Source organism: Panicum virgatum, chromosome 1K (assembly GCF_016808335.1).
Source record: "Panicum virgatum strain AP13 chromosome 1K, P.virgatum_v5, whole genome shotgun sequence".
In the NCBI taxonomy this organism is placed as follows: Eukaryota; Viridiplantae; Streptophyta; class Magnoliopsida; order Poales; family Poaceae; genus Panicum; species Panicum virgatum.
Window position 1 is genome coordinate 47,137,434 of NC_053136.1, and position 55,464 is coordinate 47,192,897.

General features: G+C 47.6%; 8 protein-coding genes and 1 pseudogene across 11 annotated transcripts; 5 read left to right on the top strand and 4 right to left on the bottom strand.

The window, feature by feature from the left end:
* The first annotated feature begins 2,630 nt into the window (after positions 1 to 2,630).
* On the top strand, positions 2,631 to 5,617 carry LOC120713539 (tobamovirus multiplication protein 3-like). Of its 3 annotated transcripts, none has more exons than XM_039999479.1 (8): positions 2,631 to 2,869; positions 3,494 to 3,584; positions 3,676 to 3,728; positions 3,825 to 3,989; positions 4,463 to 4,581; positions 4,843 to 4,960; positions 5,044 to 5,121; positions 5,252 to 5,617. In XM_039999479.1, exons 1-8 carry the CDS (start codon positions 2,735 to 2,737, stop codon positions 5,348 to 5,350), a joined length of 858 nt encoding a protein of 285 aa, XP_039855413.1. In that variant the 5' UTR covers positions 2,631 to 2,734; the 3' UTR covers positions 5,351 to 5,617. The 3 variants fall into 3 exon arrangements, with proteins under 3 accessions (XP_039855413.1, XP_039855425.1, XP_039855418.1); XM_039999491.1 differs by having other exon boundaries at positions 2,731 to 2,869; positions 3,494 to 3,550; XM_039999484.1 differs by lacking the exon at positions 2,631 to 2,869 and having other exon boundaries at positions 2,902 to 3,550.
* A 624-nt stretch (positions 5,618 to 6,241) lies between these two features.
* LOC120713529 lies at positions 6,242 to 7,387 on the top strand. Its single transcript, XM_039999470.1, has one exon. The coding sequence runs from the start codon at positions 6,397 to 6,399 to the stop codon at positions 7,084 to 7,086; it is 690 nt and encodes a 229-aa protein (XP_039855404.1). The 5' UTR covers positions 6,242 to 6,396; the 3' UTR covers positions 7,087 to 7,387.
* A 2,019-nt stretch (positions 7,388 to 9,406) lies between these two features.
* Positions 9,407 to 10,877, bottom strand: LOC120713561 (cytosolic sulfotransferase 5-like). Its single transcript, XM_039999499.1, has one exon. It carries the CDS (start codon positions 10,696 to 10,698, stop codon positions 9,694 to 9,696), a length of 1,005 nt encoding a protein of 334 aa, XP_039855433.1. The 5' UTR covers positions 10,699 to 10,877; the 3' UTR covers positions 9,407 to 9,693.
* An 88-nt stretch (positions 10,878 to 10,965) lies between these two features.
* On the bottom strand, positions 10,966 to 13,255 carry LOC120713571 (regulator of nonsense transcripts 1 homolog). Its single transcript, XM_039999507.1, has 4 exons — positions 12,161 to 13,255; positions 11,754 to 12,081; positions 11,405 to 11,660; positions 10,966 to 11,308 (listed from the first exon to the last, which is right to left on the bottom strand). Exons 1-4 carry the CDS (start codon positions 13,238 to 13,240, stop codon positions 11,071 to 11,073), a joined length of 1,902 nt encoding a protein of 633 aa, XP_039855441.1. The 5' UTR covers positions 13,241 to 13,255; the 3' UTR covers positions 10,966 to 11,070.
* A 2,888-nt stretch (positions 13,256 to 16,143) lies between these two features.
* Positions 16,144 to 22,127, top strand: LOC120713581. The gene is made up of 4 exons (XM_039999512.1): positions 16,144 to 16,715; positions 19,211 to 19,435; positions 19,531 to 19,875; positions 21,141 to 22,127. The coding sequence occupies exons 1-4, from the start codon at positions 16,254 to 16,256 to the stop codon at positions 21,606 to 21,608; spliced, it is 1,500 nt and encodes a 499-aa protein (XP_039855446.1). The 5' UTR covers positions 16,144 to 16,253; the 3' UTR covers positions 21,609 to 22,127.
* A 2,952-nt stretch (positions 22,128 to 25,079) lies between these two features.
* Positions 25,080 to 31,841, top strand: LOC120713587. Of its 2 annotated transcripts, none has more exons than XM_039999520.1 (11): positions 25,080 to 25,335; positions 26,466 to 26,635; positions 26,768 to 26,949; positions 27,041 to 27,826; positions 27,968 to 28,024; positions 28,574 to 28,931; positions 29,026 to 29,225; positions 29,503 to 29,579; positions 30,128 to 30,229; positions 30,368 to 30,563; positions 31,410 to 31,841. In XM_039999520.1, the coding sequence occupies exons 2-11, from the start codon at positions 26,476 to 26,478 to the stop codon at positions 31,497 to 31,499; spliced, it is 2,208 nt and encodes a 735-aa protein (XP_039855454.1). In that variant the 5' UTR covers positions 25,080 to 25,335; positions 26,466 to 26,475; the 3' UTR covers positions 31,500 to 31,841. The 2 variants fall into 2 exon arrangements, with proteins under 2 accessions (XP_039855454.1, XP_039855460.1); XM_039999526.1 differs by lacking the exon at positions 25,080 to 25,335 and adding an exon at positions 25,357 to 25,511 and having other exon boundaries at positions 31,410 to 31,833.
* A 372-nt stretch (positions 31,842 to 32,213) lies between these two features.
* Positions 32,214 to 33,325, bottom strand: LOC120713604. The gene has a single exon (XM_039999533.1). The coding sequence runs from the start codon at positions 33,019 to 33,021 to the stop codon at positions 32,482 to 32,484; it is 540 nt and encodes a 179-aa protein (XP_039855467.1). The 5' UTR covers positions 33,022 to 33,325; the 3' UTR covers positions 32,214 to 32,481.
* Positions 33,326 to 41,121: 7,796 nt separating this feature from the next.
* LOC120713615 (histone H4) lies at positions 41,122 to 41,784 on the bottom strand. The gene has a single exon (XM_039999543.1). The coding sequence runs from the start codon at positions 41,681 to 41,683 to the stop codon at positions 41,372 to 41,374; it is 312 nt and encodes a 103-aa protein (XP_039855477.1). The 5' UTR covers positions 41,684 to 41,784; the 3' UTR covers positions 41,122 to 41,371.
* An 836-nt stretch (positions 41,785 to 42,620) lies between these two features.
* Positions 42,621 to 51,307, top strand: LOC120713622 (annotated as a pseudogene).
* The last annotated feature ends 4,157 nt before the right edge of the window (positions 51,308 to 55,464 follow it).

A 55,464-nucleotide genomic window follows, 5' to 3' on the forward strand; every position in this document is an offset into this window, starting at 1 on the left:
GAAAGGAGGCCCTTCCCTCTTGTGCCCTCGGGGTTTTTGAATTCCTTTTGTTTTCGTGCCTTGTTTTGATCGAATTTCGATTTTCCGACGAGGTGTTTTTGGAAGATTGAGTGACTCGTTGAAGTGGTTCTAATCCATCTACCCTAGTGCCAAAACCCCCGGGATCACGAGTCTACTCGAATTGACATTTTTGTGTTATTGAGAAAACCCCGTTCTTGCTCGGGAATTCCTCGATTCCTCCCAAACATTGGAGTGATTCGTCGATTCCTTCCGTGGACATGGTCACAAGTCCTTTGTGATCGTGCCTGCAAATTTTGGTGAGGTTTTGACTCGATTTGATCTTCTAATCATCGAGTTTTGGATCGAGCCGAGAGGAAAAACAGAGTTTCTGGGCTCGGGCAGGATTTTTCTTTATCGCCGGTTGAACCGACGCTTATATTCTTTTGCGTCGGATCAACCGTTGAGTGGAGTTTTCACGTGTTAGGGTTTTTGGGGTTTTCTGTGGTTGCACCGGTGCATCAAACTCTACATGCATCGGATCAACCGGTGCTACTACTGAATTTGCTGTTTCGCTCGTTCAACCAGCATAAAGATTTTCCTAGACGTCGGTTAAACCGGTGCTCAGGTTGTTTCGAATCGCTGCTCCTCTGGACAACTGCACCGGTGCTTTGGTTTTGCTAGCATCGGTTTAACCGGTGCTCGCTAAGACATTTTACTGTCCCTCTGGACAACTGCACCAGCGTTTGGATTTGATTTTGCCGGTTCATCCGGTGTGTGCTAACACCGGTTGAACCGACGCCGTGTCAATCTCCACGTCGGATCAACCGGTGCTTGCTTCTCTCTGCTGCCGACTCTGCTCATCGGTTGAACCGATGCTGTTCAAATCTGTGCGTCGGATTAACCGGTGAGGTATACCGTGTTGTGTCTTGCTGTTTCTCGCGCTGCTTTTCTGTGTTTGCTTCCGCGTTGGATCTTGTTTGTTCATAGGGTTTTCTTGTGTGGGTGTAGCTTCTCCATAGCTACTCCACACTGTGCCTAGGACTCTAGGGTTGGGAGTGAACTTCGGGACTAAGCCGATCTTTCCGATTGCAAGAAATTTTAATCGGCTCTCATTCACCCCCTCGCGGTCCCCCTTTCGGTCGCTCATTGACTTTGTTCAGAGCCGATGGCTGGTATTAGTCAGCAAAGGTTTCTGTAGTTTTCGCCAGTGGATCGGAATCACTGGACGATACGGAGAGTGGCAAAGGGAAGCACTATTCTTGATCTAAAAAAAAAGGGGAAGCACTATTCTTGTAGCTGTCAAATTGCTCAGCCAAAAAGTGATGATAAACTGGTTCGAGCTAGGAAGGTATCTTATGTCATACGCATGCAGGGCTTATCCTTGCATTATACAGCAAGCACTGGGTAATTACTAATTTTACATTTGAGAATACGTTGTGATGGATTAGCAGCTCCGTTCACGTACCCGACAGCAAAAATGCAAGCAGCATTTGACTGTCCTCAGGACATGCTACTATTCATGAACAGAGAAATGCTGAGAAATACTATGCGCAACAGTCTGAAGATATGAGCCCTAAAGACAGCAAAGAAAAGAAGGATAGAAGCGACGCTGGGAATCCGCGTTCGTTGGTTCTCTACTTGTGGTCTGTTCGTTTCGTTAGGGAATTTGTGCTGGAGATGACACATTGACACGGAATCAGAAACTGGATCGATGATAGGAGCAGTCAGGTGCATTGATCTGCTCTGCACCATCCATTTGGGAAGCACGTTCTGCTTTCAAATCCACAATCCTGCCGACCAATTGCTCCCTCTGAACTTTCAGAACACCCTTTAAAAATCGCCTCTCGAACCTCAGTAATCCCATGACCAAACAGCTTGAAAAATTTCACGATGTACCAAACACCGTGATCTCACCCCATCCATCTCCTAGCCCCGGGACCGGTGCACCAACAACAGCTCAGGCGCAGACGCCGTAGCATACACCAACTAGAAGATATGATTTTGGCATTTTGCCTGCAAATTTTCGTTCGTCAAGCTTGACCACACCAAAGCAAGTGGTAACTTGCACGTGGTAACATGATCCAGACTTGTGGTAGGTGGTTCAGACAGCATTGCTGCAACTAGCAATAATATTTTTTGTCACATCAAATCAACACTAGCCATCACAATAAATCAACACCAGCCACCGGTCACATGCAGGCGAACAGAGTAATGCCCCACCTCGGGCGCTCCGCGGATGTCAACTCTCCAGCCCGGCCGGGCGTCCAGTTTGCTCGTGAGAAACGTGCCTCTCGAGACTGCGAAACCCAAACCATGCGCTGATCTCAGCGGTGTTGACCAAACCCCAGACCTGGTCAATCACGATCAGCAGCAACCCAGCAACAACGAAAAAAATCGACGTTTTCCAAACTCGAATTGGCTGCGGAGATCCAGTTTGAGCCACCTAATTAATGGATTGCTTTAACTGGGCAAATTAATCCAGGCACGGGTGCGTAGCGCGAGCGGCCCGTGACCCGTATCGAGCACAGCCGGACACCACCCTGTGCCCCCCTGTGGCGGAACGACGAAAGCGACGCGACATCGCGACGTGCCCCGTATAAATCCACGCCGTCCGTCGCCGCCGGACTCCCGCCGCGAGCGCACGATTTCCGGTCGGAGAGGGGGGCCCTTTTGGGTTTTGTCCTGTCCTTTCTTTTTGAAAAAACAAAGGTCTCTGTCTGCGCGCCGGGCGGCGATGACGGCGGCGCCGGCGCCCCTGCCGGCGGAAGTCGCGGGGTGGTGGGAGCGCGTGAACGGCTCGCCGGCGTGGCAGGACGGGATCTTCTGCGCCCTCGCCGTCCTCTACGGCATCGTCGCCGCCGCCTCATGCGTAAGCGTCTCGTCTCCTCCTTCTGTTAGTGTAGCCATGGACGCCGGCTTGGAAAGATGCTTCTTTGCTGAATTTTGCTCGCTCAGCCGTGATACCGTCGAAGGAATAAGCCTGTGCTGTTTGCCTCGATGCCATGGCAGGAGAATAGATACTTGATTTTTCTGCCTATTTGACATGAGTGCCATAAATTTGCCATATCACAATCAGCAAATTTTTTAGTTGGGAATAAAGAGGTTTTTCTGCTTTGTACCTTGAGCGTACCAGTGTTTTGCATCCGGAGTTCCGGACGTTGCCAATGATGATATAACCAGGGCGAATATGTGCACATTCGATTCAAACAAGATGAAAAGTGCGATTTGGAATAGAGATTGATAGTTGGACAAGGACTCGAGGTTGCTTGTCAGTACTCATCTTTCTGAAACATTGAAATCTCACCTGATGGATATTGCAGGATAATTGAAATCTCACCTTATTGCAGGATAAGAATGTGTGCATAGCATCTGGATATTTGTATATGAACTAAGAGTGTAAATATCTTTCTTTATACATATGGTTGCCATGTAAATGCTCCCTGTTTGTTGAATAAGTTAACTGAGGGCAAAATGTTTATAATGTGGCATGCAGATCCAAGTTGCCAGAATACAGTGCAGAGTTCCTCAATATGGGTGGACAATCCAAAAGGTCTTCCAGTTCCTGAATTTCGGGGTCAATGGGGGTACATGGTTCAATCTGTTGTACAAAAAAAAAAGTTACATGCTCTGCTGTCTACTGCTTGATGCTAACCTTACTGCATTGTAAATCTGCAGCCAGGTGTTCTATCTTTGCTTTCCGTCGCCTAGTGCAGCAAGTGAACCCTCCGGTTTGCATGCCTTAACTTTCTCCTGTAACATAAATGTCAGTTTTCATTTGATTTGATCGACCGGAGTTAAATGCCTCATGTTCATTTCTATTTCAGATCTTTCAGCATGTTATCCTTGACCTTCCGGGGCTTGCATTCTTCACTACCTATGCCGTGTTAGCACTTTTTTGGGCTGAGATACTTTATCAAGCCCGTGGACTAATGACCAATCGACTTCGATTAGGTTTCTACACCATTAATGTTGTTGTATATGCGTTGCAGGTAAAGCTTGATATTTCTAAATCTGCACTGCTACTTTAAGCTGTACAATTTTTTCTTGGATTGTTCATACAAGCGACAGATAATATTTTCATTGGAGGTGATGTTATCCCACATTATTTAGAAACCAATTGGAAGCGTGAATTTTATAAGTTGGCAGGAAAAAAAGAACTCCTACAATCTGCTCAACACTAATGCCAAAAGATATGCTTACTAACACAAATATGCAGTTGTAACACTTAGCAGCAGATAGAAACAATGGACAGAGGCCAAATGAAGTATCTCTGATCGTCAAAGAATCATCTGTTAGCACTTCCTGGTTGTCCTTTATGAATGATTGCTTAATTTACATTACATATGGTTGCTCGTGTTTATCTTCGCCAGGAATCTTCTCACCTCAATTGCTTGCATGTTTATATTCAGCCACCTACCTATTATTTGTAGTCACGACATACTGATGAAAGTGCATCCTTCAGGGTTTTTTATGGCTATGTTTGTGGTGGAATCCAAATCATTCGATGCTAGTCATTTCGAAGTTATTCGTCGCAGGCCTTTCCTTTTTCACTGCCTTCGGTTTTCTGCTATATGGAGGGAGGTAAAATTCGGAATACTACTCGATGTTTCTTTGGAAATTCTGAACTGTGATGCATTACGATTTTGTATCTTCTTGTTGGCCAAACGGACTGCCTAGGCTGTCTGCAAAACATGTATCATCGAAGTGCTATTGTGCTAATATAAGAAAATTAAATTTATACTTTAATCGATATCCATTAGTTCAGGTTTTGATGTGGCCAATTAAGCAGCTATCATACCACATTAAAATATGTACATAATGGACTGAGGTTTGGTTGAGCAGGCTTTTCCTCATGCTGAAATATTTCCCCCTTGAGTCAAAAGGGAGGCAACAAAAGCTGAGAGAGGTCGGCAGAGTTGCCAGTATATGTTTCTGTTGTTTCATGGCACGGTGCATAATGGTAAGGATTTCTGCTCACTGGCAGTTGTGCAAGTTTGATTTCCACGGTTCTTTTACAACAACCGTGCTGCATTTGCTTTGCAGATGTGTTTCAATGCGTTTAACAAAGAAGCTGACCTCGACGTTCTTGATCATCCCGTCCTTAATTTCTTCTATTACCTGGTAAGTACCATTTCTGCAAAGAGCGCCAAACTCAGCTTTTCTAGTGTTTGTATTGAGATCATCTGCTGCAGTCTGGTAACTCCAAACTGGTATTGAGATGATCTACTGTCCTTATCTTCTCCGCCTGCAGCTTGTCGAAATTCTTCCTTCATCACTTGTCCTGTACATACTGAGGAGGATCCCTGCAAAGCTACAGCTATCGCAGTATCACCTCCTCAGCAGCGGCTAGAGGAGGAGGCGTTGTCATCTTCTAAGCTGCTGAAAGCCTGAAACCGTGGTGGCCGATGCGGAGTCATATACCAATGCAAGAGAAGCCCTTTGTACAACACTTGTACAGATACATCCGAAATTTCCTGTAGACCATCTGTAGCTGACCCTGTTAGTTCAGCGTAGAATGTGCTGCTTCCATGCAATCATTTGTTTCTTAATGGTACATTGGTATTGAGAGCACATTCACTGCGTTCGGCTGGTCTTGTAGCCTCCAGCGCTACAGTAATTTCCTCTCACACCACTCCAGCCTCCAGCTCCAGCCTGCCCAATAATATTTTTCTTTCACACCATTCTAGCTCCAGCTTCCAGCTCCAGCCTGCCGAACGCGGTGATCGTAACACTGGAAAGATGTTCGAACATCACCCACCCTCCGCTGCTGCTTACCGGTGGTCAAAGGCATGCTCACCGGTGGTCAAACGCACACCAGCTCCGGCTCCAGTTGGTAGAAAGGTCAATCGCGTTTGCCTTGTGTTGAGAAAGAAAATGAACCAGCGAAATATTTTTGAAGGAAACTCGTGGTTCGGCTGCCGCGCCGGGCGGGCGCCGCCGACCCCGGCCCACCTGGCAGAGACACGGATGCCACCAACAAACCAACCAAAGTTTCATTTCTTTTCTCTCCACAAAATCTCCACCAAAAGCTCAGTTTGGCATCGCTTCGCTCTCCTCCGCTCCACGCCGAATTCCCCGGATCCCTGCCAAATATAAAAATTGTCGCCTACTTCTCCGGTGAAGCTGACAAAATCGATAGCGCTCTCTCCGCTCAGCTCCACGCCGAATTCCGCGAAGCGCTGCCAAAAACAAAAATCGTCGCCTACTTCTCCTATGGAGCTGACAAAATCGATTATACATGCGGTTGGGAGCGGAGAAAACCTGCTCCCCTCGATTCCCATCCGCTCCGCGTATCCCCGGCCCCGCCCACCTCAGCTCCTCCGCCGCCGCTCTGCTCCTTCCAACCTCAAACTCAAAGCCGTGGCAATCTCCGCGCCGCAAACCCTAGCCGCCGCCATGGCCTTCCTCGCTCCCGCCGCCTCCTCCATCCGCGCCCCCGCCTACGTAGCCGCCGCCTCCTCCGGACGCCGCTCGGTGCTCCCCGCGGCCGTCAAAGCGACGGCCAGCTCCGGGTCCGCCACCTCTGCGCACCCCATCCTCTCCTCCCTCCGCATGGCCGCCTCCGCCGCCGTCCTCCTCGCCGCCACCTCCCCGGCCCTCGCGTGCACCCCCTCGGCGCCTCCGCCTCCGCCCACTCCCCTGACGGCGGCGGCCGAGCCCGACGACCCCGTCCAGGACGCCCCCCTCCCGTTCGAGAAGCTCATCATCGAGACCGCCGCGCACGCGGGCGCCGGCGACGCGGAGGCTGCGCGCGCCCGCCTGTCCGCCGCCGGGGGAGGCGAGAGGTGCGCGCGCCTCCTCGCGGCGCAGGCGATGTTCGTGGACGGCAAGGTAGACGAGGCGATCGCGGCGTTCGAGGAGCTCGCGCGGGAGGACCCCGCCGACTACCGCCCTCTCTTCTCCCTGAGCGTGCTGTACCGCGCCCTGGGGAGGGAGGCGGAGGCCGAGTCCGCGCTCCAGCGCTGCCGCGAGGTCGGCTGCGACTGCGCCGCGCTATTCGTGGATCCCGCAGCGGTGGTCTTGCCGGCCGCTGCGCCTGCGGAGTCGGGTGCGGAGGAGGTAGAGCCAGAGCCGGCAAAGGTTTGACCACGGGACTTGACTTGGGAGTAGTATGCTCCGGTGATACGGATTTATTAGAGGGAAAATTTACGTCATTGCTGATGATTTTTGGGATCTGAGTAAAGATGTCCGTTTACATGGCGGCTAGAGTAATAAATTGAACCGCTCATGATACCTTCAAAATGTTGCTGATGGGCACTTCATTTTTCATTTTTGAGTGATAATAATCACATCGATTGAAACCTTGGATTTGGACGTGTGTGCGGATTCCTCACCCCTGCTGGTGGTTATTTCAGGGTCATGATTAATTCGATAAATATTTTACCAATCTAGCCATGCACGTTTATGCTGGCGTTCCGATGACGATCAATGTAGGAGTTTGTCTTGAATTTAAACTTCGAACTTGAGACCCCAGAACAAGACACGCGCTGTTGCCTCCGCCCGTCTCGACGCCGCTGCCGTGCGCCGGCCGCTGCTGCCTCCGCCCGTCTCGACGCCGCTGCCGTGCGCCGGCCGCTGCTGCCTCGCGCCCTCGCCACACGCCGGCTGCTGCTCTTCTACGGTTCTGCCGCACGCTGCCGCTTCGCTCCATCGCTGCTCTCCAGGGTTTATAAAACCGACCGGTCTGGTCAAACCGCCGACCTCCGGTAGCGGTTTGTCGGACCGGTTTGATCGGAAATCAATAGAAACCGATTGAATTCAAATTCAAATTCAAAAGCATATGTATAACCAGTTCCGATCGGTTTGACCGGTTTACCGGTCCGGTCTGATCGGTTACCGGTGTTTTAACTAAAAAATCCGATGGTTTAAAAGTGATTTCCCGATTTGACTGGTTTACTGGCCGATTTGACCGGTTTACCGGTCGTCATATGCGGTGGGCCTTAATGGGCCGGCCCATTTTTTTCTTTTTTTTTGTTTTAACTTCATATGTCCTCAAACTATACTAAATGGACGAATTTTTGAGAAAATTCGACACCATTAGATTCGTCGCACCTTGAAGTATTTTTAAATTTTTTTTGGAAATTTTTTATTTTTTTAAATTTAAATTTGAATTTTGAATTTGGACCGATTTAGTACCGACCCAAATCAAAACCGGGCCGGACCGGTTTGACCGGTAACCGGACCGGTTCCCATTGTTTGGTTAATCCTGCTGCTGCCTCGCTCCACGCCGGCCGCTCGTCGCCTCCATTGGGCCCGCCACTCACCAGACGGCCGCCCGCCCTATGCTCGCGAGACGTACGCGGAGGACGCGGATTCAGTAACGTGACTTTAAGTCACTGACGTGTGGGCCCGAAATCTGTGGGGCATACGGGTTGAAAAGTGGGTTGAGAAGCGGGTCGACCGGACCGCTCATTTTGAGCGGATCAAATGAACCCGAATTTACACGGAATATTCTCTCGTGGGATGAAATCAACATACATGCATTTGTGACCAAATACCGATTCATCTGAGTCCGATCCGTTCCAACCCACTACAACCCTCATACCAAACACATTAACACAGCTGAATGTCTGGTGGCGAAGCTGAAAATGGAAAGTGAACTCTACAAAAAGTTAATGTACTTGCTTTGATTTTTTTGTCCATTTTGATTGGATGTCTAAGATCAGTAGTGATTAACAATCAGTAGGGGCATTTTGGTGGAGAATGTTGCGGAGACAATCATAATTAAATCTTGTGGCAAAACATATCAGTTTTTAAAAAGGAAAAGTCCAATTTACATCCTCAAACTATTGCAAAAATTCAATTTTTAACCGTCAACTACAAAACCGGATAACATAGGTCATCCAATTATTAAAATCGGGTAAATTTGTTCCTTCATGTGGTTTTGAAGGTAGGTTTATATTTTCTTAAAAAAATAAAAAATTCTAATTAGATCTAAAAAATCAAAATTAATTTATTCTAAATTTAAAAAATATGAAACTGGTACCATTTTTTAAAATGTAACCTATCTATTACTTCTCTACTTGAATATTAGTTATTTCAAAATAGTAGGTATAACTGCAAGCTACTAAATATTATAAACGCAAAAATTGGATCCGAACAAATGAAAAAGTATCGTGCCAATAAATTGATTATATTTTTAGAAAACTTTTGATACCCATTTTGCATTTTATTTATTTAAAATAAATTACTTTTATTTTTTTCAATTTAAATAATTTTAGTTCTCACAAAATGGAAACCCACCTTCGAAACTACTGACCAGTTAGATGGCCTCTGTTATCCGGTTCGTATTTGAAGGTTGAAAATATATACTTTTATGATGGCTCGAGGGTGTAAACTAGATTTTTTTCTTTTTAAAATCAGCTAGAAAACAAAATGCTACATCCAATTTAAGAGGCTCTGCATATAACGAAAAAAATCACCAGCTCAAGATGGCAATCTTTTTGTTCCTGACACAGTACAATACGTGGTACAGTGGTATGACAGTATATTTTTATTCCGCCCAGTCTTAAACATGGGAAACATTCATAATTCATGTATGGCAACGAAGCCATCACATTTCACAGCGTAGGTCGGACTTTTGGCCTAAGACAAACCAGAGCCAAAAGCTAAAACAAAACACTTATATTTTGTAAAGACTAAGCAGAACACATTTGAAGATCCGCAGTTTGGAGGGACGAGGCGCTACCTCCATCATTCACCTGCGATGGAGAGCCCAGATCCTCGCAGCTTCTCCTCCACGATGCTGTCGAGCTTCTGCGCCATCTCCGGCGTGATGTGAGCCTTCCAGTCCCCGACCTCCCCTTTCCGGAAGAAGGCCCTGTTCTTGATTGACAAACGGCCCGTCCGGTGCACCCCGTCCCGGTTGGCCTCGACGCTTCTCATCCTGTCCAAGCTGCACAGAGCAACTACAGCTTCAGGGACGCCGCCTACCACCTCCTCGTCAGTGAACGGGCAGCCGAGGAACTCGGCCAGCCTCCTCACTGTCCCCACGGTGTCCTCCTTGAGGTGCTCGTACCGGAGGAACATCACCTCCCCCGGCCGGGCCACGCTCTCCTTCCAGTACCCGGCCATGTGGTCCCAGATCGGCCCAAACGGCGACACGCCGGCGCAGAACAGCTCGAACGCCTCGGCGAACGGCGTCGTGTCGGACCCCTCGGGCTTGATCTCGTCGAGGAAGTGGCGGAGCGAGACAAAGGTGTCCTTGGGGTCCCGGCACAGGTAGACGACGCGGCACCCGGACCCCGGCACCGACGCGGGCAAGGCGGCGAACGGCGTGTGCACGGCGAGGAGCCGCGGCGACGGCATCCCGTCGAGGACCGGGACGGGCGGCGCGGAGCGGTGACGCTCGTAGAGTTCGTGCAGGAACGGGACCAGCTCGTGCGGGCTGGAGGCGAGGAGCGGGTGGTGCTCGCCGCCGGCCAGCGCGTGGTGGCCGCGGTGCACGACGCCGTAGACGAGCGCCTTGAGCCACGTGGTGCCGGACTTGGGCACGGTGGCGAGGATGACGTCGGTGGGCCGGGCGGCGAACGTGTCCCGCGCGGCCAGCGTCGGCGCCATCAGGAGCTCCGGGTACCAGAAGCCGTGGTACTCCCGGTACGGGGTGAACCCCAAGCCCTGCCGGGCCGGAAGGGACGACGCGAGCGCCTCGTACTTGGAGAAGAAGGCGTCTGCGCCCCCGCTCTCGCCGACGACCATCTTTGCTGACTGTTATGGACGTCGTGCCTATGTGACTGGGTGCTGCTCTTTTTTTATACAGACACTCGCGACAGCTTCCACAGTTCCACCATTCGTCAGCGAATCCAGAAACTAAATCGGTTCGATTGATCATCTCGATTAAAAAAACGTCGCATGCAGAACTCGTGATTTTTTCTATATTCGAAGACGCGCGTGAAGATAGTGAACACTGAACAAGCAAGCGAGATGGTTGGTACCTTCTGATGGCGTTTGTTCAGGGGTCCAGATCAATCATCACCTCATACACAAAGCAAGGTAAACTCTAGTGATAGACAATAATCTGCTAATGGGAGCCGGCCTCGTACGGCCAAAGTTTTCTCAATTTGGTAGCGGTTACCATCGGACCCCTGACCGCGACCCGCCACCGCCACGGATACGCAGGCCATCGAACTTGAGCAGACTCTCCACTTGGTCCAGGTCGATGGCGGCCTTGATTACGGCGTTAGAGAGGTCCTCGTCGTCCTTGGCGTCGAAGAAGCGGCCCCGGTCCTTGGCGTCGGCCACGATCTGCCGCCAGATGGTCTTGCCGCTCGCCAGCGTCTTCGCGTCGCCCAGGATCCACAGGCAATGCCTGCGACGACACAGAACACGCCACGGTGAGTGAAACGCACAAAAGGTTCGTGCCTACACAGGCACAGGCGCGCGCACGTTCTGGCTAGGCGCTCACTTGGCCCGGGTGAGCGCGACGTTGGTGCGGTTGATGTCGGCGAGGAAGCCGATCTTGCCGGCGGTGTTGCTGCGCACAGCGGAGAAGATGATCACGTCCTCCTCGGCGCCCTGGAACCCGTCCACCGACCGCACCTTCACCGAGAACCCGGCGTGCGCCGCGTACGCCCCGGCGAGCTTCTCCTCGATGGCCCGCACCTGGCCCTTGTACGGCGACACCACGCCCACGCGGACCGCCTTGTTCTTGTCAGCGGACTCTGCATGCGTGCACGTGCACGACGTGTGAAAAATCGTCGGATGTGATAACCGAGTAGAAAAATTGACTCGGAGTGGGGAGGGAGCTGGGCTACCTTTGGAGAGCCTCTGCAGGATCCGGACCACGGCGGCGGCCTCGACGGGGTTGATCAGGCTCCTGTCGTGCTTGCCGGTGCTCTCGTTGCCGCCCTCGATGTTGATGAACGAATAGGATCCAAACATGGGGCCGGTGAGGTGCTGCCTCTCGTAGCTCCTGCTCAGGACGTTGGGTCCGTCGAGTATCCGGCCGCCGTAGAAGCTCTCGACGGGAAACTTGCTGATCCACGGGTGCATTCTGTACTGTACGTCGAGGAGGTGCTGGTGCTGCCCCAGGGATGTCAGCCTCTCGAACAGGCTTCTTCCAAATCCAGCATCTTCACAAACCTGCAAGAGCTTAAATTGTCAATAGATCAGAATTTTTTCATCCAAACTGACAGTGCAGATTTCATGTCATGGCAGTTACCTTGCTTTTCACCAGTGCCGGAAGCTGGCGCTCATCACCGATGAGAACGGCCTGACGGACGCCGGGGAGCTGCAGAGGTATCAGCGACTCGCACTCCTTAAGCTGCGCAGCCTCGTCCACGACGAGGACCTCAAACGGCTGGGCCTTCGGCTGGTAGTGCAGACGGTTAGAACTCGATGCTGTGCAGAGCACGCTCTTTGCCCTCTGAAGCAAGAATTCTTCAATGGTTCGGCTGTCGAATAATTCTGGCAGCTCAAAGTGAGCAGATAGGTGTTTGAGCTTCAGAAGACACGACGACCTTGCCTGCTTCAGCTCAAAACTCACACCGTCGTGCACATGGGTCAAAAAATTCCTGAACAAAGAACGGTCTGTTCCATCGTCGTCACTTTCAAACAGGGTTCGCAGCCGTTCATCAGATTCAGATTGTACGAGCTCTGCAAACGCGTTGAGCAAGGGCGGAACCTCAGCCATGCAGCAAAAATTTTCTTCAGAGGCTGCAGATCTGGGAAGATCATCGCAAAAAATCTCCACACAGCTGCACAAATCTTTCTCCAGACGCTTGTAGTTACTCTGAAAGTGGGTCTTGAACGACATTTTATTTCTCTCTATTTCCTGTATACTTTTCTGTATGTCCTGTAGCTTTTTCTGTAACTCTTTGATTTCTTCTTTTCTGGATGAAGTTTGCACTTTCTTCATCTTAGTGACAAGATCATCCCTTGCCTCCTTTTCTTCTGAAATCAATTCATCTATGTCATTCTCGATGCCTTCAATATACCTTTCATACTGAACCAAAGGATGCTCAAGAAGACTGAGCATAGAACTCAGACAGTGTGTCCACCCTGACCCTGGCGTCAAGCACTGACGCAGGCGGCGAACACGGGACTCCATGAAAATCCTTTTTAGGTCGCCGCCCGCGCCCATCCTGTCCTCGTTGCCGAAGAGCACGACATCACTCAGGAAGCACTTCTTGCTGCCACCGCCGGAGGACTCCTCGATGAGACTGAGGACTCGAGAAGCCACCTCCACCACCGCGGTGTTCGTCGGGGCGCAGGTCACAGTCCTGTGGTTCTTGATCAGCATGGACCACAGGAGCGCGCTGATGGTCTTCGTCTTCCCCGTCCCGGGTGGGCCCTTGATCAGGCGCACGGATGGAGTCGGTTCCTGCACTGCTGAAACGCAGTCGCGCACGGCCTTCAGTTGCGAGTCGTTGAGCTCGAAATTTTCAAGTGCGTCAAGGTCCCCATCCAGAAGACAGGACGGCAGCACTGTCGACGACACATTGTACCCTTGGCCAATCTGAAATAAGAGAAAACGAAATCTACAGACTGTAATAAAAGTAAATAATCACAGCATATTCACTAGCTAGGGAAATGGAGCCATCCATACCTTTGGGCCGAGCATCTTCTCCATGATGCTCGTGTTCCTGCACGCCGCAGCGTGCACGTCCACAGCATTCTGTATGCGGTTGTACGTGGTCATGTTGATCAGGAACACCGCGACAAGGGGCAGTCCTCCCTCAGGCCTGCGCGACAGCCGGACGACCGTGCCGTCGCCGCCCTCGGCTTTGAGCACGGAGCCGATCAGGTAGGACTTGCCCGTCCGCCCCAGGTCCGAGCTGTGCCTGGGCTTCCGATCCGTCAGCACCAGCACGTCGGCGTCCTTCGGGGCGTAGACCTGGTCACGCTGGGGCGCGCTGGGATCGGCCTTCCTGACGGCGATGCTGAAGATGGGCTGGTCACCGGCGAGCTGCTCCATCCTGACCACATCGGCCGCCGGCGCGTGCTTGATGCCCTCCAGCGCGGAGCAGAGGTCGGCTCGGGTCTCCTCGACCAGTGGCATCATGAAGGATTGCATGTAATCCTTCAGCGAGGCGAAAGTCTTGGGTATTTTCTTAACCTGCATTTGTGATCAGATATTTTACAAGTCACGGTATGTGTAGTTCGTCCACAGACAAATCAGGGCATATTCATCAGCAAACCAAATCACTTTAGAAAATGTATGGCCCCATCCTTCCTAATTCAAGAATAAAAAGATGGCGATGCATTTCAGCTGTGCATGAGAACAGGCAAAGATTATAAAAAAGGAAAGGCGGAGAACGCAGATGCAGACCTTTTTCTTGAGGAGATTCCTGTCGAGCACATCCTGGAGCGACCACGAGAACATTTGCTTCTCCAGCTCGCTCTGCTCCCACGTCCCGTACCTGCTGGTCGTCTCCTTCCCCCTCGCTCGGAAACCGACGTCGTCGTCGCTGTCGTAGTAGTAGCTCATCGCCGCGCCTCCGGCCGAACTCCGGCGACTACTGACAAATGCTCGACTGCTTACAGACTGACTACCAATGCGCGCGGTTAGCACGAACGCCAGGCGTCGCCTCGGTGATTTATAGGGGCGAACACCAGTGACCAGTGGGATCCTCCTGAAGTGCCGAGTAAATTTTGAGATGGAATGCCAGAGGCCAAGCGATTGATCAATGGATTCAATGCAATCCGCCGTTCCAATTCTCAATGGTTGTTGGGCTGCGTAGCTGAGTGCGGATGGCCATCAATTCATCGCCGCGGGAGGAAACCGAGGAGCAATCGATCCATCGGAAACAACCGAGCGGTCGCAGGAACCGCTGTCACTGGCTACGCGCGCGAAATTGACAGCCGCGAACAACCGGTTCCGAGGTTGACTGCTGAATTAACCTTTACGAGATGCGCCGCTGCTAGCACATGGCTCCGGAGTACTTCCATTCCAGGGTTGTCCACTGGACCATGCTGTCGAATTCTTGTACCTTTTCAACACTTTTTTTTGCAAGGAATTTCTTTTTCAAGATTCTCTTTTTATGAAAGCATATTATGAATCAACCCCCACAAAGATTCGTGGGACTATTGTGCTGCCCGGCACTGGGGCCATGGGCGGAGGCGACGGCCGGGGGCCTAGGGAGGAAGGGGCCCCAAAATTTTTAGTACCTAGTAGTTTAGTACTAGTAAGATGCAGACCATGATGTTTGGTCAAAAACAAAAGACCAAGTCGCATGAAAGAAAAGGGCTGCTTGCTGAAACCAGACACTCCGCCTCGGAGTCCCCCACATGGATCGCGCGCAGCCTGCCCCGCAAGAGAGGAGACTATGGGCAGACGCCGGACGAGATGGAGGAGATTAATTAGACGCCAGATGAAACTATGAAAGTCTGCACGACGGCGCCGTTGCTGGCCTGCCGCCCCTGCAGCCCGTGCTGCCTGGGCACGTGCACCTGCCGCCTAGGCACCTGCGTCTCTACCTCCGCTGGCCGCTGCATGGTAATTCTATTTCAATCTTTATTTTATTTATTAGCAATGTTAGATATTTGAAGCAACGAAAAAATTATTTGAGGTTACAACAAAGATTGAATGGCTTAGGTAGGTGCAGTATTGAGAAGGATACCTTGACAACATTGATCTTGATATTATTCTTAATGATATTACATCAAAAAATGCCCGAATGAGTTTTTTTGCGAAGGAATAAAGCATTATTATTGATCGAGTTATGGAGCTTATTTATTATTTAAGGTAATTATACTCGTTTTATTTTCCATTCTTTTAGTTTGTACTGTAAACATTGTTCTTCAAAAATTATATATACATCATTAGTACTATCTTCTGTATCGTATTACAAAATAAAAAATATTTAGTCTAAAGGGCCCATAAAGTCGGGTTCGCTCGGGGGCCCTTGATATCTTAGAGCCGGCCCTTGTGCTCCGAATTTTGGTTCCTACTGCTAAAAAAGTATTATCTATGGAAAAATATAAAAGCCATCACCATAGCCATAGCTTTGAGGTTAAGCTACCAAGGAAACGCTCACATCCGGTATCAGTAGTCGCCACTCCGCGTGGCAACCACATGAGCGAAGCGGCTCAAAACAGACAAGAGACAACCACCTCGCTTCACGCACGCACGCGTCCGCGGTACACGGCACAAGCAAAGCAAGTTCCCAGTTCAAACGCGCTGAGACCGACCGACCCCCCACCGCAGACCGCAGCGCGTGAGGGGGAAGGAAAAAAAAAAGCCTCCAGAGTCCAGAGATTCAAAACCTCCCAAAACCCTCGCCCCCGCCGCCTTCGCCATCGCCGTCGCCGCCATGGACCGGGCCCCGCCGCGCGGCGCGCCCCGCGACGCCGTGGGCCAGCGGTGGCTCGCCGTCTTCGCCTTCCAGGCCGTCCTCTCGGCCGCCGCCTCGGCGCTCCACCTCGCGGCGTCCCCGCGCGGCCGCCGCCACCCGCACCTCGGCGTCCCCGCCGGCCTCCTCCTCGCGCTCCACCCGCTCCTCGCCTGCGCCGCCACGGGGCTCCTCGCGCTGGCGCTCCTCCTCACCGCGTCCCCGCGCCCGCGCCAGCCCCCGCTGCAGCGGCGCGCGCTCGCGACCGCCCTCCTCGCCGCGGCCGGCGCGCTCTCCGTGGGCGCCGCCGCGGCGATTCTCCCCGAGGACGCCGGGTGGGCGGCGGTCGCTGGGCTCGGGTTCCGCGGGGCCGTGCTGGGTGCCGTCTTCGCCGCGCACTACTTTGGCCGTGGGAGGTGGTTGCTCCAGTTCCCCGTCGTGCAGGTGAGTGGATTGGGGGGAATTTAGGGTTTCTCATACATCAAATTGTTTTGAGTTTTATCGAATTGAAGATGGTCTATTGAGTTTTCACGAGGCCGTTGCAACGATAGAAGAGGAACTTTCAGGTTTTAGGCATCACATTGGTATGCGTTTCGATCACCTGCTTAGGGTGATGGTAGTGATTTATGTTAGAGTAAATGTCACTGGCGGTCCCCAAACTTGTGCCGAGATTTCAAGTAGGTCCCGGTAGGGGTGGGCATTCGGTCTATTCGGGTATTTCGGTTCGGTCTATTCGGGTTTTGCGAATTTCGGGTTTCAAAAAATGAGAACCGAAATTTTAAAGACAAAATTAGGAACCGAACCCGAATAGACCGAATATTTCGGTTCGGTCTATTCGGTCCACCGAATTAACCGAATAATAAACACACTATCATCTTCTATCAAAATATATGCAATGAATAGTTAAATAGAAGTACGAGTAATAGCGATAAGTAACTATGAAAAAATAGCATAATGAAATAGACATACAAATATTAAGATGAGATAACAACTATTAGCTAATAAGTTCAAAAATCACATAAGATATCATGGCATACCAAGAGTTTGAATGAATTTCGGGTTATTCGGTCTATTCGGGTTTTGGAGGCTAGGAACCGAACCCTAACCCGTACCCCGAATTAAACCATAAGTGTGGACCGAACCCGAACCCGAGAACCCGAATAGACCGACATTTCGGTCTATTCGGTTCGGTTCGGTTCGGTTTGGTTTTTTCGGGTTTTAAATGCCCACCCCTAGGTCCCGGTACTCTCAAAATGCACATCTAGGTCCCTGAACTTGTCCCGAGTTCTCATCCCGGTCCCGGTACTCTCAAAATGCACGTCTAGGTCCCTGAACTTGCTAATCCATTTCATATAGGTCCAAATCTCCATAACATGCTCTCCAAACAGTACGATTAAGTGAACTAACAGGTGGGGCCCATATGGCAGTCACAGCGTCATCGATCAGAGCGTGTACAGCCCCTGACTAAAAGAACTGAAGAGAGAATGAGTAGTGTTAGCTTAGCTCTACTCAATGTTCAATAGCTGACAACATTCAGCAACGTCCTATTGGCTATTGCTGAATGTTGCTGAATGGTGTCAGCTATTGAACATTGAGTAGAGCTAAGCTAACACTACTCATTCTCTCTTCAGTTCTTTTAGTCAGGGGTTGTACACGCTCTGATCGATGACGCTGTGACTGCCATATGGGCCCCACCTGTTAGTTCACTTAATCGTACTGTTTGGAGAGCATGTTATGGAGATTTGGACCTATATGAAATGGATTAGCAAGTTCAGGGACCTAGATGTGCATTTTGAGAGTACCGGGACCGGGATGAGAACTCGGGACAAGTTCAGGGACCTAGATGTGCATTTTGAGAGTACCGGGACCTACTTGAAATCTCGGGACAAATTTGGGGACCGCCAGTGAAATTTACTCTTTATGTTACTAAAGCAACGGCAAGTGTTCAGGCTATTCCTGATTTATTCTAGTATGCTGCTTGCTGCATGATTCCTTCTGCTTTCTACAGCTTCGTTGTAGTTTATTATTTATTGTATTGTGAACTTATGTGGGGATGGCTTCCAGCTTTGGTTGTAATCTGAGGTAAAGAAATGGACATGAGGAAGGAGATTAGTATTATTCTGTTTTCAAATGATTTATTAGACCTGTCCTATCATATAGGCTTGTGCTTTCATCTAGGGGTTATGGTCGAATTTGCATGCATACATTAAATTATTCCTTCTATTTGTTGGTTGGGTGTGTTTAGCCAGTTAGGTTCACTCTTGTGCAGAGAGTTGATACCTGATACCTGATGGCTAGTGGTGACTTCGTATAAACTTAATAGAATCAATAATCCTTTGAAAGTTTTGTTTGGTCAATTTTAAGTGCAAATGATTTCTAATTTGCTTGCCAGTTCAGTTGCTTATACTTTCTTCTGAATTAGTTTGTCTTTGAATCTCCTTGAAAAGATAAAAGTGAGGAATTGAACTCAAGTCTATGACTTGGTTTTGTGCTGTCGATAGTCATCTATCTATTACCACTATTTATAGGGGCACATAGATAAAATGTTCCTGTGCAAACGTGAAAGGGCCAACTAAACCACTTGCTAAATCATCGTTTATTTTTGGCTTGTGTGGTAGTCCCTCCATTTCTTTATGTAGGATGTATTTTCTCGAGCAATATGTAGGATGTATTAGGATATGAAAATGTTGACTTCATAACTTTTTAATAGTAGTTATTCAAATTATTTGTATGTTTACTATACCAAAGATGCATCAATGGGTTCTTGTTGTGGTATTGATTTTGTAGCAACTTATAGTATTTGTCTAGGTATACTTTCAACAGCTTTTGTAAACTTCTAATACGCCATATAGAAGGAAAAAGGAGTATACTTTAGTTCCTTCTACCAATCTCTTAGGCATCGGGCCAGTACTCTTAATTGCTACTTCTTTTTTGTGCAGCGACCTCTATTCTATGGATTGAAGATGGGGCTTCTGCCATCTGGAAAAAGGGCCCTGAAAGTGTCGCTTCAGGCCTTCTGCCTTTCCTTTGTCCTGATTTTACTCCTTCCTCAGCAATTCAGAATTGGAGGCTCTATTGGAAGCCAAATACTTACTCAGATCAGCATCTTTATAGTCACAACTGGGGTTTCCTTCTGTTTGGAAATAAGCCATCATTTTGTCCAGGTTTCCTTTTTGTGATCCAAGTCTTCAGTGTTTAGAGCATGACTAACTTGAAATCCTTTGATCTGTAATTGAATTTCCCGTCCAACAAATTTCAGGTTGTACATACAAGGAGGTGCAATTTTGCTCCACCTCAGAGCACTGCCGCTGCAGAGACTAATCCCACAGAATTTATCCTGGAAACATTGGAACAAAGTGATCCACGGTCATTAATACAATATCTTGCTTACCAAGATTTGTGTGTGGTATCTGAGTCTAACTTGGAACCTTGGCGCCGAGGTGCCTTCTTTGAGGAATCTGGTGAAACTTATAAAAGAATTGTGACAGCTTGTTTGAAACCACTTGAGGAGTTTACTTCAATAATTGCTAGAGCCCTTGAAGAGTATTCGACAGAATCATTGTCACAACAGTCCTTACTCTTCAGTGCATTTGATGATTCTCAGGTAAAGCTAATATGACTTGGGTCGATATAAAACTTTATTTTACTTTTGATGTTGTAATTTATGCTGTGAATTATTTGTGTTTATGTCTTGGTTGCTATCATGGTGCAGTCTTAGTTGGGCCACAGCCAATGACAATTCCTTATCTTTGTGGTCTCTCTTATTTGTTCATATTCTAATAACATAATATTTGTATAGATATTTTCTCATCTTATAGAGCTTTGATATACTTTAGTTACAATTACTCTTTATGTGTTTTCAATTTTCATCCTTGTTCGTAGTATACATATAATTTGAGTTAGTTTTTTTTATGTTAACAATATCAGAAGTGGGTAACTGTAAGCACATATGTCTGAGAACCATGGGAATTTTTTTGTAATAATGGAGGATGGTAATAATTTAGATGTAGAGCTACATGGTTACTTTTAGGTTATTGTTAATGTTAATAGGGGAGATGGGTAAATTAAATGCAAATTTAGAGGGTATGAATATTAGGAGGGTACTTAAGTATGTGACGTTTAGGACAGGCAATCTAGTTCATTTTTTAACCAATTAGCTTCTCCTAAATGTCATGTATTTAAGGGTAGAGGTATTATCATTTTGATAATGGTAGGTGTGAGTAATTTATATAGATTTTAGGGGGTTACTTTAGACTTTTTTTATGAAAGCATACTTTAGACTATTTTCATAATGGCATGTGTGGTTAGTTCTTAAGAAAATATGATAGATTTAATGGCTATTACTATCAAAATGATGAATAGATGACAAGTCTCGTGAGGATTAACGTGGAGGCTCCAAAAGGATCCCCCAGTTAATAATTGTAAGATACCACCAGAATGGAACTGCTAGCAGGCATGAAGTATCCACAATGAATTCTTGCAAAACTTGATCCATAGCAGCAATTTTTTTTGGTATTATGGTCAACACATGTAGTTTGAACTCTGTTCTACATTATAAAATCATTCATGTTGTAATAATTTCAGCCGTGTCGCGTGGGGTGGCTAACTTTCTTGTACATTATTCTCTTTCATCTTAATTGAGCAGTAGAGCTCCTGCCTTATTAGTTTTAAAAAAATCATGTTGTGATAATTTTGAAAGTGTAGTTTTTATATTGTGAATACAACATTACAGTTGTTAACATTCATATTGAGCATCATGCAGCCACTGGTGTTTTCATTTGGAATGTTTCTAATTGTTTGGTATCAGTCAATGGTGCTTTCGTAAACTAATGCCCAATTTTAAATTATTTTGTGACTTGTTGATTGTAGATATGCACATGGTGTGCTCGGACATTGGCAGGATTAACTGCACGCTCACACCAGGAGGACCGTTATGGAGTTGCTCAACTCACTGGCTGCAATGCTGCCGTGATGACCACGTTACTGTCTGCTCTATTGGCAATTGAGGCATGTTTAGGGAAGAAAATGAACCCACAGCCCGCACTGGGTCCTGAAAACATTAAGTGGGCTAACTTGTCCACAGGACGAAAAGGATCTGGAATTGCAATTGCAACTACGCAAAAAGGTGGTTTGCACAAGAAAGTTTATGCCATGGCTGATGTTCTTCGGACTTCAGTTTATCAGATAGTTTCAGCATTCATTGATGACCTGCGAGCAAATGCAAAACCAGCAAGTTTGGAGAAGAATTGGATCAGTGAAGGGAGGAAGCCAATATATGGTTCGCAAGCAATGTTGGTACAGAAGTTGGGTTTGTTTATCGAGTACCGTGCTGTCTGAATTTGGTTCGAGGTCTCTCAGATCTTTAACTATACTTCAGACCGCATTTGGATGGAAGGGTTTGGTTTTGGGAACTTGGTTCAAAAACCATTGCTTTCCACTAGAACCTATGAAGGAGATAGATCTTCCCATTCACAATTTTCCGGAGGGGGTATGGACCTTGACTTGTCTATTCCTGTTGGGTTGCTGTGCATAACTCTCTCCAGCAGGTTCACTGTATGATGCACCGTGGAAGGCACCCTCTTGGGGAGTGGGGAAACTATAATGCGTTCAATCCGTGTTTCTATCTTGAATTGTATCCTTGCATATTAAAGTTCAATACAGCTGTGTGTTGTATCATGCATGCGAGAGGGAAACAGGTAGACTTAGCTTTTTTTTTTGTTCGCTTATCAAGATTTGTGACGCTGAAACTGTTACTCTACTTTGAAACGATAGCCAAATTCAGAATGCTTTCCTTTAATTTGTGGAATCTGTACTATCAGCTTTCTTTGTTTCATGGTATACATAAGTTCAATGTTATCTCCAGGAACAGATCCATTTTCTTCCCCAGCTACCCATTTGCAGTTTCTGGGTCTTGAAATTAGGCCCAGGGCATGTCCAGTTCATTTTTCTCTCCTGTAATATCAGTCTGAACTAAATTATCGTCCGTTGAGTTTGATCCTTTCACTGTTTTTTTCTTTATTAGGTACTGTATGGATTGGATGGATGGTCCTTCTTCACCCGATCAATTATATATCTAGAAAAAAAAATCAAATTGACCTAGCCAAGTTGATTGCAACATTCATACTCTGGATTTTTGGAACTTTATCAAACAGCATACATACATATATACGCATTCTTCATCGGGCAGGCCGGGTGAGAATTCATTCACTCCGTGGGCTGCCGGGCGACAGATAGATAAGGCCCATTAAGCAGCAAAGAAGCCGTCAGCAGCATCTTCCAGCGATCACATTCAGTTCAATGCATACATATTCATGCATGATCCATTTCCTTGCATGCTCACAGTTCATTCAGTCATCTATAGTATATATAGGTACGGACTGTTTTGCCGTAATAATCCGCAGGTCCTGCGTACAATTGACCCATGCATGGATATCCCAATCTGACTTGAGCTATTCCTGCTTGCAACAACACAAAACAAACAGTACATCCAAACAAGTCAACATCACTACATTTGTACATGGACTTCTCATGCAGTTGGAAAACAATTCCATCGTTCAGGAGGCATAGCCTACCTAGCTACTACACTACAGGTGAGCTTGGCTCAAGCCGTCAGGCCTTAGTTCTGTCTCTGCGTGCTGGATCGCATGAACCCTGCTCCCTCACCTCACCCACGCAGGCACCCATTTCTTCCGCAAGTTTTATGGCACCCACAGCAGTCCTTGATTCAGACTCTTGTACCTTTTTAATCTTTCCGCTAAGCGAGCCACCAGCTGCAAAGGTAGGGACAGTGAGTAAACAAGAATACACAATAAGTATCCACTAACTCTGGTATTGCTCCGCAACAGGAACTGTATTGGTACCTTGCCACTCGTAAACAGCTTTAGACTCCCTCTTAATCACCTTTGGGTACTGATCTATGCGAGAATCTTCTAGTACCAGTTCTTCAACCTACGTCAAAACAGAAATGAGAATCGAAGCATGAGTTTTTGTAACATATAAGAGTAATAGCAAGTGGTGAATGTTTAGAGGCTCATTAATATAACAACAAAGGGTTGAACTCTATTGATTATCTGCCAATAACAAAGATGTGCACGATACAAGTGCCCCAGACAGTACAGCCCTTTTCACTGCCATCGACAGAGAAATTGTGTATCCTGAATGAGCTGCAGCAAAGAGCAGTCTTTTCTTTTAACTACTTATAACATATTCAAAACTATTAGATTGAAACTATAATTTCATATTACTATCCAGGAAAAATAGCATTGATAAATCATTTATGCACGTGAAATTGTAAGTATTGTTGCTATAAATGTTGCAGCTAATTACATTTAATAGAAGAATCTATTATCTAAACTATGGCAAGTAATCCATACATTGCTTGGATTACAGGCAAGCACTGCCATGACATTTTGAGCCTGTAACAGCCAGCTTTCTAAAGTCATAACAACTACGGCATCCCAAAATAATTTAGATAAATGACAACCAAGATAACTACCTTCTTCCACAAGGAAGCATTCTTTCTCTCTCGAGGAACCAGCAGATGATCTCTCAGCCAAGATGCAACCACCCAAGGCTCACAATCAGAATTGCCAATCTTGGCATTCACAACATTATGTTCAAGGATTTCACACACCTACTGAATGAAAACATACAAAGGTAGAAATACAAGAGGGTCCGAAAAGAGTTAGTGCAAAATAAAAACTCAACTCCAAATGATGTAAACAACACTCTGAATGTGTATTAACAAAGAACTTTTTGAAGCAGAGAAATTGTATGCATTATCCCTCACACATGAGAAGCAAACAAAGTGGAAATGGTTGGTAAGTTGCATAAAATTTAATTTTAGTATTGCTGTTATCCCAAATAAATTTTATGGACAACAATACTAACGGGTATAGAATGTTACACTTTTTTGGTTCGTTTATGCAAGTAAATTCAATTTGCCAATTGCCATAGTAGTTAAATGTCATTATCCATGTGACATATAGCAAAATAGAATTTTATATCAATAGAACACCAATTGCACCAGCGCCATGCAAATCTAAAGCAGCAGTTGATAAACACTTGAACAAAGGCAGGGATATGTCACCACTTCAAATGGTGACAAAGACCTATGTGACAGCCACCAGGCATACCTACGTAGGCTCCATAAACCTGTCGCCACTTCATTTGGCGATAATGGCCTATCGTCAATAGAAATTTCACCTAGCGACGGTTTTGTAGGGCTCACGTGAGTATGCATGTTGCCATTTAAACTGGCAATATAGGTCCTTACCGCTATTTTCAAGTTGTGGTAGACTACTATTTTTACAGTTTTTTAAATTCTAAATTTTCCAATATTGTATTATTGGAAAAAATTCCTGGTTTGGGGCTCCTGCTCGAGTTACTGTTAGGCTGAACAGCTATAGAGAGAAGGCCCGTGTTTGGATGGGGGTGAAAAACTTTTCATGAAATTTTTTTGCAACTTTGACCACTAATTAAATGTATTAAATAAAGTTTAATTACAAAACCACATATACAACCAAACACGCACACGGAGGGTTAATTTTTTAAAGGCCTCATTAGATTCGTCTCGCGATTTACACGGAGGGTTGTGGAGGTGGTTTTGTAATTAGACTTCATTTGTACTCTAAATTAGTGGTCAAAATAGAAAAAAAAATTCCATCAAATCCAACCAAACACGGCCTGTGCCTGTGCGTCTGTTGAATGGGCTGCTTGCTTGCTTGCTGCTAGCTGTACACCACTCGCTCTCCACATGGACACTGACACATGGAAGCAATGAAGCACGGAGGGGAACCGGAGAGCAGTAATCGTCTCTCCTCCCTTCCCATTGCCTTTTTTTACCCAACGTCCTCTCCTCCGTTCCCATCTCGAGTAAGCATCCATCTCAGGACCAAGAAAAAGAACCGCTCGCTTCTCAATTTTCTCTCGGTGCAGTGTGTGTGATCGTCTCCTTCCCCTTCCCCTCGTCCTTCCAACAGCAGTGGGTTAATCTGGTGTAGGAATCTTTTTCCTCGATCACATCTTCTTTCTCTCAGGCACAGCAAAGCAAAGCAATCTCAAGGTACGGACCGTACCACTAATCCCAACCGCATTTCCTTTCCTTTATTTCTTCTGGCTTCTTTCTTGCTTTGCTCCGGCTCCGCTTATCGACCAGCTCCATAAGCGGCTCTCCGTCGCAGCAAAAGAGAAGCTCGAATCTTTCTCCGCTGTGCTCCTACTCTGCCTCTTCGATTTCGGGTGAACTCCTACTCTAGTGGTCTCGATCGTGGATTGCCCGCCGACGCTATTGATTTTTCGCTGATTTTTGGGGGTTGGATTTTGCTCCTAGCCCTTGTTGCAATGTAGCCAACTAGCCATGTATGCAGGCCACGGAAACCGCAAACAGAATAGGGTTTTGCGGTTTCTTATTTTTATTTATTTGAGAATTTATTTATTTATGGCCAGTAATTTGTGGTTGGTTCTTGAATATTACTGGGGGTTTGAGTTGGCCATCAGGGGTTCCTTCATTGATGTTGCATGTGTGATCTTTGCCCAATTATTACTGGCTTCTTGCACAACTTGTCTGGCTCCATCATTAATCTTGCCCTGCGGCCCCACAAGGAGATTTTGTTTAAGGGTTGGGCCTCGTACCGATTCTTTGTACTGAGAACATTGATTGATTTGATCCTCCATCTATGAGTTTCACCGAGCTTCTGTCTCTTTACCCACGTGTGCTAGTACATGAAATTCAGGAAGAGGCGCGATTGCATTTGTTAACCCAGACCAATGTACTATTGTAGTGTCATATATCTCATGATTTAACTTTTAATTCTACATTATGATCACAACCCCGTGCAAACTGATCACTCATATGCTGCATTGACAAAAATTTCTGCAACTTGGTGTGGAAAATCATCTCAGAAAGGCTTAGTTCACTTTCTTTAATAAGTAGATTGTACCCAATGATGTTGCTTTCTTGTTTGTTGTGAATTACAGACATGCTGTGGAACAGCTCTAGTCAAATTATTTGAAAGTGCACTGTAATTTGCTGTACTTTGCCCTGTGCTTTTGCCTTTGTTTCAAAGAAAAAAAGTAATACTGGTGATTCCTAAAGAACTTTGCCATTTCTTGCTTCATGCATCAACTGTGCAACTGTATGTACATCATGGTGCACTCTGTTTATTTCTTACCTTTTATTTCTCTTGCTGCCAGCATCTATATAATGGTGAAGAGCAAATCCTCGTGGAGGCAGATTGTGAAAGACAGCAGACCAACAAACGTGTCCATTTCCACAAGAAACCTCAGCCCACAAGATCTTGGAGCTGTAATATTTGGTTGCACAAACAATACCATTGCAGAGTGTCACTCAAGGCAACTTTTCGGTACACTCTTGAATCAAACTCTTCCTGAGCTATGTATTGCAAACTGAGCTCACTTTTATACCATGCCTTCCAAAGAATAGCAACTTGTTAGGTAATTTTGCCAACTTCCTAACCAACCGTGTCATCTTCCAGGCTTGCCAAGAGCACATATCTCCTATGTGCAAAACATTAAGGAAGGATTACCTCTCTTCCTCTTCAACTATGACGACCGCAGATTATATGGTATTTATGAAGCTGCAGGCAGTGGCAAGTTCTGTCCTGAATCAAAAGCATGGTCACATGATGGCAAAGGAAAGACAAGTTACCCTGCCCAGGTACAACCCTTGATCTCTGTATCTTTGGATGTCTTCTTCTTTCTCACTTCAATGAAATGACTTCTATGTGCATGCCATTTTATCGATTTAGGTTGCAGTGCGAGTAAGGGTGTGGTGTTTTCCGCTAGCAGAGAATCAGTTTAGAAGTGCTATTCTAGCCAACTATTACCAGAAGATGCCTGGTGTCCCTGGCCAGAAGCTTCATTTCTTCCAGTTTGAATTGGATCATGCACAAACACATGTTTTGATGGAAATGTTTACTCCTTCGCCTCCTCCCAACAATTTCTGGAAGCCCTCTGCTGCAGCACCAGCTGATGAGCATGTGAGCGAATTAATATCTTCACCTGTATGGGCACCAGAGTGTGAGAGGAATAATGATCTCAAATCAGAAAAGGTTGTAAAGTCATATGCAGACATGGTAAGGAAGAACAAATTTGAGGAAGTTGGAACAGGAGATGTGGATGCTGAACGTGCTAGCTCAGGTAATGAATCTTCAAATGGTTTTGATGATCTGGATTGTGGAAACACACCACCAGAGAGGGAGGAACATGAACTATCAGATAAGGCGGTTGAAGTACAAAAGCAACTACAATCTGGTCGGCAGGAAAAAGTGCTTAGCATCAATTGGGAGTTTCAAAGGTACAAGATGTTGTCTGCTCGCGCTCGGCGCTGGAATTCTGATTGTTGTGCCAACGCTGCTGAAACTAAAGACAATGAAGCATATAGCAGTAAGTATGCACAAGAGGTCACATACACAATTCTGGATGGGCATTCTAATTTGCCTGAAACCCTAGATACTGAACTCAATCAGCTCTCCTGGGGACATTCTAATTTGCTGGTGCAATTATTGGACTCTGAATCCTGTACAGAAGCCAAGGTTATAAGTTTGCACTTAGCTGATAGCTTACTCTCATGCTGTCATCCTTAGTTTGTGTCTCTGTTCATTCATTCTTGCTAACGTGCTTAATTCTTGTCTATATATTCCAAGTTCCTAAATTTTTTTTGTTTGTTTGTGAAGCTGATAGAGATAGTTAAAGAGTTATCTGGGCGCATAGAGGCGATGGAGAAGAAGCAGGTCTCTTTTGAAATGCTGTAACCTTTGAAAATCATTGCATCTGTTATTATGAACCATGCAATCATATCGTTACGAATTATGTATTATATACAATTCGATAGGGATGAATCTATATAGCTTAGCTTGAAAAGACAGTAAACCAAGAAATCAAGTGGCATCACGTTGAGTACACCTTTTTAATATTATTTGATATGTACTAAACTTTGGTTGCACGCATGTAAGGTCAGAATAGCTAAATTTTGCACACTAGAATTGCAAAATTTGACATGGCACTAAAAGTGAGCATCCATAAGACCCTAGTAGTGCTTTTAGCTAATGGCTATCTATCTGCTTACTAGAAATCAAAGAAGAATGCTCAAACAAAATGATTTGGTCACTGTGCTTATAAATTGGTCTTGCATCTAGTTACTTCTTTTACCTAACGATTACATTTTAAACTAAGTTTCATATACTCTGTCGAGTAATATCATTCGTTCTCAACTAAAGCTTGGAAGTCCTGGAGGATCAATCTTTCGTGGTTGTTTAATCTAATTTATGCTCAAAATTCAGGCTTGGTCCAACAAAGAAGTTAAACACTTGCAAGGGGTGAATGAGAGGTTACTGAAAAGGATTGTGGAGCTAAAGGGCACAGTGAAGACACTAAATTCAAAAATAGATCCTTTAACACTAGATGATTCACTCAATCAGTTTGTTGAACAATGTTTGGGATCCGAAGATGTCATTTATCTAGTTGGTGGTTGTGATGGCTTCTCACTCTTGCCATCACTAGACTCCTTTTCCCCTTCGTTGGACATACTGACACCTCTCAAACCAATGGCTGTTGGAAAGTCATATGCCTCAACTGTTGCATTAGACAACAAGATATTTGTTCTTGGTGGTGGCGATGGTGCTTGTTGGTTTGATACAGGTCACGAATTGATTTCTATATTTAATTCCCTCATGAGCTCTTGGGTTGCAATTTATGTCCTGATTCTGAGTTTTATCTTTTCTTTTTTATGAAGTTGACTGTTATGACCCAAGGCGTGATGATTGGACCACATGCCCGCCATTGAGTCGCGACAAGGGGAGCCTTGCTGGAGTTAGCGTCAATGGCAGAATCTATGCATTTGGTGGTGGAGATGGAAGCGAGTGTTTCCCTGACGTTGAGATATTTGATCCTTCTCTTGGAAAGTGGATAAAGAATCGGCCTATGCTGGAAAGGGTATTACTTTCCATTGTTCAGTTACTGAAGCCCTTAGTAGAACATGCAGAAATTTTCCTAAGACAAACAACTATTGAGGAAATAATAACCATCTATTCATGGAAAAGTGTGCAAGTGCAATTCTATAGTTACGCAAACAATTCCTTCTATCTACTTTAGGATTCCATTTTGAATTTCCTATACTGTCTTTTCTTCAAACATAGTTTCTTCTGACCCCCTTTTTTTGTATAATGTGATGAATTCTGCAGCTTGAATAACTTCTGTCTCGTTTTTGTAGCGCTTTGCTCTAGCTGGTGTGGAACTCAATGGTGTGATTTATGCAGTTGGTGGCTTCAACAGTGTTCAATATCTGAGGTGCTGTCCTTTGGCCTCCTGCACATAGTATTTAGTTGGTTCATAAAAACTTCTGAACATCTCAAAGCTCATGGACCTATTGTTATGGGTAGATAGGTCTCGCAAGAGGGCAGGGTCGAACCCTACTACTCAGGCGGCTTGGTTGAGATTAGAGAGAGAGATAATTCTATTGCTTGATTCATTCTCAAACTCGAGTACACATATATAGATGTTACATGCACCCTTGTGCAAGGCAATCAATCGAGTCCCTAACAAATAGGAGATAAGCTCCTCAATCTTAAACTACCAAAACTAAAAATCTCTTGCCGCAAGGAGTGCGGATTTCCTAATCTTCACGCCGCGCCTTCACGTTTCCTTTTCTTGCGACGTTCATAGACGTGGCCCCACATGACACCTATGGTTCAGTGCAAATCTTGGAAAAACTGGATAATGTCACAGATGTTCACTAGCCTATCCTCTGTTTTTGCAATGGCAGTGAACCTTTTATTTCTTTCAATGAGAGGTACACATGAAAACTTATATTCTAACTTTGTGATGTGTGTTGCCAGCTCTGCTGAGAGACTTGATCCTCGGGAGCCTAATTGGAAAATGCTCCCAACAATGAATGCAGGAAGGGGCTGCCATACACTTGCAGTGCTTGATGAGAAGATGTAAGTGTAGGTCTTTGTTTATATGTGAAAGCAATTAACTAAAGATCTGTAACATGTTTTATTTTGGAAGAAAAGTTGTTCCGAGTCGTGTGTGTAGTATGATGTATATTATATAATTTGTCTTGCCGTTTCTTCTAGATTTTCAATTGGTGGTTATGACAATGGGGCTAAAGCTATGGTGGCTACTGTTGAGATGTACGAGCCAAGGATGCCGTCATGGGTGATGGTTGAACCCATGAACCACACCAGAGGATACCATTCTTCGGCTGTGCTTGGTGGCTCGATATTTACATTTGGTGGGGTGAAAGGTGAAGCAGATACTATCCTGGATGTGGTATGTAGCAACAGCAAGTCACAATTTTTACCATGTCCATTTGGCTATCTATACTGCATCAGTTACTCAACTAAGCTGACTCCAATTATCATGAACCTACAATCTCATATTTACTTTTCAGTGTTTGATAGTGAGGCAGCCAATGAATTGGTGCTTGTAATGGGTTTCCCTGTGTCTACTGCATATATCAATGGCCATATCATTCTTGCATGCTAGATTGCTAGTGTCTACTGCATTTTGGACAGACACTGATTCTTAGATCCCTAGATAACTGTGGCCACATATTCATATTCCTAGAGATAAATTTCTCACCGTGTCTGTTGTGCTTTCTGTTACTGCAGCTATGACCCAACTAAGCTGATTCCAAGTATTAAAAATCATGTACTTAGAATTGTGTTGGTGTTTTGTAGTGAGTCAAGCAGTCATTAAATTGTACGTACTTGCCAAGGGTTTCCCTGTGTTTGCGGCATATACAATGTTCCATGCTAGTGTACTTCAGAAGTTCAGATGAAAAGGGATTCTTGGCTTCCATAAACATCTGCTTTTAAAATTTTGTATGTGATGCACAGATATCAAACTTGTGATGTGAGTAACAGTTAAGCTCTAGTGTTTGTTGGTATATCAATTGTATTTAGCTGTCTGTTTTCATAGTGAGTCGCCCGCTAAGTCACTACTATTTGTTATCATATCAGTCCCATACAAAAACTGTGCCAACTGCGTTTCGTTTGAACACAGGTTGTTGGGTTCCATAAGCATGCGTTCACCATTTTTTTTCCCTGTACCATTCTCAATTCGTGTTACAACTGACAGTCAAGGGGGTTGGTGTTGTGGCTATTCATTTGTCAGGTGGAACGGTACAAGGAAGGGTGTGGCTGGGTGACTACTGGGTTGAAGTCCATCGGCAGGAGATGCTACTGCTCCGCCATTGTTCTCTGACTGTTTGTTTACAGCAGTATAATACTTGCGTGGTGAATTTGCTACGATAGCTTCTGACAATGAATTGACCAACAAGCAGATAGTTAAAACTTAGAAAGCCCTCGTTCGACCTGATGAGCTGAGACCTGTAGACATTGAGAATGCGATGTGTGTGTGTTGAGACCCTCGTTTCTTACTCTTCCTCTTGTTCCTGATCCGAACCACTGCAAAACATTGATGTGTGTGTGTTGTCTGGTTTGTGATACGGCAACACCGGATGTGAAACTGAATCTGTACTGAACTAGTAGATGCGAACGCAATGGAACAACATGGTGATGGCTATCTTATATTCTTATTTGACTACTGAGCTTTGCCCTTTTCAGTTTTCGCTGTTCACTGAAGCAGCAGCGGCTGCTTTTGTGTTTGGGTTCAGTCACCGTTTCACAGCTCGTGTTGATTTGCACGGTTTGTTCTTGTGCTTCCATATGATGATCTCGAATGTTTAATTTTTTTTTCCTGAATCATGTTTAACCCAAGATTTGCAACCGTTTGTAACGCAAATGTCACTACATTTTTGGAATTGAATTAACTGTCACACCAATGTTCCTGGAATAAGTTCTGTCCAAGTCAGCGATTTGCGACAGTTTAGCGCGTGTATGAGTAGAGACTGAAAGCGCGACAAATCGTAACTCCGTTAAGCAATTTGGCTCTTTTCGACTTTCAGCACGATGAAAATGCGATGGATGCTGAATGTTTCGTGCTCAAGACATGTAAATAGCCATTTGAAGCAGCCATTCTAAATTTCTAATTCATGAACCGTGAATTCACATTACAAAAACTCACGAACGCATTGGCAAACAACGAACACGTCATTGCCTGTCCTAGGCTCCTTGGCAGTTAGTTCCGGCAGGTGGTGGATGCGGCGCCGCGTAGCAGTGTGCCTGCGCCCCGCGCCCCCATCATGTGAAGCCACAGGCAAAGGCCAAGTCCGATGAACCAACCCTTAACTCACAACCAGAACGTTGCCGGCCACGCCCTCGGGCCTGGGCGCCGCGGGCAGCGCCGGCCTCCGCGGCGCGGCGGCCGCGAGCACCGCGAGCGCGCCGGTCCTCACGGCGGCCTTCCTGGCGCCGGCCGCTGCGGCGGCGGCGGGCTTGGCGCAATGCCCGCGCGGCGAGAGGAGCCGGCCGCGGTGCGCGTCGAGTCCCCCGCCGCAGCTCCGGGACGGCTTGAGGCGCTTCCGGAGCGGCTTGGCGAGGTCCTCCAGCGACCCCACGGCGGCGAGCGAGGCGAAGGACTGCGACCTGCCGTCGAAGAACCTGGACAGGCCCCGCTTGAAGGGGAGCTGCGTCATGAGGCCGGACATCTCGAAGCGGCCCGACCCCGCGCCCGAGGAGGAGGTCGCGTCGTCGTCGAGCTCCGACGACGAGCCCGCGGACGACTCCCCCGACGACGTGGACGGCGAGCCGATGTCCTCCTCCTGCTCCCCGCACGCGGCGGCCTCCTCCGGCCTCCCGCCGCGGAACAGGAAGTACGCCTCCATATCCAAAATCTCCGAGTCGCCCAAGTCCGAACACCGATCGGACCAGATGAAACGCAAGCAAAGATCAAAGCAGGCAGGCAGGCAGAGAGAGAGAGAGAGAGAGAGAGAGAGAGAGAGAGAGAGAGCAATAGCAGCAGCAGCAGCAGCGTGGGCGTGACACGGCGTGGGCTTGGGGAGCGGACGGGCAGGCAGGTATAAATGGGGGGACGGAGCTGGGCGTGGCCCGGGGTGGATAAGAACGCGACGGGGGGAGGGAGAGCGCTCGGGCGGAGGAGTCAGCGGACGCGCGCGAGCGGAGGGGATAAAAGAGGCCGCGGGTTTATTTATGCGCAATAAATGCGAAGGGGTGCGTTGGATTCGGCATTATCATCGCCCGCGCCTGCCGTGCCGGCCAGCTAGTGTATCCCTCTCGCGCAGGTTTTTCTTTTTTTTTTCTCGCTCTCGGCGAGAGGATAAGGCCGCCACATGGTTCCGGCTCGCGCGGCTTTGGAACCCGCGTGCGCGCTTGCCCTGATTGGTTCCACCTATCGCAAAAAAAATCTTATATACATAAAATACTAAATAAAATTTATTTGTAAAATTTTTTTAATCTAATGACAGTAATTAATCGACGATTTGCTACAGTTAATAGTTTCTAATTGTTCAATTAAAGATCTTATTAGATTCATCTCGCGAAGTAGTGCAAGGTTATGAAGTTAGTTTTATAAATTATCTTTATTTAATATTTTTAATTATTGATAAAAATTTTCGCAAACATAGCCTGAGCTGCGGTGGGGCCGGGGGCGCAAGCGACGCGTGTTTTTCGGGGGGGGGGGGGGGGGGGGGTTCAGTTTTCTCCTTTGCCTGCAGGATTTTTGCTTTTTGGGGGCAGGGCAGGAGATAGAGAGCTCTCGGCTCTCCCCCTTTCGAATTTGAATTGACCTGTGCGGCCAGCGCGCGTTGCATCCCTATCGGCTGCGCTGCGCCTCTAGCTTATCTGCTGCTCCTGTGGCGATAGGCAGAGGCAGAGGCAGAGGCATGCGGGTTTATTATTACTGGCTGAAATGGAAGCCCTGTCCAGAATTTTCCTTTCTTTCTTTTTTGAAAAGAAGATGTTTTTGTTTCTTCTTTTTAGCAAAGGAGCAAAAAATACTTTCTGGAGCGCGACCAATAATTGCATTTATCTGGGAATTTCTGTGAATATGCGATCGGGTGCTTTCATCATATGAACGGTATTGTTTTGCAGGTACCTGTCTGATTTTCATGCCATTGGAAAGCACTGAAAACACATGCGTTCACGCTCACCTCTTTTGGACCAAAAATATCTTTCCTCTGATAAAGGCACAAATAAATAATGTGCATCTTATCATATGAAAATTAGATTACTAATTAGACATATGTGAACCATTTGATTGATATAATCTAGTAAGAGTGGAACAAACCACTTGCCTAAAGCGAGAAACAACACGAGACCATTAGACGTTACTGTCTTCATCAAAGCTGATCAAAGCGCCCCGGAGGAAAAACACAAAGAAATTGGCGAAGATTCCGTTGGGTCTCAACGCTCTCCCTAAGAAGATGCCAACTCTTGTGCGGAGCTGACTCAGCCGGCCTAGTCCTGCCCCCCTTGACCGCTAACCTATGGTCCAATCTTCGCTTTGGCCACACCTTTTCTTCGCCTGAATGGACCGGCATTGTCCATTCCTGCGCCTTATCTTGGCAGCTCCCGATAGCGAAATGCTGTCCCAACATCAGAAAGCTCTTATCTGAAATGCCTTGGACAGCTGGTAGCTATGCCATTCAGTTTGTTGGGCTAACCCTCTTGCTAGTAGCAGACGGTACAGAACCCCAACGTTTCCGCCGAAGAGCATTGCGGAATACACCCCCGGAATCCCATGGAAAAGCACCAAGATCACCGAGCGATACGAATCTGCCATCCATCAGCCTCGCCGTCGCCGATCCCCCCGGCAAGGTGTTCACTTGTTCAGAGCTCAGCGAGTCAAATAAAAAGGATTGAATCATTGAAATGTTCAGCTCGGGTCATGGAAGGGAAGAAAACCATATCCATTCGTGGCCTGGCCTGCGGCATGAGCTTATCTGCCGGAGGAGACAAACTATAGTCTATCTATGACAGGTTAGGTTAGTTAAAGCTGAAGACCGGGGCTAGTGCGGCTAATCGATTACGCTTATCCGCTAATCCGCAGCTGCGACATGCGTGGCGACAGAAACATAACTCTTAATCGATGGGCATGGCGGGGAGTTCGTTCTGACAAGAAAGGTAGGGAGCTGTGGACCAGCCAAGATTATCCTGGTCAGACAAAGATAACAAGTTTTTGGGCGGCAGATTTGTAAGCTTCGGGCCCAGACGTGTGACAAGCGGCGCGAGAAAATGAGAACAAGGTGACGGGTGCATTGCGTCAACAAACCAATCGTTGCGTTGCCGCGCAGAGGTGGCAGTAATCCTTCACCGATGCCGGCGACGGGCAAGGCCGCCTACCAGCACCGAATAGACGGGTGCATTGCGACGGTTGGCAGCGGTGTCTCCCAGCAGCTCGCGGCGCATCCGCATCCGAGTTCCGGCGATGCCCGGCGGCGAACGGCAGGCGGCGGGAGGACAAGAAGAACGAGTCGGTGACAAAAAGGGTGATATGTAAAGTTACTAGGGGTAAAATGTAAAAACTCGGATCACCATCAATAATAGCGATCCGAAATACGGGGTCAAATATAAAAATTATTGCAACTAATATTTGCGATCCAAATCAGTAAGTAATCTGTAATCAGGGGTAAAATAGAAATAAATTGTGATCGCAATCAAAATAAGTAAGTGTTTGGTTACATTGAAAATTTTTCGCGCACGTTTTTCGAAAAGAGAATCTCATATGCATGGAGTACTAAATGAAGTCTATTTGCAAAACCTTTTCAGAGATGGGTGTAACTTTTCGAGACGAATCTAATGGCGGTAATTAATTGATGATTTGCTACAGTGATGCTACAGTAACCATCCTCTAATCGCGCGGTCAAAGGCCTCATTAGATTCGTCTCGCGATTTACACGGGGGGTTGTGGAGGTGGTTTTGTAATTAGACTTTACTTGATACTCTAAATTAACGGTCAAAAATGCTACAATAATTTCGCGCAAACTAACCAAACACGGCCAAGGATGCGTTTGGTTGGAGAGCGGGATGGAATAGAATGGCTCCATCCCATATTTTTAGAGTGGAATAGCTCCAGTAATTGTTTGGTTTGAGGAATGGAGCCATTCCATTTTGTGTTTGGTTCGAAGGACAGAGCCATTCTGTCCTTTGTTTGGTTGGAGAACAAGAATGGAGACATGTTTCTGGTTACCCACTTCTCTCTTGTGGTGAGTTTACCACCAATGCACAACCATAACCCACGTATAAACAATGGAACAATAGCATATATATATATATATATATATATATATATATATATATATATATATATATATATATATATATATATATATATATATATATATATATATATATATATCGCGATGCGATAATTACTACCCACCAGCCGATTCCGTATTTATTGTCTATTTAGTGCCCACTGCTCTAAATAATATTTAGCACACCACCGGAGCACCGGCCAGCATTAAATCACACAACCATAAAATATCCAATCTATTTACTACAACCTTATTTTGCAAGCCCGCAACACTATCTACGGTTCTAAGATATTTACTCCTTATACACACAATTTTTACTCTATCTTATTATTGTTATACTTTTGTTTTCATATCACTGTGGAAGTCATAAAGTTATTTTGAACACGACAATAAAATTTCCAAATTGTCAAGAAGTAATATTTCAAATGATAATTACTCAGCTTGCCAATGAAATTTACTCCTTTTTGTGTGCACTATGTGTTACCACATGTGTGCACTATGTTTATTCTTTTGTGTGATATGTATACTCTTTTTGTGTGCACTACGGAATATTACTCCTAATTGTACTCATATAAAATGGAAAATTACTATATCTAGTATGGCAAAATATTAATGCGAATATAAAAATACTTGCACATTGGAATAAAGGAATAATATTTCCACATGTAATTATTAGAAAATTTTAACATGGCCAAACAGTAATAATATCACCTATGAGAAGGTGTTGATTTTCTATATAGTGGTTCAAATTTACTCCTTCGTGGGTTTTGAAAAATACTTCTACAACGGAGTAGTAAAATACTCATATAGCGGTTCAAATTTACTCCTCCTAGTTTCACGAGATTAATTAGTTTATAAAGGATTGCTATTTTGTTCAAACTTATAAACCCAAATATGAAATATTATTCCATATTCTACAATATTACCCCTCTTTCCTCTCGCTCCCATGTTAGCCGGATGCATGTAACTGTACTCTAGAATTTCTCATGCGCGTATTTTTAACTGCACCTAGAATAATGGTTTGAATGATGCATGCATGAAGGCTATATCTCTCCCAGACCCAAACTCACGCGTAAATTGCTCCTTGAAAAGTTCTCACCCACACTAGCTAGCATATATGCAAGCATTGATAACCCCAGCCGAAAATTTCTCTCTTACTAAAAGTAGACAACATTGAGATGTTAATACTCATTTAATCCTAGAATCATGTTTCAGTTTTCGTGCATGCAAGGTTGTGTCTCATAAATAGGGCATAGCATGCGTGCATGCAAGTTCCACACTGCTGTCGCCGAAGACAAACTTCTTTTTTTACTTCCCACGCCCTCCACTTTATACTCCACCCGGATACGAACAGCATAGAATACACACTTGCATACACCACAATCTTTTTTCCCTGTCACAATCCACACAACTCAAACATAGCTCTTTACTCCCACATATTCCACTTTATACTCTACTCGCATGTTTTCCACAACTCTGAAGTTACTGAGCCGCACAACGATCCACGCATGACACCCTTTTTACTGGTCAACTAGTGCTCTATTAACTTGTGACATAGTCAAACTGCATTAAAATAGACCACCCGCATCAAACCAGGGGCTCCAAGGTCAAGTATGCATTAAAAGCACACACAACACTGGATTTTACTACATTCACATGGTGGCACCGTAATTTCTCCTCGTCGGAGAGCTGGTGGTGCTCCGCCGTGGGTGTTGAATAGACCAGCCCTCTCTCTCTCTATATATGTATATGTATATATATGTATATGTATATGTATGTGTATATATATATATTAAAAGCTTGTTTCTTTGGTCCATCTAAATAACAAAACAAAAAAATCATAATCAATTTATCAGCAAGCAACAGAGCTGAGGATGTGCTGCAATTCCTTGAAAGGTGGAGAAGAGGATGTGCTGCAATTCCTTACTGCTGTCAAATCGAGCTGAGGATAGAGGCTTCGATCTGCAAGAAACAAGAGAAGATGGGCATTACCAACTGTGCAGAGGAGGGGATGGTGGAGGAGAAGGCCACGGGGACCAATTTTCCTCACTTGGACCTGCGTGCGGCAACACCTTGGAGCTCTGTGGGTGGCTGGCGGTGGCAGGAAAAGAAAGGGATGGACAGAGGAGAGAGGTGCGGAGGCAAGACACGGTTAGAGGAAAAGGATGAAGGGGTGGAGCCGGCAGTGCCCGGCGGCGGCGCCCCGCCGCGACCCGTGAGGTAGCGTGCTCCTCGCACGCGGAAGGGGAGGGGAGCTGCCAGCGCCCGGCGTCGTGCTCCTCACGCGGGAAGAGGTGAAGGGGGCCTGCATCTCGAGCGAGGAAGGGAAAGGGGGCAACAGTGCTGTGAGGGGTCGGGGGAAGAGAAGGGCGGCGGCGACGACGGGAAGACTACCAGTTCCCCGCGCCGGAAAGAATGGCGCGCGCAGGAAGAGATGGAGGATGGCGCACAGATGGGAAAAGGGAGGGGGAGCGGTGAGAATGGAGGAGGAAGCGGTGACTGAACGGATAGCGACGGCCGGGGGAGGAGCGAGACGAGCCCGGAGCCGCTGCGTTCGACCGAAATGAAGGAACCGCGCGGTGCAGCATCTAGTAGGAATATTCCTACTTGGGACGGCACCATCCCTAATGTCCAAGAACCAAACACTATAGAAATTGGAATGGAGTGGCTCCATTCTACCTCATCCCACCAACCAAACACATCCTAACAGAATAAACTGAAACGGTGAATCGCGGCAGCGGCCCTCCAGCGATCCTCCGCCACGGCAGACGCGGGACTGGAGATGCTCCAGAAGCCGAATGCGTTGCGCTGTTTTCTGTCGTTCCAAGCTGCAGTGCAAGCTCAGATGAAGGGCGACAGACATCACAGTGCATGCAACTTTTATTTTTTTTATCTTTGCAGTATTCAGATGCAAGTTAAAAAGTGCATGGTGCATTGGCGTATGAGAATTGAAGCTGATACTAATCTGATCGAATTTCATTCTGCCACACCGAGCTGAAGAGAGTTGGAAATCTGAACATTGGATGGCACCAGTTTACACCTGATCCAAGCATTGGATGCTTTCGGATTCAATTAGTTATGATTAAAAATGTAAAATGTTCGTTTATTATTGGATGCTCTTTATACACAGTATAAAAGCACTTATTACACAATATCCCTTTTCAAATTTCTGAAGAAATGTATGACTTGGCAATTCATCAGAGAAGGTACTCCGGTATTACGACAGCTGGAATTCAGAGCTGATCAAATAACAAGCGTTCCGTTCGACCCATGGCTGCCCACCCATTCTAATACAACTTACAGTCCACATCTCACCAAACTATGCAGACAGATAATGTCCAAGGAGATGAGGAAACAAACCTGGCATTTGTCACAGAAATAAGATACAACGCACTTCCATCAGATATTGTGGAGACTTTCAGTCCTTCAGTCTTTCAGTCTTCTGAATATTGATCTCTAGTGACTTGTAGATTTCTTCTTCTGGATCGAGCTGACCTGCAAATAGTTAATGCCCAAGAGTCCAAAGGAAAACTTTCCGGCAAAAATGAAGCACAGTTTCTTGTTCGTCGATGACAAAATAAAGGGAAACTGAATTGCCCCAAATCTTGGTTCTAATTTAAACATCCTTTGCAATTTTCATATGAAGCATTGCTCTTTGAATCAAGGTCGATGAGCATATTGCTGTAACAGCCGGCGCCTTGTTTGATTGTGATGCCGCTGAGAAGAATCATTATCATCCGTGCGCAATGTTGGTTACGTCAAGGGTGTGTATCAGGGCTGCGGCTTTAATTGTGAGCATTGGGATGCACTGAAACTTGCAACTACTCTGAAGGTCATATACTGCCCTGGAAAGAACTCGATTTTCATGAGGTAAATCATACTTGCTCTTTTGTATGCATTCTGACCATACATTTCATGGAAGGTCAAATCTCACGTAATGTGACGAATCATATTCCTTTCAGATCCGTGCAAAAGATGAGCTATCAAAATTAAAAGGTGATACACCTAAATATCGAGAATTGTGTAAGCAGTAAGCTCACATGGAAATCGTGTCTGCCTACCAAGTATTAGGAGTGCCTAGAAAAACTGTTTGATTACACACGGGCGCCCTCACACACAAAGCCCAAAAATCAGCAGCATGGATCATGAAATGTGCAAGAGTATTGATAGAAAATGATCAACCTTTTCTGTCAAGCACCATTTCTTTTGCACCTTCCTGTTGGCCTGTCTATTTCCTTCTAAGCAGAATTAGGCTACGCAAGCAAGTACCAAAAGAAGAGACTGCAACACAGGTCAGAAATGCTGCTGCTACTCAAGAATCGAGGCCAGTTACAGTCTATAGCATCCTGCGTCATTCAATTGCCTGTAGAAACTGAACCAGGTTTGAAGAAAACGAAAAAAATCAAACGTTCAAGGATGAAATCTCTAAAATCGCAAATGTCTGAAGAAACATGGGAAATGCAAGACCCTAATTAACTGCAGATCGCACAGGAATTAAAACCAAATGGGAATTCAAGGTGTCACAGAACAGGTGCTGCCCATCCGTGACAGGAGATTGAAACTACTGTGCTACACATCAGCTGCAGATTCCCCAGATAAACATCCACATTCTAGAGCATTAGCACCATACAGAATTGCAGAAAAGAGTAACCGCGCTAATGGAAACAAAATAAAACGTCACGGCACCTCTTAAAATCACTTGTACCAAAAGAACCACGGCAATTGGTAGCAGATCGGGGTTAACATTTCATTGCTGCAAAGGAAACGGAACTGAGATACAACTGGCAGTTGGAATTTCTAGACCCGTACTTCACATCCACCCACTAAGAACAAAAGACAGCACAGATACGAATCTGATAGTATCTCTACATCACCAAACGGAACGCCCAGCACGGGTAACCCAAACGAACAAGCAAGCAAGCACCACCGCCAGCAGCTGCATACGAGGGAGAGGGCGCGCTCAGCCGCCGAATCCGTAGAGGGTGCGGCCCTGGCGCTTGAGCGCGTAGACGACGTCCATGGCGGTGACGGTCTTGCGGCGGGCGTGCTCCGTGTAGGTGACGGCGTCGCGGATGACGTTCTCGAGGAAGATCTTGAGCACGCCGCGGGTCTCCTCGTAGATGAGCCCGGAGATGCGCTTCACGCCGCCCCTCCTCGCCAGCCTCCGGATCGCCGGCTTGGTGATGCCCTGGATGTTGTCGCGGAGCACCTTGCGGTGGCGCTTGGCGCCGCCCTTGCCCAGCCCCTTGCCGCCCTTGCCGCGCCCAGACATCGCCGACGACGGAGAGGGAGAAGACTCTGCTGCTGCGAGAGATTTGGCGGAGTTTTCGAATTGGCTGGCGGTGGATGGCGGCCTGGTGCGGTGGAGCGGCGGATTTGGGGTGGGATTTATAGGGGAGGATTTGGGAGGGGTGCGCGAGGGAGATGGGGAAATTTCGCGTGGGGGTTTGGGCGGGAGGGGAGGATTTCGGGGGGATGGTTTTGGTGGACGGGTGCGTTTGGGACGTCGGATCAAGGTTGGAGGGTGGGATGGGCTCTGGTGCTGTTGCCGCGGATCGCTGAGGTGGACGGGTCGATTCGTGGAGTGAGGTTTTTAGGCGTTGGATGTGATCTGATGGTGAGGGACTCGTGACCTGGGGTTGGGGAGGATCGTTGACGTGGCACTTTTGTTTTGTGGGATTGCTTGCTAGTGGTCCACCAAACCCCCCCCCCCCCCCCCCCCCCCCCCCCCCCCGAAATCCGCGGGTGGGTGTGAGTCCGCGGGCTTCGTTGGAAACTTGGAAATTGGAATGTTGGATATTGTGTGTGATGACAACATTTATCAGGCTTAGATGTTATCATCGTCAAACTAATTTTAGCTCCCATAAGAAAAACTAATCAATCGTCAAACTGAAAAATATTATCAGGCTTAGATGGCCAACAACTAATTTTATCGTACGGGAACCTGTTACATTTTTTTAAAAAAAAACTCCTGTTACAAAATTTGAGTGCAGGGTTAAGAACTTAAGAACCAGTTGAAAGATTGGTCGGATTGGACCAGAACTCTCGCTCGCCGCCGTCCTCGGCTCGTCGCTGCCAAAAACCTCATCGCGCTCCTTGGAGCCAACCAGATCACCGCGTTCGCCTGCCACGCGCGGCGCCGCGAAAACACAATAACGCGAGCCCAACCCTCCGAACCGTGCGGCGTGCCCGGCGCCCGTGCTCCGCCGCGCGATATCGATCGCATGGCCTAAGCCGGCGCCGCGCGGAAGGTCTCGGCGGTGCTCTACCACTACCCGTGCCCGGACGGCGCGTTCGCCGCGCTCGCCGCCCACCTCTACTTCTCCGCCGCCGCCCGCCCCGTCCGCTTCTTCCCCAACACTGTCTACGACCCCATCCGGTAGCTCCGCCGAACTGTTCCCCTCCTCTTCCGCTCCGGAGCAACCCCAATGCACACGTCAGGATCTGCTGGGAAGTACCCCAGTTTCAGGGGTTCACTCCTGCAGCGCTGTAGATTCGGACAAGGCTTTACCCTATTGCAAGTGTCTGACTATAACTGCGGACCTTCGATTCGTTGGTTCCGATCTCCAAATGTGTGGTAATCTGATTGTGAACGGTGCTAGATAGAATGTTGAACACGTGCACATAACACAGTGATCGTCTGATGCGAGTTTGATTTGCAACTGAGTTTAGGCATTTTAAAGCTCTGCTTCAGACTATTGGACTTGTGTTGTTAGGGGGTGTCAAGGGCGTCGGGACCTAGGGTAGCTGGTCCTTGGCTACGGAGTTCGTAACCACGGTCCATCGTTGCCGGCGAGGTTTTGCCCCTCTGACGTCGGCTTGTTGGGAGAGAGAGACGGGAGGATTGGGATAATAATCTTCCTTGATCTTCTCAATGTGCGGTTACAGGAATATATGGTCCAGAATCCTAACCAACCACTCCTAAACTTAAGGGCTGAAAATAGAATCCAATCTCTCTTTCCGAACTTAGCCACTCGCGGTGGCCTCCTCCTGCGTGTGCGCAGCGCGTTCTATGGCGCGGCGGTGCCTGTATGTACACCCCCACATGACATCTCTCCCCCTTCGAGATCCAGCTCGTCCTCGAGCTGAAAGTCGGGGTACTTGTCGCGGAACTCTTCGAGGTCCTCCCAAGAAGCTGACTCCGCCGGCTCGCCGCGCTAGTGGACGAGCACCTGACGAACCCCGGGTGCCAAGCGAGCTTGCTCAACACACAACGGCTCTGGAACCACCGCCCCGTTGTGGATGGCCGGCAGGGCTGGCGGCGAGGCTGGACGTGCGCCGACGAACTTCTTGAGCACGCCAACAGGGAACACATCATGAAGTCGGGCACCCGGGGTAATTCCAGGCGAACAACGACGTCGTTGATGAGCTCGATGATGCGGTATGGACCCACGTAGCGAGGCTTCAGCTTCCCAGTAGTCGTCCTGGGCAGTGAGGACGCAACGCGTTGACGGAGGCGAAGAAGTGCCCAATCGCCCACTTGATAGGAGACGTGACGATGCTGCCGGTCATAGTGGAGCTTCTGGGACGCTTGAGCTTGGCGGTAATGCACGTCCTCCAGGAAGGCCTCGCGAGCCTCCATGTCTTGAGCAACTGCTGCCACCCGCGTCTCCCCTGGCTCATAAGAGCAGATGGACGGAGGATCCCATCCATACACCACGCGGAACGGCGTGTCACGGAGTGAAGTTTGGTACGCAGTGTTGTAGGTATACTCGGCCCATGGCAACCAACGCGGCCACTGGTGGGGACGATCGCCGGTGAAGCAGTGCCGACTGCCTGGCGGTTAGCGGCCTCCGTCTGACCGTCCGACTGTGGATGAAACGCCGAAGACATATGCAGCTTGGTGCCCATAAGCCGCATGTGTTCGCGCCAGAACGTCGAGGTGAACACCGGGTCACGGTTGGAGACGATGGACTGCGGAACGCCATGGAGGCGAACAATGTCGGCGAAGAAGGCTCGCGCCACAGATTCCGCCGTGTACGGATGCGTGAGGGGGATGAAGTGGCAGTACTTGCTGAAACGGTCGACGACGGAGAGGATGACCGTCTTCCCGTTCACACGCGGCAGCGCCTCCACAAAGTCGAGACCGATATCGGCCCAGACCGCCGATGGAACGGGCAGCGGCATAAGCAGTCCCGCTGGATGTAGATGCTCCGACTTGTAACGTTGGCACGTAGGACACGCCCGCACAAAATCCTGCACCAAACGACGCATGTTGGGAAAATGAAAGTCGCGGTGGAGGCTGTGAAGCGTGCGGTGGACGCCCTCGTGCCCATCCTCATGGATGGCCGCCATGATCTCCTGCAGGATCTCCTGCAGCAATGGCGAGGTGGACGGTATGTAGAGTTGCCCCTCGTAGGCGACCATGTCGTCAACGACCGTCTAGGGCGCGGCGCGTGTGCCCGCGCGGACATTGTCGTGGATGGCCACCAGCGTCGGATTCGTGGCCTGAACATGACGGAGGCGGCCGATGAAGTCGAAACGAGGCGCCGAAATAGCCAGCACGGCACCTGCTTCAGTGTCACGGCGGGAGAGGGCGTCAGCCACTGTGGTTGTGGACCCAGACTTGTATTCGACGGTGAAATCGAAGCCCAACAGCTTGCTGACCCAATGGTGTTGCGGGATCGTAGCAAGGCGCTGGTCGAGCAGGTACTTGAGGCTGTAGTGGTCCGTCTTGACGGTGAACGCCGCCCCCATAGATACGGCCGCAAATGCCGTACAGCCTGGACAAGGCCAATGAGCTCCCGCTCATATGCGGCGAGCGAGCGATGGCGCGGCGCCACCGGTCTGCTGAAGAATGCGATGGGGTGGCCGTCTTGGACCAGCACTGCGTCGAAGCCATAAGTCGACGCGTCGCACTCGACAACGAACGGCTTGGTGAAGTCCGGCAGTGCCAGCACTGGTGCCGACGTCACCGCCCCTTCGAGGGCACTGAAAGCAGCTGCTGCGTCGTCGTCGTTCCACATGAACCCCTCCTTCTTCAGGAGAGCCGTGATGGTGCCGTAGTTGTGGACGAACTTCCGGTAGTACCCCGCCAGGTCGAGGAAGCCGCGCACCGCCCGCGCCGATCGCGGTTGCGGCCAGTCGTGGATGGCCTGTACCTTGGCCGGATCCATGGCCACTCCCGCCGCGGATATGGTGTGCCCCAGGTAGGCGACGGCGTCCACGCCGAAGGAGCACTTGACGAAGAGGCGATGCTGACGGAGCACCGCGAGGACGACGCGGAGGTGGCGCAGGTGGTCCGCCCAGGATGAGCTATAGATCAAAATGTCGTCAAAGAAGACAAGCACGAACCGACGGAGGTAAGCGCGCAGCACGTCGTTCATGAGAGCTTGGAACGTGGCCGGGGCGTTGCAGAGCCCGAACGGCATGACCAAGAACTCGAAGAAGGTGTCGTGTGTCCAGAACGCGGTCTTGTCGATGTCCTCCGGCTTCATACGGACATGGTGGTAGCCGGATCGGAGGTCGAGTTTGGTGAAGAAGAAGCGGGCGCCGTGTAGTTCATCCAGGAGCTCGTCGACGACCGGAATGGGAAAAGCGCCCTTGAGGTGATGGCGTTCAGCGTGGTAGTCGATGCAGAACCGCCAAGAGCTGTCCGCCTTCTTGACGAGAAGGACCGGGGACGAGAACGCTGAGCTGCTGCGCCGAATCAGCCCCTAGTCCAGCATGGCCGCACACTGACGCTCCAGTTCGTCCTTGTGCAAGGCGGGGTAGCGGTACGGTCTGACGGCCACAGACAGCGCCCCTGGCACCAAGGTGATGCAGTGGCCACGGCTGCGCGGTGGCGGCAGGCCGTGCGGCTCGTTGAAGACATCGTCGAAGTCCACCAAGAGCTCCTCGAGGAGTGAGCTGCTGGCCGTGGTCGTGCTCACGGCCGGTATACGAGGGCCCGCCAGCCCTTGCCAGCAGAAGGCGCGGCCCTGATGCGTGAAGGAGACCGCGCGGGTGCTGAAATTCCACACGATCGGGCCCAGCGCGGCGAGCCACCGGGTGCCGAGGACGACGTGTACCCCGCCAGAGGCATGAAATAGAGATCAGCGGGGAACGAGGCACCGTGGATGGTTAGCGGAGCGCCGCGGAGGACGCCGACGCACGCGACGCGTTCGCCGTTGGCGACCATGGTCGTGAGACGGGGGCGGTGTTGTAGAGGCAGTCCAGTCCGAAGGGCCGCGGCCTCCGAGATGAAGTTGTGGGTGCTGCCGGAATCCAGCAGGGCGACGAGGGACGCGGAGCCGAGCTGGACCTCCAGTTGCACCGTGTCGGAGAAGGCGACACCGGCTAGGGCCTGGAGTGAGAACATGGGCGCATCCTCAGTCCCCACGTCCTCGGCGGCCTCTGTGGTCGCCCCTTCGTCCTCCTCCTCAGCCCCATCGAGGAGGAACAATCGCTTGCAAACGCGGTTGTGGCCTCTGGTGAATTTTTCGTCGCAATTGTAACAGAGCCCGAGGCGGCGGCGTTCCTGTTGTTTCGCCTGGGTGAGGCGCTTGATCGGCCAGCCCTCGACGGTGACTGTCGCGGGGGCGGCCGCTTTGGCAACTGGCGGCGCGGGCAGAGCCAGGCGGGGGCCCGCGGCCGGCAACAGAGGTCGGGACGGAGCTCTGGTGGTCGTGGCGGTGTACTGCTCCCGCGCTTCGAACTGGCGGGCTAAACTCATGGCGGCGGCCAGGGTCTGGGGGGTTTGGATGCGGATGTCGAGGCTGAGCGGCGGTTGGAGACCATCGGTGAACAATTGTACCCGCTGCGACTCGTCGAGCGGACCAGCAAGAGGAAGGAGCTCTTGGAACCGATCTTGATACTCGACGACCGTGCTCGTACGCCGGCATTCGGCCAATTCGGCCAGTGGGGCAGAGCGCAGCGGTGAGCCATAGCGTAGGTTCAGCATCTCCTTGAATCGATGCCATGACGGGGTACTCTCGTCCTGCTGGACTTGGATGTACCACATATGCGCACCCTCCTCCAAGTTGTAGGAGGCCATCCAGACCTTCTCCTCCTCCATGATCCGTTGCTGATGGAAATATGACTCGCATCATTGACGAAGATCAGCGGATCGGTTTTCTCGTCGTACTGGGGAAAATCCATCTTCTAGAACCGTGGGGGTCGATCATGGTGGTGGTGCCCATCAGGGTACCCGGCGGCGCCCGATGACGAGGAGGACTTGTCCTTCTGGAGCTCGACTACGGACGCCTGCAGGGACGTCACGGTCGTGGTCAAGTTCTCGATCAGCTTGGCAAGATCGGCGATGGTCGGTTCAGCCATGGCCGAAGTGATCGAGGCAGCAGCCGATGGTGGCGAACGGGGTGGGCTGGGTGGTGGCGCAGAGGTGGAGGGCTGTTGCGGCGGCGGGGCAGAGGAAGACGAGGAACGCCTAGAACCTGATACCAGGTTGTCAAGGGCGTCGGGACTCGGGGCCTAGGGTTGCTGGCCCTTGGCTACGGAGTTCGTAACCACGGTCCATCGTCGCCGGCGAGGTTTTGCCCCTCTGCCGTCGGCTTGTTGGGAGAGAGAGAGACGGGAGGATTGGGATAATAATCTTGCTTGATCTTCTCAATGTGCGGTTACAGGAATATATGGTCCAGAATCCTAACCAACCACTCCTAAACTTAAGGACTGAAAATAGAAACTAATCTCTCTTTCCGAACTTAGCCACTCGCGGTGGCCTCCTCCTGCGTGTGCGCAGCGCGTTCTGTGGCGCGGCGTATGTCACGGCGGCGCCTGTACGTACGCCCCCACATGACAGGGGGAGGGTTCAATCTGGAGTTCTGGGCTAAGTATATCATAATCAGAGCTAGATGGAGCTACCTCTGTTGGACTTCGTTAAATCATGAAATTCACAGTACCTCTTCTGGTACTTCTGTGGGATGTTTATCTTAGTGAAACAATCTCTTATGCTGATGCTTTTGTTCTAGTGTCCTGCTATGACACCATTTTTTTACTATCTGCTTTCCAGGAGCGATTCACTTCCATTGGATGAAATAGAAGATGTTTACCTTCTTGATTTTGTGGGACCTCCTGGTTTTGTCGAAGATATAGCCCCTAAGGTTGAAAGGTATGTAATCATTTGCAGTCAGTTTTCATATCTGAAATTCTTTGTTTTTTTAGGTAGTCCTGTGGTTTTTGTGGATTTTGTTAGTTGGAATCTGGTGCAAAGTTATGTAAGCGATTATAATAAACTCATGTTCTCAGTTCTTATTTTGTTAAGGGAGGTAATGTCATAATCTTGATAAAATCACACAACTAAACTCGGTTCGGGTAAAAATGTTCAAAGCTACTGTAGGTCAATTGTAGATACAGTTTTCTGGTCACTGCACTGTGGTTTCAAATCCTTATTCTTCTTGAAAAACAATGCACATCTCCTCGCTGTTCTCATTTTCTTTAATGCATATGAAGGTTCGCCCAATGTCATGTCTACGGCATGTAACCCAACCATGGTTACCTTATGCCATATTCTGTTCCATGAAATTCATCACTCAAAAACTTAAAGGTTTCTATCTAGTTCATTGTATACACATTGCAGTCATTTGAAGCTGTTGAACTTATGTATTCAGTCATTTTTGTACTTACTATTCTTGCAACCCCTGTTTGTTTGAATATTGTTGACCCTTAAATGCTTATCCTATTCAGAGTAACAATTCTAGACCATCATAAGACTGCTTTTGAGAGTTTGTGTGGGAATTCCACACTGGGGCAAAATGTGACCAAGGTGATAGATATGCAGCGTAGTGGAGCAACAATTGCATTTGACTTCTTTAGAAACAAGCTCTTGACAGAAGCTAGCATTTTATGGGGTAGTGAAAGTGATAAAGATGTAGCTGAGATCAAATACGTACCGGACAACAAGGTTGAAACAGTGCACAAGCTTTTCAAGTTTATTGAAGATGGGGATTTGTGGAGATGGAAAATTCCAAACTGCAAGGCCTTCAGCAGTGGACTAAAAGATCTGGATATTGAATTCAACGTCAATGCAAACAGTAAATTGTTTGATCAGGTAATGACCTGCCTTATGTTAGTCCTTTGCTGCTACAGTGATTCCTGCATCACCAAAAAGAAGTTGCTCCTTACATCACATGATGCTGTTTCACACCTGAATTATTGATTTGTTGAAGTTGGCATGATTATCATCTCAGAGTCAAAGCTGCATCTAAATGAAACAGTTGCTTAACTAATCACTATAATCATTTTCCACTGCATTCATCAAAAATATTGATTTCACAGTTATTGGTATTAGTTGAACAATATTCATCTGGTCATCTCAAATCTTCTCTAATCAATGGAAAATTTGTTTAAATTATCAATTGCACCACAATGTGATAAAGAAATTCAGAAAAATATTTCCAATACAGTGTAGCTCTGTGCTATTTTCTGGTGCCACTACCATGATAACGGTAGATCTGTCATTTGGCCATCAGACGCATGGTCATCTTCTGCTTCTAAATTTACTTCACAATACCCTGCTTGTGACAGTTGTTGGAGTTGGATCCTGAGCATGTCATTTCCCGCGGACAAGTGACATTGTTAGAGAAACAAAGATTAATAGACGATTGCCTAGGGAAGTCGTATGAAATTTCACTGGGATGTGGCCAGTTTGGGAATTGTCTGGTAATTCTGCTGTCCTTACACTGATTGCTTTTCATACTCTGTTTGTTCACATAGTTCAGCTTTTAGTGACCTTTTGTTTTATTCATGCTCTTTCTAATTCCATGCTAGAGGTCTAACATAAAAACGTTTATTGTATTTCTTTTTCTACCGTTGTATTCACAGGTATACTTGTTTACTAATATAGTTTTGCCTTGTATGGTTCATTAGGCTGTTGATGCCGATTCTATTTCAAATTTGAGAAGCGAGCTTGGACATCAACTGGCTAGCAAAAGCCGTAATTTGAATCTGAGGCAAGATTTTTTTTTGTTTCCTTCTGTCAATATGTATCCAGAGACACTTGAAATGTGCATTTGCACTTAACCACACCATTGTCATTATGTGAGCTGTGCCCTTTTTTGCAGAGGTATTGGGGCTGTTGTATACAAAGTCCCTGAGTTGAATAATGACCAGATGCTGAAAATAAGTCTAAGAAGTTTAGAACAAGAAGACACCACTTCAATCTCTCAGGTACATCGGTTCCCTTATGAGGTTTCTAGGACCTCACTTAGCTCGTGAAAGAAGACTCAAAATTGATTCTATCATACAGAGGTTTGATGTTTGATCCTGCTTGCTTGTAGGAATATGGTGGAGGGGGACATCGGAATGCAAGCTCGTTTATGTTGAGCATTACCGAGTTTGACCAGTGGAAGGTTGGAGCTGAACCTTCTCAAACAAAAGGTGCTTAACCATCTTGCTTTGTTCATTGTTCTTTTAAGTGAGGTTGTTATGCAGCTTTCATAGGGAAGGACACACTACGCAAAAAACGTATGCAGCTTGTTATGAGGTCGTAGCGTGGGCACTTGATTATACAAAGTTTGGAACCATCAGCGCAGGGCTCTCTTTACTTAGACACCAACTTAGACTCTGAATAGGGCTATAGGAGGGCTACCATGTACCTCTTTTAAGTTATTGAATACTCCCTCCATTCCAAAATGTAGGTCGTTTTGGCAAATCTAGATACATAGCTTTTGCTATACACCTACATATACGAGATGTCTAGATACATAGCAAAATCTATGAATCTAAATTTACCAAAACGACCTATAATTTGGAACGAAGAGAGTACATTGCATCGTAGCGATTGGCAACTATATGCTTGTTACATGATAGCATCATATAAGAACATATTTCTGCTGTGCCATTAGACTGCCATCTACCTATGTGCTAGCCCATTTGCTGAAACTGGAGTCAATGATGAAGATGACATTATTTTTTTAAAAAGACTGATGAAGATGACATTTCCTCTGTGAATTCGAGTTCATCGGCTTTCCTCCCTGGTCTTACTTGACTTGCCCTCAAGTTCATCGGCTTTCCTCCATGGTCCTACTTGAGTTGCCCTGGCTGGTCACAACGCCTGCTGTACGCATAAGTTTGCCAGCCTGTGCGCTGCCATGGTGGAGTATTGGATTTAGACGCATAAGTGTTGGCAATGCGTAACTGGATGAAGTTTTATCAGCATGTAAAATTTCAGACTGTACTTAAATTGTGTTGAATGGCTGTAAAATGAAGGATGTGAATTGGTGACTTGAAATTCAGGCGGGACTTGAGCTGGCTTCTACCGCGTGGGCAGGCCTAGGCCGCCATACGGTACCAGATGGGCCTCCAGCTGAGCTCGTTGGTTGTGGTTCCTCTTGGAACGCGGGGGTGTGTGTGTGTGGACAATACCTCTTTCAGAAATGAGAGATCCTTTTGTTCTCTGCATCAAAAAAATTGACCAGGACCTGAATACCTGAGTAGGATTCAAAAAAGGGCTCTTTACGAGATGCCACAAATTAATAAACATTGCCAATAGCAGACTGCAGCATCACGTGGCGCGAACAACGGGATGCCGACGAAAACACAGTTGCGCGTTTGAATGCTCCCATGTTGAGGCCATGAGAGAGAGGCGAGGCCCGCCGCTGGCAGGCTGCTGCGCTGCCGGGTCCCGGCCACAAAGGAAGTCGTCCTGCTTGAGGCTGCACGGTGGCCATGCAAAGCTTCGCACTATCTAGGCATAGTTCCAGCGCAAAATATTTTTGCGTTGGAATCTTACTAATTTGAAGTATTAAATGAAGTCTATTTATAAAACTTTTTGCACAGATGAGTTGTAAATCGCGAGACGAATCTAATGATGCTAATTAATTCATGATTAATTAATAATTAGCGAATGATTACTGTAGCATTGCTGTTGCAAATCATAGATTAAGTAGTCTCATTAGATTCGTCTCGCGATTTACAACCATCTATACAAAAAATTTTATAAATAGACTTCATTTAGTATTCCATATATGTATCGAAATATTCGATGTGACGATTTTTTTGCGTTTACGAGCTTTAAACAGGCCTATTTGGGTCCCGACCCGGGCCAGACGCCTAGGCCATGGCTGCTCGCCTGTTCCTTGTACCCGGCACGCGACCACCCGCAATCATCCATGTCCCTCCGGTCTCCCTCTTCACCCACCTTAGCTTTTCACCGCGTGTCTCCCCAGTGCCCCCTACAGTGCTTGGCAGATTCGGTTCTCCCTTTGCCGGACCCCACCGCTAGACCTGGGCATGGGCTGCCCGACCCGACGGACCCGACCCAACCCGCCCGAAAATAGCCCGACCCGACCCGACCCGAAGAGTTTGATGGGCGGGCTCGGGTCAAATTTTTTGACCCGGTATGACTGACGGGCCGGGCACGGGCTAAAATTTTTGACCCGAAACCCGAAAAACCCGAAGGAACCCGACATTTTACATAGGCCCGGCCCGACCCGACCCGAACCCGACCCGACCCGACTGGCTGTCGGGTCGGGTGCGGGCTCAATTTTACGGCCCGGCCACCGGGTCGGGTCGGGCACGGGCCGCTAGAAAAAACACCGGGCTTTTTTTGGCCCGACCCGAACCCGACCCGGCCCGAAGGATGCCCAGGTCTACCCACCGCACGCGCCGGCGAGGGGGCATGCCCAGGGGGAGGGGGGACGCTCTCGCTCCCGCCCTGGCACGCTGCTAGCTCGTCGCTGCGCCTGTGCGCAAACAAAGCGTCCCTACAGTTCCTCGGATCGATCGATCGCTCGTATGGTTCGTGTGCTCTTCTTTTGATCGCACGGCCGGGGAGGGGAGGAAGGACGCGTGAGCTGGAAGGGGTGTCCTACGAATCAATGCGAACGAACCTAAGATGGGTAGGGCATGGCCGAAAAGGACCACCACGCAGGCAATTAGTAGGAGCAGGAATGATCTGTTTTTTCAAGGAATTCAGCCATCAATGAGTCAATGTCGAAATTCTTTCAGAAAAGAACTGACTTTGCTTTTGCATCGAGCCAGCACCAAGCACAAACTTTTTTTTGGAAGAATGGATAAGCTTGAGTCTTGGCCAGCACTGAATGGGAGGAGAAATTCCCTTTAACCACTCTGTCCTCTCTCACCAGAATAGGGTCTGATCATACATCTCTGCTGTTAGATACAGGTGACCTGAAAAAACAGCAAGCGAGACAATTTTTCTTTAAAAGACAGTGGTGCTCTGAAGCTAATTTCTCACAGGAGATTGAAGATAGATGGGCTGATTGCAAAAGAAAGTGGCCTGAACATGCATACTCTATGGATAAGTGGCATGGAGGTATAAGCAATCTCAGAAGTTTTTTGAGAGGTTGGGGGAATAATCTCAGGGGAGAATACAGAAGGAAGAAGAATAACCTTATTTCCATCATACAGAACATAGACAATAGAGAAGATGATATGGGCTTATACAGGGATGCAATCAAAGATAGATTGGTAGCTGAGAAAGAACTGGAACAACTGATGGAGGCTGAAGAAATCTATTGGCAGCAAAGAGGGGGGGGGGGAATGGTGATGGAAGGTGACTCTAACACCTCCTTTTTTCACCTGCTGGCCAATGGGAGGAGGAGGAAAAAACAGGTCCTTTCCTTGGAACATGAGGGCACTAATGTGACAGACCCAGCCAAGATTCGGGACATGATATACTCTTACTACAATAACCTGTTTGGAAAAAGCCAACAGAGAAAAGTGAGATTGAGTACTGAGGCTTAGCCTACTGAAAGGAAGCTAAGTACAGCAGACAATGAAGAAATGACTAAGCCTTTCACTGAAGAAGAAGTCAGGAAATCTGTTTTTGATATGAAAGAAAATACAGCACCAGGTCCTGATGGTTTTGGGGTGTCATTCTACAAACACTGCTGGAATGTGATTAAGGGGGAGCTTATGGGGATGATCAACGATTTCTACCTAGGCAACTTGGACCTGGCCAGGCTTAACTATGGGGTGATCACTCTGATTCCCAAGGTGATGCAAACAATGTAAAGCAGTTCAGACCCATATGTCTTTTGAATGTGAGTTTTAAGATCTTCACTAAATTAATCATGGACAGGCTGGCTAAAATCGCTGGGAGAATTATTTCACCAAGTCAAACAACTTTCATAAAGGGCAGATATATACTAGATGGAGCAATTATGTTGCATGAAATAGTGCATGAGCTCCAAACTAAAAAAAATGGAGGGGTGATACTCAAAATCGACTTTGAGAAAGCATATGACAGCATCTCCTGGGATTTTGTAGAGGAAATGATGACCAGCAAAGGCTTCTGCCAGAAACTGAGAGATTGGATCATGAGCTCTGTCAGAGGGGGGCGGGTCTGCATCAACATCAATGGACATAATGGTCCCTACTTTAAGACACACAGAGGGCTGAGACAAGGGGACCCATTGTCCCCTCTACTCTTTAACCTAGTAGTTGATGCTTTAGACCACATCCTAGAAAAGGCAAAAAAACTCCGGCTTGATCAAAGGATTGGTGCCACATTTGGTCCCGGGGGCATTACTCACCTGCAATACGCGGATGACACAATTATTTTGGTTAATAATGACCGAGAATCGATCAAAAATCTGAAATTCCTCTTGTATTGCTTTGAATAGATGTCTGGATTAAAGATAAACTATCACAAGAGTGAGATGATTGCATTTGTGGGATGTCGGAGGAGAGGACACAAGACATTGCTAATGCGTTAAACTGCAAGATTGGTCAGATGCCGCTGAAATGTCTTGGCTTCCCAATCAGTGCAAAAAATTTGGGGGTGTCAGCTTTCAAACCTATGGTGGACAAGATGAGGAAAAAACTTCAACCCTGGAAAGGCAAGCATCTGTCTTCTGGGGGGGCGCCTTATACTCACTAACTCCTCTCTGAGCAATATTCCTACATACCTGATGGGTATCTACCTGCTACATGAGGGGACTCACAAAGCAATGGACACAATTAGGAGCTCTTTCTTTTGGAGGGGGGGGGGGACAGTGATAGAGCCAAATATCACATGATCAAGTGGGAAAATGTCTGCTTGCCAAAAGATTTTGGTGGGCTAGGAATCATTAACACGTGGGTGATGAATGAATCACTATTACTCAAATGGGTGTGGAGGCTCCTGCAAAACTCAAGAGATGACAAGTGCTGCCA

Excerpts from the sequence above, each read along its gene's own strand:
- LOC120713587 (XM_039999520.1), top strand. The coding sequence starts at position 26,476 with ATGGTGAAGAGCAAATCCTCGTGGAGGCAGATTGTGAAAGACAGCAGA. Across the intron at positions 26,950-27,040 it reads AGACAAGTTACCCTGCCCAG|GTTGCAGTGCGAGTAAGGGT; the intron begins GTACAACCCTTG and ends TTATCGATTTAG. Across the intron at positions 27,827-27,967 it reads AATCCTGTACAGAAGCCAAG|CTGATAGAGATAGTTAAAGA; the intron begins GTTATAAGTTTG and ends TTGTTTGTGAAG.
- LOC120713581 (XM_039999512.1), top strand. The coding sequence starts at position 16,254 with ATGGACCGGGCCCCGCCGCGCGGCGCGCCCCGCGACGCCGTGGGCCAG. Across the intron at positions 19,436-19,530 it reads TAAGCCATCATTTTGTCCAG|GTTGTACATACAAGGAGGTG; the intron begins GTTTCCTTTTTG and ends AACAAATTTCAG. Across the intron at positions 19,876-21,140 it reads GTGCATTTGATGATTCTCAG|ATATGCACATGGTGTGCTCG; the intron begins GTAAAGCTAATA and ends TGTTGATTGTAG.
- LOC120713615 (XM_039999543.1), bottom strand. The coding sequence starts at position 41,683 with ATGTCTGGGCGCGGCAAGGGCGGCAAGGGGCTGGGCAAGGGCGGCGCC.
- LOC120713539 (XM_039999479.1), top strand. The coding sequence starts at position 2,735 with ATGACGGCGGCGCCGGCGCCCCTGCCGGCGGAAGTCGCGGGGTGGTGG. Across the intron at positions 2,870-3,493 it reads TCGTCGCCGCCGCCTCATGC|ATCCAAGTTGCCAGAATACA; the intron begins GTAAGCGTCTCG and ends TGTGGCATGCAG. Across the intron at positions 5,122-5,251 it reads TTAATTTCTTCTATTACCTG|CTTGTCGAAATTCTTCCTTC; the intron begins GTAAGTACCATT and ends CTCCGCCTGCAG.
- LOC120713571 (XM_039999507.1), bottom strand. The coding sequence starts at position 13,240 with ATGCTGATCAAGAACCACAGGACTGTGACCTGCGCCCCGACGAACACC. Across the intron at positions 12,082-12,160 it reads CGGCACTGGTGAAAAGCAAG|GTTTGTGAAGATGCTGGATT; the intron begins GTAACTGCCATG and ends AAGCTCTTGCAG. Across the intron at positions 11,661-11,753 it reads CCTGCAGAGGCTCTCCAAAG|AGTCCGCTGACAAGAACAAG; the intron begins GTAGCCCAGCTC and ends GCACGCATGCAG.
- LOC120713604 (XM_039999533.1), bottom strand. The coding sequence starts at position 33,021 with ATGGAGGCGTACTTCCTGTTCCGCGGCGGGAGGCCGGAGGAGGCCGCC.
- LOC120713561 (XM_039999499.1), bottom strand. The coding sequence starts at position 10,698 with ATGGTCGTCGGCGAGAGCGGGGGCGCAGACGCCTTCTTCTCCAAGTAC.
- LOC120713529 (XM_039999470.1), top strand. The coding sequence starts at position 6,397 with ATGGCCTTCCTCGCTCCCGCCGCCTCCTCCATCCGCGCCCCCGCCTAC.